The 53,084-nt window shown below is 36.5% G+C and overlaps 4 protein-coding genes, 1 long non-coding RNA gene and 2 pseudogenes across 7 annotated transcripts; 5 read left to right on the top strand and 2 right to left on the bottom strand.

Annotated features, from left to right (window-relative positions):
- Positions 1-9,311: 9,311 nt before the first annotated feature.
- LOC110755937 (putative fructokinase-5) lies at positions 9,312-12,512 on the top strand (annotated as a pseudogene). The gene is made up of 5 exons (XR_015826243.1): positions 9,312-9,494; positions 9,641-10,051; positions 10,449-10,582; positions 12,076-12,194; positions 12,288-12,512. The product of XR_015826243.1 is annotated as a putative fructokinase-5 (transcript).
- Positions 12,513-14,133: 1,621 nt separating this feature from the next.
- On the bottom strand, positions 14,134-23,016 carry LOC110755924 (ATP-dependent Clp protease). The gene is made up of 15 exons (XM_021957249.2): positions 21,432-23,016; positions 21,270-21,331; positions 20,955-21,052; positions 20,705-20,784; positions 20,367-20,417; positions 19,664-19,738; positions 19,501-19,578; positions 17,467-17,523; positions 16,080-16,150; positions 15,831-15,930; positions 15,471-15,575; positions 15,236-15,298; positions 15,009-15,131; positions 14,720-14,878; positions 14,134-14,427 (listed from the first exon to the last, which is right to left on the bottom strand). Exons 1-15 carry the CDS (start codon positions 22,386-22,388, stop codon positions 14,356-14,358), a joined length of 2,151 nt encoding a protein of 716 aa, XP_021812941.1. The 5' UTR covers positions 22,389-23,016; the 3' UTR covers positions 14,134-14,355.
- Positions 23,017-23,445: 429 nt separating this feature from the next.
- LOC110755925 (Pentatricopeptide repeat (PPR) superfamily protein) lies at positions 23,446-25,652 on the top strand. Its single transcript, XM_021957251.2, has one exon. It carries the CDS (start codon positions 23,605-23,607, stop codon positions 25,183-25,185), a length of 1,581 nt encoding a protein of 526 aa, XP_021812943.1. The 5' UTR covers positions 23,446-23,604; the 3' UTR covers positions 25,186-25,652.
- An 808-nt stretch (positions 25,653-26,460) lies between these two features.
- On the bottom strand, positions 26,461-27,551 carry ATHSP22.0 (HSP20-like chaperones superfamily protein). The gene has a single exon (XM_021957208.2). It carries the CDS (start codon positions 27,249-27,251, stop codon positions 26,649-26,651), a length of 603 nt encoding a protein of 200 aa, XP_021812900.1. The 5' UTR covers positions 27,252-27,551; the 3' UTR covers positions 26,461-26,648.
- An 8,483-nt stretch (positions 27,552-36,034) lies between these two features.
- Positions 36,035-39,375, top strand: LOC110755931 (heme binding protein). The gene is made up of 8 exons (XM_021957258.2): positions 36,035-36,396; positions 36,482-36,549; positions 36,942-37,008; positions 37,146-37,300; positions 37,424-37,494; positions 37,959-38,027; positions 38,188-38,288; positions 38,920-39,375. Exons 1-8 carry the CDS (start codon positions 36,139-36,141, stop codon positions 39,211-39,213), a joined length of 1,083 nt encoding a protein of 360 aa, XP_021812950.1. The 5' UTR covers positions 36,035-36,138; the 3' UTR covers positions 39,214-39,375.
- An 851-nt stretch (positions 39,376-40,226) lies between these two features.
- Positions 40,227-40,738, top strand: LOC148291064 (membrane protein PM19L-like; annotated as a pseudogene).
- Positions 40,739-44,378: 3,640 nt separating this feature from the next.
- Positions 44,379-48,473, top strand: LOC110755915 (uncharacterized). Of its 2 annotated transcripts, none has more exons than XR_015826061.1 (3): positions 44,379-44,634; positions 45,451-45,995; positions 46,949-48,473. It is a non-coding gene; the product is annotated as an uncharacterized LOC110755915 (long non-coding RNA). The 2 variants fall into 2 exon arrangements; XR_015826062.1 differs by having other exon boundaries at positions 45,342-45,995.
- The last annotated feature ends 4,611 nt before the right edge of the window (positions 48,474-53,084 follow it).

Raw genomic sequence — 53,084 nt, 5'->3', positions numbered from 1 at the left:
CTAGTTTCGAAATATCCAAAGTAGATATTAATAAGCCACTATATAATGTTCTAGTATAATTTTTATAACATATATTATTCGTATTCAATAATATATGAGAATTATTTGTATAATACGTGAATCTTGTGTGAATTATTGAAAATTTTGTAAAAAATATGGGTATTAAGCATTGTATGTACATGTACAATATGACTATTGTACGTTTGCTTTTTTAAAAACAGTAGACATCTATAGAATATGAATGTATTATTGACAAATACGTACGTACATATAAACTTACATATATATATATATATATATATATATATATATATATATATATATATATATATATATATATAAGACTATAAGATATTAATTAAATTAAAGAAGTTGGGGAAAAAAGAAAAGTAAAGAAACTAATTTTATCTTCTTTAAAAAAAAAATATATATATAAAAGAATAACATAAACACTTCTCCCGACGAAATTTCGTCGGCATAGGTCTATGCCGGCAAATATTCATCGGATTAGGTTTCTCCCGACAAAAAAACTCTACGCCGACGAAATTTCGTCGGGAGATTTCTTTTTAAAAAACTATATATATAAACTTAGGATGTTTAGGTTAATTAATTTTTTTAAAATTTATTTTTAGTAATTAAATAATATATTTGACTGATTTGATTAGTTAAATTAGTAATTATATTTTAATTATTATTTATTTAGTGAATAACTAGCAATAAATATGTTAATTAACTTCATGAATTATACTACTTAATAAACAGTAATTCAATTTTTCTTTTTCTTTTTTTTCCTTTAATATTCACTAAGTAAATAATAACTAATCAAAGTAATTAAAAAAGAGAAATACATATCATGCTACTTAAAGGGTTTGTAAAATCGTATAGCCGCGCGGCTATACTTTTTTTTTAAATTTTAAAAACTGAGTATAGCCGTGCGGCTTTACTATTTTGACATGTCAAAAAAGAGGAGCCCAGTCATTAGGCGCCACGTGTCAAGACAACTCTATTTATAAAAAAAATTAAAAACGCAGAGTATAGCCGCCCAGCTGTAATCATTTTTGTTTTGAAAAAATAGAGGACCCTCCAGCGATTAGACGCCACGTGTCACTATACTATTTTTGAAAAAAAAAACCTACGGCTAGACTATTCTAAAAGGTCTATCTATACTATTTAATATATAAATTAAAAATAGAAAAGAGGACACTCCAAGTTTCATTGGTTTGTACTTTATAGATACTAATTTGCTAGTTTCAACATATCCAAAGTAGATATTAATAAGCCACTATATAATGTTTTAGTATAACTTTTATTACATATATTATTGGTATTCAATAATATATGAGAATTATTTGTATAATACGTGAACTTTGTGTGAATTATTGAAAATTTTGTAAAAAATATGGGTATTAAGCATTAGAAATGCGTATGTACATGTACAATACGACTATTGCACGTTTGCTTTTTAAATAATAGTAGACATCTATAGAATACGAATGTATTATTGAAAAATACATACCTACATATATACTTACATATATAAAACACCATAAGATATTAATTCAATTAAATAAGTTGGGGGAAAGTTTAATTGTAATGAAACTAATTATATATTTTTATACAAATTTTTTTTTTAAAAATAACATAAACACTTCTCCCGACGAAATTTCGTCGGCATAGGTCTATGCCGGCAAATATTCGTCGGATTACGTTTCTCCCGACAAAAAAACCTCTGCGCCGATGAAGTTTCGTCGGGAGAGGTCTTTTTAAAATCTATATATATAAACTTAGGATGTTTAGGTTAATTAATTTTTTTAAAATTTATTTTTAGTAATTAAATAATATATTTGACTGATTTGATTAGTTAAATTAGTAATTATATTTTAATTATTATTTATTTAGTGAATAACTAGCAATAAATATGTTAATTAACTTCATGAATTATACTACTTAATAAACAGTAATTCAATTTTTCTTTTTCTTTTTTTTCCTTTAATATTCACTAAGTAAATAATAACTAATCAAAGTAATTAAAAAAGAGAAATACATATCATGCTACTTAAAGGGTTTGTAAAATCGTATAGCCGCGCGGCTATACTTTTTTTTTAAATTTTAAAAACTGAGTATAGCCGTGCGGCTTTACTATTTTGACATGTCAAAAAAGAGGAGCCCAGTCATTAGGCGCCACGTGTCAAGACAACTCTATTTATAAAAAAAATTAAAAACGCAGAGTATAGCCGCCCAGCTGTAATCATTTTTGTTTTGAAAAAATAGAGGACCCTCCAGCGATTAGACGCCACGTGTCACTATACTATTTTTGAAAAAAAAAACCTACGGCTAGACTATTCTAAAAGGTCTATCTATACTATTTAATATATAAATTAAAAATAGAAAAGAGGACACTCCAAGTTTCATTGGTTTGTACTTTATAGATACTAATTTGCTAGTTTCAACATATCCAAAGTAGATATTAATAAGCCACTATATAATGTTTTAGTATAACTTTTATTACATATATTATTGGTATTCAATAATATATGAGAATTATTTGTATAATACGTGAACTTTGTGTGAATTATTGAAAATTTTGTAAAAAATATGGGTATTAAGCATTAGAAATGCGTATGTACATGTACAATACGACTATTGCACGTTTGCTTTTTAAATAATAGTAGACATCTATAGAATACGAATGTATTATTGAAAAATACATACCTACATATATACTTACATATATAAAACACCATAAGATATTAATTCAATTAAATAAGTTGGGGGAAAGTTTAATTGTAATGAAACTAATTATATATTTTTATACAAATTTTTTTTTTAAAAATAACATAAACACTTCTCCCGACGAAATTTCGTCGGCATAGGTCTATGCCGGCAAATATTCGTCGGATTACGTTTCTCCCGACAAAAAAACCTCTGCGCCGATGAAGTTTCGTCGGGAGAGGTCTTTTTAAAATCTATATATATAAACTTAGGATGTTTAGGTTAATTAATTTTTTTAAAATTTATTTTTAGTAATTAAATAATATATTTGACTGATTTGATTAGTTAAATTAGTAATTATATTTTAATTATTATTTATTTAGTGAATAACTAGCAATAAATATGTTAATTAACTTCATGAATTATACTACTTAATAAACAGTAATTCAATTTTTCTTTTTCTTTTTTTCCTTTAATATTCACTAAGTAAATAATAACTAATCAAAGTAATTAAAAAAGAGAAATACATATCATGCTACTTAAAGGGTTTGTAAAATCGTATAGCCGCGCGGCTATACTTTTTTTTTAAATTTTAAAAACTGAGTATAGCCGTGCGGCTTTACTATTTTGACATGTCAAAAAAGAGGAGCCCAGTCATTAGGCGCCACGTGTCAAGACAACTCTATTTATAAAAAAAAATTAAAAACACAGAGTATAGCCGCCCAGCTGTACTCATTTTTGTTTTGAAAAAATAGAGGACCCTCCAGCGATTAAACGCCACGTGTCACTATACTATTTTTGAAAAAAAAAACCTACGGCTAGACTATTCTAAAAGGTCTATCTATACTATTTAATATATAAATTAAAAATAGAAAAGAGGACCCTCCAAGTTTCATTGGTTTGTACTTTATAGATACTAATTTGCTAGTTTCAACATATCCAAAGTAGATATTAATAAGCCACTATATAATGTTTTAGTATAACTTTTATTACATATATTATTGGTATTCAATAATATATGAGAATTATTTGTATAATACGTGAACTTTGTGTGAATTATTGAAAATTTTGTAAAAAATATGGGTATTAAGCATTAGAAATGCGTATGTACATGTACAATACGACTATTGCACGTTTGCTTTTTAAATAATAGTAGACATCTATAGAATACGAATGTATTATTGAAAAATACATACCTACATATATACTTACATATATAAAACACCATAAGATATTAATTCAATTAAATAAGTTGGGGGAAAGTTTAATTGTAATGAAACTAATTATATATTTTTATACAATTTTTTTTAAAAAAAATAACATAAACACTTCTCCCGACGAAATTTCGTCGGCATAGGTCTATGCCGGCAAATATTCGTCGGATTACGTTTCTCCCGACAAAAAAACCTCTGCGCCGATGAAGTTTCGTCGGGAGAGGTCTTTTTAAAATCTATATATATAAACTTAGGATGTTTAGGTTAATTAATTTTTTTAAAATTTATTTTTAGTAATTAAATAATATATTTGACTGATTTGATTAGTTAAATTAGTAATTATATTTTAATTATTATTTATTTAGTGAATAACTAGCAATAAATATGTTAATTAACTTCATGAATTATACTACTTAATAAACAGTAATTCAATTTTTCTTTTTCTTTTTTTCCTTTAATATTCACTAAGTAAATAATAACTAATCAAAGTAATTAAAAAAGAGAAATACATATCATGCTACTTAAAGGGTTTGTAAAATCGTATAGCCGCGCGGCTATACTTTTTTTTAAAATTTTAAAAACTGAGTATAGCCGTCCGGCTTTACTATTTTGACATGTCAAAAAAGAGGAGCCCAGTCATTAGGCGCCACGTGTCAAGACAACTCTATTTATAAAAAAAATTAAAAACACAGAGTATAGCCGCCCAGCTGTACTCATTTTTGTTTTGAAAAAATAGAGGACCCTCCAGCGATTAAACGCCACGTGTCACTATACTATTTTTGAAAAAAAAAACCTACGGCTAGACTATTCTAAAAGGTCTATCTATACTATTTAATATATAAATTAAAAATAGAAAAGAGGACCCTCCAAGTTTCATTGGTTTGTACTTTATAGATACTAATTTGCTAGTTTCAACATATCCAAAGTAGATATTAATAAGCCACTATATAATGTTTTAGTATAACTTTTATTACATATATTATTGGTATTCAATAATATATGAGAATTATTTGTATAATACGTGAACTTTGTGTGAATTATTGAAAATTTTGTAAAAAATATGGGTATTAAGCATTAGAAATGCGTATGTACATGTACAATACGACTATTGCACGTTTGCTTTTTAAATAATAGTAGACATCTATAGAATACGAATGTATTATTGAAAAATACATACCTACATATATACTTACATATATAAAACACCATAAGATATTAATTCAATTAAATAAGTTGGGGGAAAGTTTAATTGTAATGAAACTAATTATATATTTTTATACAAATTTTTTTTTTAAAAATAACATAAACACTTCTCCCGACGAAATTTCGTCGGCATAGGTCTATGCCGGCAAATATTCGTCGGATTACGTTTCTCCCGACAAAAAAACCTCTGCGCCGATGAAGTTTCGTCGGGAGAGGTCTTTTTAAAATCTATATATATAAACTTAGGATGTTTAGGTTAATTAATTTTTTTAAAATTTATTTTTAGTAATTAAATAATATATTTGACTGATTTGATTAGTTAAATTAGTAATTATATTTTAATTATTATTTATTTAGTGAATAACTAGCAATAAATATGTTAATTAACTTCATGAATTATACTACTTAATAAACAGTAATTCAATTTTTCTTTTTCTTTTTTTCCTTTAATATTCACTAAGTAAATAATAACTAATCAAAGTAATTAAAAAAGGGAAATACATATCATGCTACTTAAAGGGTTTGTAAAATCGTATAGCCGCGCGGCTATACTTTTTTTTAAAATTTTAAAAACTGAGTATAGCCGTGCGGCTTTACTATTTTGACATGTCAAAAAAGAGGAGCCCAGTCATTAGGCGCCACGTGTCAAGACAACTCTATTTATAAAAAAAAATTAAAAACACAGAGTATAGCCGCCCAGCTGTACTCATTTTTGTTTTGAAAAAATAGAGGACCCTCCAGCGATTAAACGCCACGTGTCACTATACTATTTTTGAAAAAAAAAACCTACGGCTAGACTATTCTAAAAGGTCTATCTATACTATTTAATATATAAATTAAAAATAGAAAAGAGGACCCTCCAAGTTTCATTGGTTTGTACTTTATAGATACTAATTTGCTAGTTTCAACATATCCAAAGTAGATATTAATAAGCCACTATATAATGTTTTAGTATAACTTTTATTACATATATTATTGGTATTCAATAATATATGAGAATTATTTGTATAATACGTGAACTTTGTGTGAATTATTGAAAATTTTGTAAAAAATATGGGTATTAAGCATTAGAAATGCGTATGTACATGTACAATACGACTATTGCACGTTTGCTTTTTAAATAATAGTAGACATCTATAGAATACGAATGTATTATTGAAAAATACATACCTACATATATACTTACATATATAAAACACCATAAGATATTAATTCAATTAAATAAGTTGGGGGAAAGTTTAATTGTAATGAAACTAATTATATATTTTTATACAAATTTTTTTTTTAAAAATAACATAAACACTTCTCCCGACGAAATTTCGTCGGCATAGGTCTATGCCGGCAAATATTCGTCGGATTACGTTTCTCCCGACAAAAAAACCTCTGCGCCGATGAAGTTTCGTCGGGAGAGGTCTTTTTAAAATCTATATATATAAACTTAGGATGTTTAGGTTAATTAATTTTTTTAAAATTTATTTTTAGTAATTAAATAATATATTTGACTGATTTGATTAGTTAAATTAGTAATTATATTTTAATTATTATTTATTTAGTGAATAACTAGCAATAAATATGTTAATTAACTTCATGAATTATACTACTTAATAAACAGTAATTCAATTTTTCTTTTTCTTTTTTTCCTTTAATATTCACTAAGTAAATAATAACTAATCAAAGTAATTAAAAAAGGGAAATACATATCATGCTACTTAAAGGGTTTGTAAAATCGTATAGCCGCGCGGCTATACTTTTTTTTAAAATTTTAAAAACTGAGTATAGCCGTGCGGCTTTACTATTTTGACATGTCAAAAAAGAGGAGCCCAGTCATTAGGCGCCACGTGTCAAGACAACTCTATTTAAAAAAAAATTAAAAACACAGAGTATAGCCGCCCGGCTGTACTCATTTTTGTTTTGAAAAAAAAGAGGACCCTCCAGCGATTAGACGCCACGTGTCACTATACTATTTTTGAAAAAAAAAACCTAGTATAGCCGCCCGGCTAGACTATTCTAAAAGGTCAATGGTCCTTGACGTTTATGAAATTATCACGAATGGTCCTTGAGGTTTTTTTGTGACACTAATAGTCCTTAACGTTTGGACTTTTTATCACAAATGGTCCTTGCTGTCAAAAATTCTGTTAAGTGTATGATGTGGAAGATAAGTGGAGCCCACATGTACAATCACATCGTGACATGTGGATTAAATAAATAAAGAAATATTTTTTTATTATGAAAATCCATTAAAAAAACCATTTAGAGAGTAGAGAGAGAGAGAGAGAGAGAGAGAGAGAGAGAGAGAGAGAGAGAGAGAGAGAGAGGCTAAATGGTTTTTTAATGGATTTTCATAAAAAAAAATATTTATTTATTTATTTAATCCACATGTCACGATGTGATTGTACATGTGGGCTCCACTTATCTTCCACATCATACACTTAACAGAATTTTTGACAGCAAGGACCATTTGTGATAAAAAGTCCAAACGTTAAGGACTATTAGTGTCACAAAAAAACCTCAAGGACCATTCGTGATAATTTCATAAACGTCAAGGACCATTTGTGATGAAAAGCCTTATAATATTTATATAAGGGTTATAAATCTCACCATCATATGTACCTTTCCTATTCACTATACCCAGACGTGGTGTTAGATTTTCCGGCATGTGGGCTTCCTTGGTTACTGATTTTGGAATTGATGAATACTTGGAAACTGTGGATATGGTTTGGATATGTTGGAACCCGAGTACCCTTGACGGGATGTTTCGTAGACTCTTAGTGGGTTAGTCTGTGCGCGTAGGACACTTGTCACAGGCGTGCAAGTATCGAGAATTCTACACGCCGTGATTGAGGAATACTATTTACGACGGGGGCTTTTACTGCTTGCATGTTTCGCGTCGTGCATGATAATTCACCACGTACTTTGTGCGCCGTAATAGATGTGTTCTGGTGTAGTGTTAGCAGCCCAATTATGTACTCAAGTAAGAAAAAGAGAGAGAAGGCCAATAAGCCAACAAAGAGTGAAAAAGGCCAATAAGCCTAGTAAACAATTTCTACTTGTTTATTTGTGGCATGAATTTACTACGATATGAGTTTGCACTAGCCCTAGATTTCGATGCTCGTGTGTGTTATTTGTGACCTATGTCCAAACCCCGATTCCCATCACTCTCTCTCTTACTTCTTTCTCCATCTCCCTCTTTCACAATACCTGGCTTCTCTCCTACTGGAAGATTCAAGAGCGCACCAATATATCAAAAGCCCTAACATATACTATGGTCTAAGGGCTCCTCATTCGCTACTGTATTCTTCGACCTCTAACCCTATGCTTTGAAGTTGAATGCTCAGTAACAATCACGAGGTGAGATTTTCTAAAACCCTAACCCTATTCAGACTTTTTTCAATAATTAAATTCTCTTATCTTATAGAGATGCCAAGGAAGATCTTCTGGCCCGTGTCACATTTTTATGTACGTTGTAAATATCTCATTTCTTTTGAGTATTCTCTTTACAATCCTTAAACATAATGTCATATCATGCAAAGATTCTTCAAATTTTTGTTCCACATAGCCTTAAGTCAGCTCAGTATAAAGGCACATTAACCAACTCTGATAAATTGAAAACATCCTGCATACTTCAACTGTTTTGCAAATTTGAAGAAACATTAATGAATGAATATCCTGCTCCCGATTCACTAAGAGGTGTACCCACTTCATGGAAATGTTGTTGAACAGCTCCCAACTTCCCAGAAAATTTATTTGAGAAGAAAGTGACTACTGGTATTGCTGTGGGTTAAGCAAAGATTTTAAACAGTGGGGGATGTTAGACATACATTGGACCCCAAAAGTTTAAAACTGTTGCGGAATGGGCCAGCACTGGTTTATATAGATTCTAGGCTAACATTGTATTAAAGTGAAAAAACATAAAAGCGACTTGCATCTGTTCATGAATTTAAAAGAAACTGAAAGTGAAGTACTGAGTACAGAAAACCACAGCCAGAGAAGAAAACATTCGATTGTAGCTTTTACATACAGAAAGAAAGAAATATTCGATTAGTTTCCGTGCATCCAGAGAAGAAAATATTCGATTGTAGCTTTTACATACAGAAAGAAAGAAACATTCAATTAGTTTCTTTATATATACAGAAAGAAAGAAAGATATCTTGTTGAGAAGAATAAAAGAAGAAGAAGAAGAGAATGGCGAATTCAGGGACCCCATTGATTGTAGCTTTGGGAGAGATGCTCATCGACTTTGTGCCCGACACTGCAGGAGTTTCGCTGGCTGAGTCCACGGGCTTCCTCAAAGCCCCCGGTGGTGCACCTGCCAATGTGCCTTGTGCCATCACCAAGCTTGGTGGTAAATCGGCTTTCATTGGAATGGTTAGATATAGATCGATCAATCTCTCTGTCGCTCTCCCTTTTTTCTCTCTTGTAGTAATAGATCTATTGCTTGCCGGTTTTGATTAAGAAATCAATTATTATTATAATAAGTTTTACGTAGTGATTAAGGAGTTGTGCATGTGCAGGTTGGAGATGACGAGTTCGGGCACATGCTGATCAACATATTGAAGAAGAATGGGGTGAACGCTGAGGGAGTGTGCGTGGATACGCATGCTAGAACGGCATTGGCGTTTGTGACCTTAAGGAAGGACGGTGAAAGAGAGTTCATGTTCTACAGGAACCCTAGTGCTGACATGTTGCTAAAGGATTCAGAGCTAAACATGCCTCTTATTAAGCAAGCTAAGATATTCCACTACGGATCCATTAGCCTCATCTCCGAGCCATGCAGATCGGCTCATATGGCAGCCATGAAAGCCGATAAGGATGCCGGTATTATGCTTTCCTATGATCCCAATGTTAGGCTGCCTCTCTGGCCCTCTGCTGATGCTGCTAGGGAGGGGATCAAGAGCATATGGAATCAGGCTGATTTCATCAAGGTTTATTATTTATACTCTCTCTTTTTTGTATATTAATATAAAATACAATTTACTTGCTCATCTTCCTGATCAATTAGATATACGCATCCAATCCCCCCAAAACAAATATTTATTTAATTTTATGACTTCCTTCTTAATTAGATCGTCCATGGTGGCACTCAATTTTAGCTGCAGGACTGTTTAATTTGATGTCAAAATTGGATTAAAGTTTATAGTATTCTTGACTTCTTAATTACGCATTGCTGCAAATCTTTTTTATTGAATTAATTATTCTATTTAATGCTATTTTTAGATAAAGAATTCTAAGAGTAATTGATGATCCTAAACCAAAGATGATTAATTATAGATATCATATTATTATGATTGATGATTGTTGAATGCATGTGTAATTATATAGGTGAGCGACGACGAGGTGCAATTCCTGACGCAAGGAGATGCAGAAAAAGAAGATGTGGTTCTGTCCCTATTGGCATGACAACCTCAAACTGCTTGTGGTCACTGATGGTGAGAAGGGCTGCAGATATTACACTAATGGCATGTTTACTAATCCGGAATTGAATTAGGGGGAATTGAATTGAGGATGAATTGAATTGAGGAGGAGTTGGATTGAGGATAATTAGATTCCGGATTCCTAATGAAGTTGTTTACTAAACCATATGGATTGAGGGGAGTTAGATTCCGAATTCCTATTGAAGTTGTTTACTAAATCATATGGAATTGGGGTAGGAGTGGTACTAATTACTAAAATGTCCACATTTTTTGGTTAAAGTAGATGGCATATTTGGAATTTTGAAAATTGTGTGAGGATATAATGGGTAAAAAAGATGAATTCCTAATGGGTGAATTCTCCAGGAATTAGAATACCACCTCCAATTCCGGAATTGAATTCCTCCAAAATCAAGAATTCAATTCCTAATTTTGTGTGGGCCCCGCTTACTTTTCAATTCCTTAATGTGAAGTAAACGCAGGAATTCTCCATAGGCGGAATTCAATTCCAGATGAGAATTCCAATTCCGGATTAGTAAACATGCCATAAGGTGCGTGCGTAATTATTATCCAGAGCAACCCCTTGTGGTCAGGGGTGGCCCTAAGCATAGGGCCTCCGATTTTTGAGGGTCCTCAAATTTTTTTTACTTTTTATTATATATTTTAATATTATAAAAACTATATATACTCTATCATACAGCATATAATGAAACAAAGTGTATTGGTGGAGCTTGTTTTTAGCGCATATCCCTTGATACAAGGCTTAAGTTTGAGTCTCGTTGATATCATTCTATTCATATTTTTATTCTTTTTTCATTATAACAACAAAATTTAAATTAGTTAAAAATAGAAGCACATGAAAAAAAAAAACAAAACAAAACAAAAGGAAACAATCCAACTAAACTAACAACATTATATATCACACCCAACCAAAAAAAAAGTAATTTCTTCCACTCAAAACAAAACAAAAATAAAAATAAAAATTCATGCCTTCTTCTTTCTCTTGAACTCTTATTTTTTGTTACCGAACATACTAATATTCAACTTTATCAAATGAAAATAGTAAAAAAATTATGAATTTGATTTGTGATTGTTATTACATGCTAATTGATGATGAATTTTAGTTATGAAAAAAAAATTGTTTTATGACATTCATGGTAAATATTATTTATTTATTAGTATTTTCATATTAGATTATGTGAGAGCTCCAGTTTAAGTTTTGCATAGGTCTCTCAAAATCTTAGGACCAACCTTGCTTGTGGTCACATTGCACTTGAACGTCTCTATACATGTATATACACTTTTTTTTCCCCTTTTCTACATATACTAAATCAGTGTGCCCACTTCGTTTAACATGAGTACTACTAGTTAATAACTGTAAGATGCTCGCACGTATATCTTCGGTGAGCAAATTTGATGACTCTAATATGTCAAAATGATGACTCATGAGTACTTAATACTGAGGGTACATGGTTGTACTTGTTTTGATTTGTTTCTTTAATTTGCTTCCTGATAATAGATGCATGTAAATGTGATACAGAAATTTAAAGGAAAGGTGCCTGGCTTCTCTGTTAAAACTGTCGACACAACTGGTGCTGGTGATGCTTTTGTTGGCTCATTTTTGGTTTCCATGGCCAAAGATATGTCCATATTTGAGGTAAGTTCAGTCCCAAATTAATTAGACATGTTTTTTTAAACTTGTATTTCAGGGTTGTAATTGGCCTAACCTTAACTTTAATTAACTACCTAGGATGAAACAAAATTGAAGGAGGCTCTGTATTTTGCAAATGCTTGTGGAGCAATCTGTACCACTCAGAAGGGTGCAATTCCAGCTCTTCCAACCCAGTCTGCTGCTCTTGAACTCATTTCCAAGTCCAAATCCAAAAAGATGTTTTCATTTCCTCTTTGGTTTAGCATCACACTGGCCTTGTTTATTATCTGGTGGTTGTCCGTTAATTACCATATTTTTGGATAATTTCTTTGTTCCGTTTCTTAAATCCAGTTTATATGTTTCTTTTAAGGATAATAAATAATGATCCCAAATTTGTTGCTTTGAGAGCAACCTCAAACCTCAGTTAGGTCACCATTAAATAATGTGAATAACTGCAGCCTTTCATCAAACCATTGTGTTCTCTTTTACAGTAATTCCAATTTTAATAATTTAACTAGATGTCCACATTAAAATATTATGTACCAACAAATGTAACATATCACATTTATGTTGTTCCTATTTGGTCCTTTGTCTTTCAGGAAACTTATCCTTAGCTTCCTGATATCTTGCAAAGAAACTTGACTGTCGTTATACACAATGGCGGATCCATGAATTTTTTTAGGGGTAGGCTAAGTTTTTTTTTTACAGAGGAGATATATTATAAGCCTTTTTTCTCTTGAACAAAAATGTAAATAAAATTTTACAAATCAAACAAAGCCATATTACAAGCAAATATAACACAAAGAAGTACAAAATATAAATAAATACCAAACAATCTAAAAAACGTTCTTGTACAAAACCATCCTTATCAACAAATCTTAAAACAATGGTCATTTGCTCTCTATTAGAGAAATCTTTTGCTTCATCAACAAGAACACAATAAGTTGATTTCCCAAAAATACTAGACACCAAAAATCATATATGCTAATTAATAATTCAAGTTGCAAAAATAAAACATATATCAACAATCTCCAAAATTTTTCACTCAAACCCTAAATCATAAAAACTTAACAACAACAATTAAAATTAGATATTGAATATATATATAAACTTACCAAGATTGAAGAACCCACTCAAGATAGGTTGGTACAAATTTTTAGAGGAGGAGAGCTATTTCCTCTAGGCTCTCAAGGTTCAAATATGGCGTTTTTGGTGGCTAGAAGAAATTTTTTGATGTTTGCTCTACGTGGGTGTAGCCCAATATCAGTAAGATTACAATAGCTCAAGTTGGTAAAGCCGTAGCGTGAGTTCTGCTTCTAATCAAATTTATATAGGTTTGGATTGGATTGACGTTTATAATTTCTTATATGCTTCAGGAGTGGGACTAAGCTATTATTTACTTTACTTAGATTGGGCTATTATTAATTTATTAATAAATAAAAAAACAATGCACGTATGGGCTATATTTTTAGTGCAATGGGCTAATATTTATTTGGGTAAGAAGAAACCTATAATAATAAGACCATATTTAATATTTTATAAATGTTCCCCTAGGCTGGAGCCCACTCCAGCCTAGGCTTAGGTCCGCCTTTGATTATACGGATTTTTAAACAAACCCAGAAAAAAAACTCTAAAAATGATAGCTGGCCATATTGAATTTAATTTTAATTATTAAATTACTTTGATACCCTATTAAGTATTTTGAAGTTTTTTTAATGAGGTTTTAGAGTTGAATTTGTTTTAAGAAATCGATGGTAAGTTTGTAATTTATAGCAAGTTCGAAACCTCGTTATTTTGTAATGAACTTTGAGTGTGTTTCTAAAGTCCATTTCATGTAGGGGGTTTTTTTTTTATAAAAATAAAATAAAATAATTTGAGTCCTTATATTGGATATAATAGTGAATCTCCCTTCTTAAAAGCCTGAAGAATGATGAGGCTACCAATCTGTATAAAACTGAAACCCATTAATCCAATGCAACATGAGTTTTGTACAATGTTTTGAATAAATTAGTAATGCTATACTTTGGCCTTCTTCTTTTCCTGTTAATGTGAACAGAAGCTATACTGTTTTATAAGGGGGCAATTACACCAGGCTATGACTTTTATTTTTTTACAAATAACAAGGGCATAAATTTTACAGATTATAACAACCACGGTGCTGTAAGTGTTACATGCTCATAGCTCTGGACGATTGTTCTGATTCACCCTCTGCTTCCCCTTCAGCCGCCTCTACATTTTCCTGCATAGGTTGATTGAATTTGATTATGATACTCTTTTAAACTCTAACAAGAACATTAAAAGACCACACCCCTTTTTTGTAATAAACAATCAGTGTTCAATACATGTCATCGTTTTTGCAATGAAACCATCCAATTTTTCGTGAGAAAAGAAAAAGAAAAATTGATGATTCCCCACAAAAACTGCACAGGTGGGTCCCACAAGCCAAATTGCCTGGGGGTATATTGGAAATAAGTAATGGATCCTAGAACCAGAAAGGGCAGATGCATATGTAATCATTTGTGGAATCATACCACTGACTGCTTCGACTTGATTTCACTCAAGTATCTTTCCAATGCACCATCCCCTCGAACAAGCTTGCCTCCACATCCAGGGGTATTTACCGAACCCACTGACTCTTCATCAACCACTACAGCATCTATTCTATCAATTCCTGTCTTAACATCTGGAATCTGAGACATAAGCACATCAAAACAGATTATGTATTTGAAAACATTTCCATGCTTGTGAAAAAATAAATAAAGAAAACATTTCCACGTTAGAAGTTTCTTTCATCCATCTAAGCAATAGATTCTTGCATACCTCATACATGGCTTCAGTTAGAATGCTTTCCAAAAGTGCTCTTAAACCCCTGGCACCAGTATTCTTAGCCATCGCCTTCTTTGCAATAAGTCTCAGTGCCTTCTCCTCAAAATGTAGCTTCACCTGAAATGGGTACAAGCTCTCATCATACAGAAGCTTAACTCTAGTTGCATGAGAGAGAAAGAGAGAGAGAGGAGGGGACCCAGAATATAAAACAAAATGCTTACGTTATTCATTGTAAATAATTTCTTGTACTGCTTGCCAAGAGCATTTTTTGGTTCCGTGAGGACCTGTAAAAGAAAAGTTCTGTGAAGAAATTCAAATACGTAATTCTGCACAGCATAAAATTTGGGATCCTCATAATTTCAAGCTCCGCCTGCCCAAAAATAACTAAACAGAAGGAACACCAGCCCAAGCACCAGCAGGACGCTGATTCCAAATACAAGTGCATTTATGTGTTACCTGAACAAGTTGGTCCTCAGTTAAGGCCGTTAAACTAACTAATATTGGAAAACGTCCAATAAACTCTGGTATAAGTCCATATGCAATGAGATCGGAACTTTCAACCTGGAAAACAAAAATAGCAGCTTTCAGACCCATTTTAAGGAACTACTTTGGCTTAATTTGCTTCTTTCAGTTTTCATTCTTTAATCTTCTTTTGGGAGGGTGGGGGTGTTGTTAATTGTGGATATGCTAAAAGATAATGTGAAAAAGAATTTACTTTTTATCAAGCAGATATATTTCTGCTCCAGAAAAAAAAATATAAATGAAATAAGAAAATGGTGAACAACGACTTTCACTTTGAAAGGTCCTGATTCATACCGATTCAAGTAAAGATGATGTCACCACTGCATCGGTCACACCACCAGCTCTCATGTTGGCACGAACAGGAGCACCGAAACCGATAGAAGAATCTTGTCGTCTGGTCAAAATTATACAGTTTCATAGCAGATTCTTTTTTTTTTTTCCCAAAAAATTTGATAGAGAGAGGGAGAGAAGGGGACAAAAGAAGAAGAGGGGAAAGAAACATTTGGCAAATGAACTCTGCGAGGGAAAATGAATAAGCATTACCTTTCTGAAATGGTTTTTTCAAGATCAATAAATGCTCCACCACAAATAAAAAGAATATCTTTTGTATCTATCTGCAGATCATTTACATGAATTTTAAGAATACGAGACCATAAAAGTGAAAAATAGGAATATTTGTGCATATGTCTAAATCCGTAATACTTTGCTAATAAAGTAAGAGCACCCCTTGTCCCATTGCCCGCACACCTTTTAAGGAAAATTTTAATAGCAGATTTTTCCTTTTGTAAAATGACCTCAAAGGATGGTGTATGACAAGAACATTAAGCTGCTATCAGATCACTGAAGCAGTACAAAACCACAGTACAAAATAAACTTCCAGAAATAAACAGAAGAGACAGAGAGAGGAAAGCAATAGTGATCGAAGCTGGAACACTGATTCTAGGGCAAAGAGACCCAAGAGGTACTCTATAATCTGAATTTTTTTATTACCAGAAAAAAAAAAAAAAAAAAAAAGGCATACAAAGTCTCTCAAGAAATAACGTTTTGGATTAATCCAAGGTTGACAACAAATGTACCTAAAAGGTGTCGGTGGGCATCAATGTGCAGGAAAAGATAATAGAGTCCTTGGCTAGGGGAATGTGTTATGAGACAAGAGATGACCTATAAACTCCGAAGGCCTTCCCATTTGGGCTAATTCGTGTGCATTAAGTGTTTTGTTGGAAAATGTGACTACGAAATTAAATGGATGAAGGCCGATTGTCTTTCCAAGAGGGAGACAAACCTCGACTCAGTCAGTAAGACTCCCTCTTGGAAAGACAATCTGCCTCGTGTTTATTTTCAGCTCGCATAGGGTACAGCTTGAACGGAATGAATACTGCAGGATTCATTCCGTTCTCCCTCTCAGCTGGAATCCTTGGCCGCTAGAGCGGGCACTTTCATCCGCTCAAGGGTGGCTTGGGCTCCTATGTTTTTTTCTGTCACCCGCTTAGCCTTATAATTTAGGAGTCAGCTCTCATGTTTTGGACATCAACCAAAACCCTTGAACATGACTGTACAATCTAAAGTAATAAACTAGGCCTCAAAGTGCGATCCCACTCCTGAAGCTTTCTGATTGTTTGTGCTTAGATGGACTTTTTGCCCATCGTCTTAAGGTTTCTTACTTAACTATTAATTAAGTGAATATAAATAAAAAGTCTGCTACAGCTTTAAAAAAAATAATTGCTTTCATAAAACAAATATAACATATATTTCAAGCTAGACACATTGTCAATCAGGATATATATATATATATATATTCAGTAAACATACATGAATATGCTCAATACTAAATAAAATAAACAAAACCTAAGGTTCTAAAAGTGGGATAATCAAGATGATATGAACATATTTGTGAGTACAATAATACATCAGAAATTTAGAAACACCATACCTGTATGTTATCACCCCGAGGGTGCTTCCTTGCACCCTTCTCAGGAACATTCACTATCTAAACACGAAGAAAAATATTACTCTTCAGTTAACATAAGAAACTATGCTTATAATTTTATAGCTCTGATTTTATGGCGCTATGCAAGTTCATTATAAATAGAAGTGCATCTAATGTGATACACAAAAAGAATTTAGTACATGTGAGTTTATAACAAGTGATGTGACTAAAGGAGAGGCTCATAAAAAAAGCGTGCTTCTAAGACCGATCATCCCAATAAAATAAAATAAAAAGCAAAAAACGGAACAATATTTAAATTTGATTTGGACCAGATTAGACTCCTGAACTATTATTATTGTGACTTCAGATATTTTTTCAATAATTAAATTCTTAAATTTGTCTTACAGCGGTGCCAAGGAAGATAATACGAAATTATGCAAATGGGAGGACCACCAAATATTACATATGGGCATTTTCTCTTCTGGCCTGTGTCATATTTTATATATACATTATATATATATATATATATTTACTTTCTCATTTCTTTTGAGTATTCTGTTTACAATCCTTAATCATAATGTCATATCATGTAAAGATTCTTCAAATTTTTGTTCCACAGATAGCCTTAAGTCAGCTCAGTCTAAAGGCACATTAACCAACGCTGATAAATTGAAAACATCCTGTAAACTTAAACTGTAATGCAGATTTGAAGAAACATTAATTAATATCCTGCTCCCGATAGGTGTACCCACTTCATGGAAATGTTGTTGATCACCTTTAGATTTGAAAGAAAACCTCCCAACTTCCCAGGGAATTTATTTGGGAAGAAAGTGACTACTGGTATTGCTAGGGGTTAAGCAAAGATTTTAAACAGTGGGGGATGTTAGACATACACTGGACTCCAAAAGTTTAAAACTGTTGGTGAATAGGCCAACAAACTACAGCCTAACACCCTTGTGTGATTTTATTGGTCTCAATTCATCTCATTCTACACCTTATAAAATGGGAAATGCTAAATTAAGTATTTCTTAAAATGGATAAAAAAAAATGTAAAAAGTAAGATCTCAGAGGCACTGGAAACAACTATGGAAGAACAACGGCAACTACTGCCAAAGATGAGAATCCAGAAGTGTGGAGCCAGAATTCTCTCTTGTTTTCTCCCATTAAAAGAGAATCCTGTCTTCAAACCCATAATGAAGAACCAGAAATTCTGAGGAAACAAATGCCATGCTGTGTTAAAAGAAAATTAAGAGAAAAGAAGGAAAGAGCTTGTGTACTGCATTAAAAATGAGAAGAAACACTGGTTTATATAGATTCTAGACTGTAAGATTTTCTAACATTGTAGCTACTTTTGATAAAAGACAGCCATTCAAGAAATCAAAGCATTGATTTCTTTATTCCTCTTCAATTAATTTTGTGGCTAATATTTGTTGCTGAGACTACTTTACAACAGTTCCACGTTTGAAGATCTGTTGCAATTCTTGCTACTCCTCTCATTTAGAAGATAAGTTCATTGAAGTTCCAAGTTTCATGATGCTTCAACATTACAAGACTCGAAGTCCAGTTTTCTCCCGCCAGGAAAAAATATTGAGATGGAAGAAGGAAAATATATTTATTTTAGGTGCAGCAGGAAGTTTAGAAAGTATGCCTATTTAAGTTAGTTCTATTATATTAGAATTAAGAATGTATAGTTAATTGGTGGCTTCGATATTAGGGTCTAATTATTATTTTATTTCACGTTGTCCTTGTGAGATTTTAACAATTTCTATAACTTTTATTCTAGTTTGCTTCTCTCTTTTTCCACCCAGTGACCAGTGTTCCTACATCAGAGTTGCTTGTATTAAGTTGAAAATACATAAAAAGTGACTTGCATATGTTTATGAATTTAAAAGACACTAAAAGTGAAGTACTGAGTAGAGAAAGCCACAGCCAACATTTGATTTGTTTCCGTGCATCCAGAGAAGAAAACATTTTCAAAAGGTTATATATATAAATAAATAAACTGATGAGCAACACTGCAGTGTAGAACTGACTCACAGTTCCTTCGAGCATTTTCAATAAAGCCTGCTGAACACCCTCTCCAGAAACATCTCTGCTAATGTTTAAACTCTCAGCCTGAAAACCAACACTAAAGAAACTAAGACTGACTATACCTACAAATTATATCAAAAAATGAAATAAGAAAAGAAAAATACAGCACCTTCTTGGTTATCTTGTCAACTTCATCAATGTAAACAATCCCTTGTTGAGCTGCTTGTACATTGAACTCAGCTGCCTATTTACAAGATCAACTATGTGAGTTCACTGATATGAATGGAAGTGCAAGCACAATGTTAAAAGACTAATTGAAGCTTGAAATCAAGAACATAAACTAGCAGAAGTTTTGTCAATGACTAAGATGTTGTTGACGCAGCAGAAATTTGCATTGCTATTTAAAGATTCACTATAACTGGACCACCCAAATCAAATCAGAACAGTACATGGTCATGTGGATAAAGGATCCAAGCCAGAACTTATTATTGTCCAGCTCCTATAGGTTTTATTGCCCATACAAATTTGATTTGACCTATTCATTTGATGGAAATAACCATGAAGTCATAGACATTGTCCTCAGCAATGTCCCTTCTCATCAGTTCATATGATCAACCATACACAATTAACAAGCGAAGGTTGGGAGGAAAGAGGGGGGGAAAAGGCTATACCCATGCACTCTCACATCACAACTAAAGAAGAGTAGTGATACCATTTCAAAGATGATTAAGTGTTCAGAATACACAGAAATGCATGCACATTCCCCCCAGAAAGATGGGAAAAGATAGACATATTACTGCAAGGATAAGAAGCAACAATTTGAATGTCACTTGGACTGTAAGTCAGATAAATGCAAATACGGCATACCATACCATCAGTAGTTTGTACAATATTGATTCAACATCCTCTCCAACATAACCAGCCTGCAAAATAGCAGTATTTGCCTCTTTCAGTTCCCCAGTAATAGATAAAGATATATCCAGCCTAAAGAATGCTGGATGTAAATGATTAAATTAAAGCTGGAGAAAGTGAATTTCAATACTACATGCCGACTCTCAAAATTCGATTGCAATCAGTTTGCAGTTAGTAAAAGATACCAAGCATGCCAAAACTAACCTTGGCCCAAATAACAGATATTGTATTCAATCCTTATGCTCGAGTATTTAGAGTTCATAATAGTTGTAGATAAATAACTAAAAAACAAACTTACTTGTGTTAAAGTTGTTGCATCAGCAATCACAAATGGCACATTCACAAAACGAGCTAGTGTTTTTGCAAGCAACGTCTTCCCTGTTTTACATTACAATACTACAGTTAGAAGGGCAGGTTAACATTTTAAGTTTCTTCTTACTTCAACTTCCAGATAGCCCAGTATCAATTTAGATGATTAGTCTCAGTCTAAGAACATAAAGAAGTGGAGAGCACCAGTTTTTCTCCCTGCGCTTCAGAAGAAATCATACCTGAGCCAGTTGGGCCCATCAAGAGCACATTGCTCTTTTCTAGCTCCACTTTATCCTCATCATCTATTGTGCTTGGAATACCTGATTCTCCTCCTGACCTAGTATACAACTCCACTGGTTCAGTTCTATTAAATAGATACACAGAAACGATAGAACATATAGGACCACATCCTCTGACAGCTTACAAAAGTATTATTATGACTAAGAGGGGAAAAAAGTCTGAGTAAAGAGCTAGGAGCATGAATTTTAGTTCAGTTAGAGTGAGAGGTCAGACAATAAACTGAAAATAAAAATGAAAGTCAGCTGAAAACCAACCCTTTCTGCAAGGAGGCATGATATATTCTTTTGTAGTGGTTATAAACAGCCACAGAAAGCACCTGCCCAACAGAGATGCAAAAATCATCCACAGAATAAGTTTTAAAGGGCCATGGAATAAAGCATTGAACGAAAATGCAGAGGAAAAAAGAGATTGGGAACCTTTTTGGCTCTTTGTTGGCCAATAACGAACTTGTCAAGACCCTTGCAGATCTCCTTGGGCGTGGGCAAATCTTTTCCCATATTGGAACCGCCCCAGGCATTCTTGTTGTCTTCCCCAGCATCTCCAGGGGGCCCAGAAGCACGAATGACATTGACTCCAGGGGCAAAAGGAGGCCCCGGAGGAGTATGCACGGCCAGCCCATTGCCTGGAGGAGGAGGAGGAGGAGGAGGAGGAGGCCAGTTGTCTGGTGGGTCCGCCCCATTCGCATATGACCTCAAAGTGTCCCAGAAAGACACCCTCAGCCCATTACTGTTAATATTAGGCATCGAATCTCCACCACCACCACCACCACCACCTCCTCCTCCTCCTCCTCCTCCATTACTATTATTAGTATTTTGGGTATTTCTGGAATGGGACTTGTTGTCGGAGTTGTTGGTTCTGGTGGCGTTACGATTGGAAGAGGTGGTGGTCGTGTTGGTGAGTCTCCCAATCTCTACGAAGGTGCCCTGGAGAGGAGCAATCTGGTGGGGTCGGAAGTAGTAGGCGGTTTTGCAATTGGGGCAGAGATTGAGGGCCTGATACTGATGAAATTCAGAGTCGTCAGCCTTGGTCTTGGTGGTCTTGGTGGTCGTCTTGGTGCTGGTGCTGGTGCTGGAATCATCTGGAGGAGATAAGTTGGGTAAGCGCCGATCGGAGAAGAGGAGATCCATGCGGTTGAAGGAGCAGCGGGGGCAATTCGCCTCCGCCCTGATTTTGCGGGTGCGAACATCGCCGCCGGAGCCAGAGCCGCCGTGGTCCCACTTGTAGCGCTCCTGCACTCCGATCAGAGACTCTCTTCGGCGATGGCTCGTGACATGAAGGTGGTTCAAGTGTGTCGAGATTGGGGATACCTGAGTGAACCGCTGCTGGAGCTCTGCTATATGCTTCACCTTCTTCCATCTCAGCATTCCAGACATTTCAAAAGAAAATACTTGATACTTAAAAAAGACAAATACAAAGGACCAACGGATAAGAGATTTCAATTCGATCAATCGACAAGAGAGTGAGAGTTTGTGTTTGAGTTTGAGAGAGACAGGAAAGGGATTGGGATTGGGATTTCCAATGCTATATTATATAATCATGACCAAAATGTAAAATAACGGAGGAGAACAATAAAACTAAAAGAGGAAACTTTGGATATAGAAAGAGAGAGGGAGAGAGGAGAGCGCCAAGGTCCAAGAAAGAAGCATACGAAAGCAACACAGAAAGAAAAGATAAAGTGGGTGGGGAGTGTTTGTAGGAACAAAATATTGAGGAAACTTAACTGACCAAAACTGAAAAACTTCCAAATCCATCAATCCACAATCCACAATCCACACTCTCTCTTTTTTTCCTGTCCAGAGTCTAATTTGCTAACTTTGACAGTTTGACTGCTTTCGCGTTGTTAAAAACTTGACATGTACTTGACATGTTCACCTACAAATCCCCTTCCTTCGCCCAACAATATCATCAGCCGCACCAACACCACCCCGCGATTGCCTCTCTAACTCTATGTGCCGCATGCGATCCTACCATCTTTGCTCTCTACTTCTTTTTTACTTCTTTGTTTGGTTTGGTCGGATATAACTTTTTAATCGACACAAAAACACTCCATTCAGTTTCATTCTCCTACTCCATCCTGATGTATTCATAAATGAATTTGTGGATTTTGTCTTCCGCATGTTGAAGAATGTAAAGTCCCGTAGGAAATTTGATAAAATAAAATATGGAAAATATTTTTTTTATCAAACAAATATGGAAAAAGTTTGGTTTCTTAAAATTTAAGAAGGAGCTCCTTCTTAAAGTTTTGAAGCTTGTCAAATTTCTTTAAATTTTTATTCTTACATTTATGATAGGATGAAAATTAAGGTACATGGAAAATAAGATAAAGTTGTTTTAAAAAAGGAAAATATTTGCCTCATTATCTGGTTTTCCTTTTCCATTCTTACTTTCTAAAAAAGGAAAATATTTGCCTCATTTTTCTACTAATTATAATTTGACATGTGTGCAGATTGTTTTTTTCTGGAAGAGTGATTCGCAGAAAAGGAAATGTAAAAGCAAGGACTGTCGAAATAAAAAGATACCCAGATTTCATCTGGTTATCAACTCAAACCGATAACGACGAAAACCTCAGTAACAAAAGTAAGGAAGAAGATGGTGAATCTACACCAACTGCTTGCAAAATGCAAAAGCCTCAACCATGTAAAGCAACTGCAAGTCTTTATCATCACCCTGGGATACACCCAAAATCAGCTCTACGCCTTCAAGCTCGTCCGCTTCTGCCTTGTCACTCTTGACAACCTTCCCTATGGTCGCCTCATCTTCGACTGTCTCAGCTCCCCCAATGTGTACCTCTTCGCTGCCATGATCACCGGTTATGCCTCCCAATCCCACCACCATTCTGCTTTTCTGTTGTACCAATCCATGCTTCGTCAGGGAAGCGCTCGACCCAACCAGTTTATCTACCCCCACGTCTTGAAATCTTGTCCAGAGGTTTTTGAGTCTCATGGCACTGCTTTGATGCACACGCACATTACGAAATCGGGTTTTGGTCAATACCCAGTTGTACAAACAGCTCTTGTTGATTCCTACTCAAGGTTCCGCTCAGATGTTGGCTCAGCAAGACAGGTATTTGATGAAATGTCTGAGAAAAATGTCGTGTCCTGGACGGCTATGATTTCTGGGTACACTAGAGTTGGGGACATTGGCAGTGCTATTTTGTTGTTTGAGAAAATGCCGGAGAGAGATGTCCCTGCTTGGAATGCTGTTATTGCTGGGTGCACGCAGAACGGCCAGTTCTCGGAGGCAATTTATCTGTTCAAAAGAATGTTACTTCTTGCGCATGGGGGGCAACATCTAGAAAATAGGCCAAACCAGGTTACAGCTGTTTGTTTACTTTCAGCTTGTAGTCACACTGGCATGCTGCAGCTTGGTAAATGGATCCACAGCTATATTTACAAAAATGCGCTTGGTCCAGATTCATTTGTTTCCAATGCTCTAGTGGATATGTATGGGAAATGTGGGAGCTTAAAAGTGGCAAGAAGGGTTTTTGACAGGACCTCACGAAAAAGCTTGACATCTTGGAATTCCATGATCAACTCTTATGCTCTGCACGGCCAAAGCAACGATGCAATTGGTGTGTTTGAAGAAATGATACGGTGTGGGGCTGATGTTAGACCGGACGAGGTCACTTTTGTTGGCTTATTCAATGCTTGTACTCATGGAGGATTGGTAGAGCAAGGTATTTCTTATTTTGATTTGATGACTCGGGGTTACGGGATTGAGCCTCAGATAGAACACTATGGATGCTTGATAGACCTTCTTGGTCGAGCAGGTCGATTTGAGGAAGCCATGGAAGTTGTGAGGGGAATGAGAATTGAACCTGATGAGGTTGTATGGGGTTCTCTGCTTAATGGATGTAAGATTTATGGTCGTACTGATCTCGCAGAAGTTGCAGTTAAAAATTTAATTCAAATTGATCCTAATAATGGTGGTTATGGTATCATGTTGGCCAATATATATGGGCAGTTGGGGAAGTGGGATGACGTCCGGAAGGTGAGAAAGGTGTTGAGGGAGCGAAATGCTTATAAAACCCCAGGTTGCAGTTGGATTGAGGTTGATAACCAAGTTTACCAATTTTATTCCGTTGACAAATCACATCCTAGAACGGAAGAGATCTACCAAATCCTAGACACGCTTGTTGGTTTTATCATTTTGAAGTCAAGTTGCAATTGATCTCGAATTCTCAAACTCCTCTTATTTCTTCCCAACCCATGAACTCTGCTTAAAAGCCCAAATTTGGTTCAACAGTTCAAGCAAGGTTATTTGGTTCCTACCTACTATATAACCACATTTACATATAAAAGGTCTAGGTGTCTTAGCGCAACAATATGACTTACTCCGAGTGACTTGGTGTGGAGCTTCAAGTCTGGAAATATATATATGCCGACCACTTGCATTGGCCCTCCATTTCTCTGGAAATGAGGTTATGGCAGAGTATGTTTTTGCCTTACTGAGCCTCGCATTGGTGAGAAACTCGTATACTGGACCACCCTTTTCTGAGTTGTATTAAGGACACCCCCTTACGTGCACATAAGGAGGGCATCAATCAAACTTACAATACTGCAACTTATGCTAGTTATTATTTTTCTTTTTTCACTCTAACAAGGTAAGCTACAAAGTCAAGGGTGGCCTTTATTTCAGTTAAACCTAGTAGTTTACAGTTATCAAAATGTGACACACACATATCTGAACAATTATTTTCTAACATCACCCTGAACCTGACTTTATTTTAGAAGAGAATCCTAGCATCTACGACATTCCAGGGGACCATGGCACAAACCAGGGTTTCTTTTCTATGCGTCATTAGCTCCACTCATACCTGGAACCACAATAAACTACTGATCAGAATTAACTTTGCAAGTAGATAGAACATGGTTCAAGCCACATCCATATAAGCATCAAAGTGTGATGCGTATATATAACTATTTATAGGAAGCTTGTGAGGATGTTCTCATTTAAGATAACTATGAACATCAAATATCAAGCCTGCAATCCAGTGATTGAAACCATCTTAAGTTCTCCTTCAAGGATCATCTATAGCTATTTGATTGCGATGATTGCCATTTGAACTACATTTTGGGGGTAGTGCTATGCGGGACATTCTAACTTGAAAATTCTCCTACTTATACATATATACACATTAACGAGCCATTTCCTTACAAGCCGATCAAAATTTCCTTACAAGGAGCTGAACATTTTAAATGCAGATAGATATTACTTCTTCAGTTTCGAATAAATAAAATCGGTGAAGCTCAAGTATGAAACATGTGAAGGATAGCAGTGATGTTTTAATTGCTCTTAACTTTAAATCCTATTTTTATTTCTGTCATGAAAATGAATCTTAAATAAAGCCCCAAGATGGACGCTTTATTGAGGAGGATAATGAGGCATATTTCCCACCATGGATGGCATGGGATCAAGATTATTGAGTGAGTTTTACAATAAGAGTTTTACAGACGAGGGAGTTTTATTAACTTCAAACAACATCTGAAAAAAAGAAACAGTTACAAACTTTATTTTATAATAGCAAGCAAGCAGAGTGATACGAAATCATCATTTACTCATCCCACAAAGTTTTTTTTGCTTTTTGTTTTTTGGACTCACTCATCCCACAAAGTTGCAAAACAGTGAATTATTTAAAGCTCTTGCTTGACCTCACTAGCCTTGAGCTGAGCAGGTTCGTCCTCATGTCCTCCAGTGCTACCGATGCTAATCACCTTAGGACCTTTGATCTTATCAGGGGATAACTTGGCCAGTGTCAAAGTGAGAACCCCATTCTCCAACTTGGCGTTGACAGAGTCCAAATCCACGTTCTCTGGCAGCCTAAACTGCCTCCAAAATTTTCCGTAAGACCTCTCAACTCGGTGCCAATGATCCCCTTTCTTCTCTTCTTCCCTCTTCCTCTCTCCACTCACTCTCAGAACTCGGTTCGCCTCCACCTCGATTTTCAGCTCTTCCTTCTTTAATCCCGGCACATCTAACATTATAACATGACCCTCTGGCGTTTCTTTCCAGTCCACCCTTGCTGGAGAGAGTGCCACGCCGTCTTCTTTGTCAAGTTCAAATGGGATCTGTTCTAGCACTCGGAACGGGTCTGGGAAGCGCTCCGACCAGAGATCAACCAGCAAACTTTCTGGGCGGCGATCAACGAATGGCAGCAAGGCCGCATTGGATGACCCAGCTGAAAGAAAAACAAGGAGAAAGCTCAAGGTTAAGACAAGAGAGCGGAGTTGCCTCATTTCTCTTATATGGTTTGTTCGGAGGAGTGGGTTATTGGTTTAATGATGAAGAAAGATCGATGCCGGTGAATAGTAGTGATCGTGTTCTAATGCCGCTGTCTGCTTATCCGGGTTTGGACTGGTTAGCGATGTATTTATTTAGCATGGGCTGGGATGGGATGAAACTTATAGAGAGGGAGAGAGAGAAAGTTTAGGAGGTGCGCACATGGTTCTTGAAAATTCGAAAATGAAAAACTTTCTTTAGACCAATTTAGAGAAACAAGGAAGGTTCCAGCTTCTTCCTTTCCTTCTGCTTTTCTTTCTTTCTTCTTTCTTCTTGATATATCTTATTATTATTTACTTTAATATGTGCAAGAAGAAACGTGGAGATTCTATCTTTTTCCCTATTGTTCCAGAGGCTTCATGATGCATGCCTTCTGATTTTATCCTTTTTCATTCTCGTTAATTTTTAAAGACAACTTTTGCATTACACGTTTTTTAATACTTTTTAATAAGTGACTCATCGTTTGGTTACGTTTTAGAAAACGAATATATAAAGATACAAACTATCAAGTACACATTCATAGATCATCTTTGTAGAAAATTAGACAAATTGAAAACTGTTTTGACATCCAATTGTGTTTTACAAAATCGATCAACCCGGTGCTTTAAGAATGTACTAAAATTTCAATAATTCAATTGAGTGGTCAAATGATATTGGATTCAAGTGATTTTTTTTTTTATAAAGATGATCTTTGAATGAATATATACAAAATAGACGATTTGGATTAGTACAATATTATACAGAGTGAGCCCTACAAGAGTGTCTTTCAAATAAGTTTATTTGAGTGGCACTGGACGTTCCCAAAATAGGTACTGTACTATCAGGTCAGGCGAATTCAATAATAGATGCATGTTGGCATTCCAGCCTTCCTTTTCCTTTCAAGGTATATATAGTTGTTAGGTTATAGGTTCTAACTAAGTTTTGCAAGTCTAATCTTCTGGTTTTTCTGTCAAGTTTCCTTTACTCACTAGTCATCGAGTTGTCTAGTTGTCGGATAGGCTCGTTAGCCGTTGCTAGAGAGGTGTGAGGCGTTGAGAGACCTAGGCAGGGACTACCAACCTTGAATTAGGAGAAGAACAGAAGGAAAGCATAAAACCCCGAATATTAAAATGGCAAGCCTTAGGAGAATCTTGTTTACCCGTTCTTCTGGAGAAGCAAGCTCTAGTAACAGTTCTAGCCATGGAACCCTAAGAGTTAATAACTCTCAAGAAATAACCATGCGGGACGTAGAGAAGGAGTTATGCAACTGGGATATACCCAGAGTACCCATAACTGATATATACTATAAAGGATCCTTCAAGTTCAGATCCAATTATGCGATAAAAATTGTTGAAAAAACGATATCTGTCATTGATAAGAATGATAGTTTCCAGTTATTTACCCAGCATCAAATCGACCAGTATCTGGATAGGAAATATAACTATTTGCACATAGGCTTGGTGCAAGTAGCAGTGCAACCACTTACCATAACATGATTGCCCAGTTCAATCTTGCTAGGTGTAAGAGATGGAAGACATAGAAAGTTCACAGATTCTTTGTTAGGAATAGTCGAGTCAACCTCAAGGGAAGACCCGATATATTTTAACTGCTTTCCAAACTTTTCGGTTGCACTTTCTGATATAAATGTCTTAAAAGCTTTAATGTTGAATATTCAAACTCAAGGTTATGATATGGACCCAGGATTCCAAAATCTAGCAATCATTTATAGGGTTTCATATAAGGTTATGAACACTGTCTGCCCAAAAGCAAAAGATCTAGACAGTAAGGGCGAAACCACCTTGTTCCAAACCAACCTTGAAAAGTCAAATGTAGCCGTTCCAAAGATGATAAAGTAGAGTGAGATAACTCTACCAGAAAAATGGGTTTTGGCTGAAACAGCCCCAAAGAAACCCCTTGAGAATCAGGAGCCAACACAGATCTCACAATTTGCTGACGGAGAAGTAGAAATACAATTCTCCAGCGCTAGGAGAACTAGGATAGATCTGACACTTTCTAGATCTATCCCCCTAAACCCTAAACCCTAAACCCTAAACCCTAAACCTAGACCATGAAAGGATGGTTCTAGCAGATCTTAGGAGAATCCAGGAACAGATACAGAGGCTAGCCTATAGGTTTGAACAGACCATTTCAGATCTTGGATTTAGGAGAAATCCGCCTCAACCCAAACATACATTCTCATTTGTAGAATTCGAGATAAATATGATAAGATCTTTTGAAATTGAACATGATAAAATTAAAAGAAATTATCAAAGTGGTGAAAACACTAATAGAAGAATTTGGTTTGAAACAGCCTTTCAAAAACATAAGCAAGACCACCTATGGAAAGCTCATACCGCCTTCATGAAAGAGAAAAAAATTTAATTGTTCCTTTTTCACCTGGTTAGATTGGTGTGCTAAGAAATACAACATTCCTAAATATAAGGAGCATATAGAAATGATAGGAAGCCTGCTTTCGACTTATACATCCAAGGATGGGAAGTCAGTGAAAGCCATACATCCACTAGAAATAGTAATAAAACAAAAAGATTTCATAGCCGCTCCCTATAAAGAAACCACTTTCTTAGAAGACAATGCCAATAATTTTCGCATAGCTAACAGAGAAGATATAGGTGCGGTCATCCAGCAGAACAACTATACGAACTTGTTTTTACAATCATTAGGGAAGCAAGTCACCAGAATTGAAACATCTGTTTCTACAAGGGAACAAAAATCCGAACCAAGCCCCTCAGAAATAAAAAGGACTGAAAATAAGAGTCAAGTGTTCTTTAAACCACCTCCTGCCATGGATAGCAAGAATTTTAAAATGGTTAGGACACTGTCAGATGACAAAGATTTTGTAGATGTCCTAGCTAAAAAATTATCAGATAAGGGGAAGGGTCCTCAAGTGTTAGTTCTCACTGAAGGAGAAATAAGTGACCTTGAAGCAATGTTCAAAGAGGAAAAAAATGATAAAAAATTCACCCAGACTGCTAAGACTAGAAACTACTATCCTAGACCAACGTCGATAGATCTGCAGTTTGAGGAAGATGGGATGTGGAATTCCGCCCAATATGACGGAAGTTCCATAGTTGAATGGAATATTGATGGTCTGACAGAATATCAGATCATTAACACGATGAAACACATGATGATGTATGCTACAGCCTCTAAGATTAAAGGAAATGGAGATAAGAGGGTGGCTGAAGCTATCATAGTAGGCTTTGTCGACCAACTGAAAGGATGGTGGGATTTCCACCTAAGTGACTTGGCAAGTGCTCAAGTCTTGAACGCTTAGGTGACCATTGGTTAGCAGAGTATACAAGATCCAGCAACTGGAGTAATCAAGAATGAAAACGTTTACCAAGAAGATGCGGTAAATTCTCTAGTTTATACGATTACTCTACATTTCGTAGGTACTACGTAATTACAGCATGATAGGTCTAGAGAACTCTTAATGAACCTTAAGTGTCCAACCTTGTCTCATTTTAGGTGGTATAAGGATGTGTTCTACTCAAAGGTATTCACTAGACAAGACTGTAATGCTGACTTTTGAAAAGAGAAATTTCTTTCAGGATTACCACTTCTATTTCCTGAAAAGGTTAGAAATAGAATCAAAGAGAAAAATGGTGGTGTCATTCCTTACAGGTCTTATACCTATGGGGAATTGTCCTATGAAATCTGCGCAGAAGGATTAGCCCTTTACACAGATATGAAATTAAGAAAACAGCTTAATAAGCAAAAGACCTTAGGAAGAAAAGAATTAGGAGACTTTTGTGAACAATTTGGTTTTGAACTAGTAAAATCATATTCACATAAACCACATAAAAAGGGAAAGAAATTTGGGGGATGAAAGACTAAGAAATATGAAAAATACGAGTCTAAGTCTAAGCCAAAGAAACCTTACAAAACTTTTAGAAAAAGGCCTTATAAAGGAGAAACCTCCAAGAAACCCTCTAAGAAAAAGACTTCAGTCCCAACATGTTACAGATGTGGAAATATAGGACATTATAAGTCTGATTGTAAGATGAAAGAAAAGATTAATAGCTTAAGCATTAGCGAAGAATTGAAAGCTCAACTTTGTCAAATAATGCTTAACTCTTCTGATTCTAAGAAAGATAATGATAACGAACTAGCTCAAATTGAAAATGAAGAATTGTTTAAAACTGATACTGATACTAGTTCAAATAGCGAAAATGAATGCGCTTGTCAGTTTAAGGATCTGGAATATGTGTCTTAACTAGAGAAGAAAGTCTGATAGTAGACTTATTTGATAAAATTGAAGATCCTGAGAAGAAGAGAGAAGCGCTAGAAAATTATATTTCACTAGCCAAGGCAGGTCTAAGCAATGCGCAACAACCTATAACAAGTGTAAGACAACCAGTTGAAAACTATAGCTTCAAAACTATAGTAAACAGGATGAACAATAAGGCTCATAGGAAAGAACCTACTCTTAATGACCTTCAGTGTGAAATGCATGATGTTAAGGACGAATTGAGAGAATTGAAAAACAGGGTTAGGGTCTTAGAACTTTACAGGCCATTCTCTAAAAGAGATGAGAATGAAAAATCGGAACAATTAGAGTTTGAAAACTTGATGGGAGACTTTAGGGAAGAAATGAAACCTGTAGAAGAAGAAACCCTAGAAAGAGAACAGCTCAATATGATGAAGTTCATTAATAGCATTGATAGGGTCATAGCCCAGAAATGGTATGCCTTGATAACTATTGTGATTAATAAAAAACTTATAAATTTACAATAGAAGGTCTGATAGATACAGAGCTGACCTTAACTGTATAAATGAAGGAGTCGTACCTACTAGGTATTTTGAAAAAACTACCCAAATTTTACATACTGCCGTCGATAGTCAGAAGACGGGAATTCAATTCAAATTGTCTAAAGCTGCAGTACTTAATCAGGGTGTTTGCTTTGAAACCCCTTTTGTTCTGGTGAAAGGTCTAAACCAGTCGGTGATATTAGGAACAACATTCACTAATATGCTTTATCATTTTTCGGTTTCTGAGGAAGGAATTGAAACCAAGGTAGAAGGTGAACCTATAGTCTTTAGGTTTTCCCAGCCACCAATGCATAAATATATTAATGAGATTCGAGAAAAAATAAAAAGAAAGAAAATTATCTTTATCATTTGAAAGAAGAATTGCAGCATAAAAGAATAGAAGAACAATTGCAAACTGAGAAGATAAAGGATAAAATTAAAGAAGTACAACAAATGTTTGAAAAACAAGTTTGTGCTGAAATACCAAATGCCTTTTGGAATAGGAAAAAGCCTATTGTTGAATTGCCTTATGAGCCAGATTTTGATGAGAAGAAAATCCCAACTAAAGCTAGGCCAATTCAAATGAATGCTAGGCTAATGGGAATTTGTAAATATGAAATTCAAGATTTATTGAATAAGAAGTTAATCAAGAAAAGCTCATCTCCTTGGAGCTGCTCCGCCTTTTATGTTGAAAACGCGGCTGAATTGGAAAGAGGGGTACCCAGATTGGTGATAAACTATAAATCTCTTAATAAAGCCTTGAAATGGGTTAGATACCCGATTCCTAATAAGAAAGATCTCTTGGATAGGTGAAATAAGGCAGTTATCTTTTCTAAATTTGATATGAAATCAGGATACTGGCAAATCCAGATAGCCAAAAAGGATAGATACAAAACAGCCTATAATGTCCTCTTTGGACATTACGAATGGAACGTTCTACCCTTTGAATTGAAAAATGCCCCTTCTGAATTTCAAAATATTATGAATGACATATTTAATATTTACACTGCTTTCACCATTGTTTATATTGATGATGTTTTGGTTTATTCTAATTCTTTAGAACAACACTTTAAACATCTAAATATTTTCTTGAAAGTTGTGAAGCATGCATGATTAGTGGTGTCGGCAAAGAAAATGAAATTATTTTCTTCGAAAGTTCACTTTTGGGGACACAACATTCATAAGAGACTGATAGTTCCAATTGATATAGCAATATCTTTTGCTGATAAGTTCCCTAATGAAATTTGGGACAAGCAACAACTACAACGATTCTTAGGAAGTCTAAATTATACCAAAGGTTAAAATATTTTTATAAAGATTTAGCCAAAGATTCCAAACTATTATACCAAAGGCTAAAAAAGAGTCAAGTTCCCTCAGTTCCCTGGACTGAGGAACTTACTAAGGCTGTTAGGAGACTAAAAGTTAAAGTTAAAGAATTTCCTTGTCTAGCCTTAGCTAACCCAGACGCCTTCAAAATTGTAGAAACCGATGCTTTAGATATAGGGTTTGGGGTAATCCTAAAACGGAAAGTTAATAACTCAGAGCAATTGGTCAGGTTTACCTCTGGGATTTGGATGCTAGCTCAGAAAAACTATTCCACTGTTAAAAAGGAAATGTTAACCATTGTCCATGTTGTTTCCAAATTTGAAAGTGATCTTTTAAACAAAAGATTTTTAATAAGAATCGATTGCAAGGCTGCAAAAGATATTTTGTTTAGAGATGTAAAAAATTTGGCCTCAAAACAGATTTGTGCAAGATGGCAAGGAATTCTTTCTGCTTTTGATTTTGATATTGAATTTATTAAAGGTGAAACTAACGCACTCCTTGATTTTTTAACCCGTGAATTCTTACAGGGTGTGAACAAGGAGTTCCGGGCAACTGACCCCACAAAAGAGCACCAACGCTCTTGATAGAGCATCACCATCGAAACCGCATCCTTCGATGACTTCTTCTCCATACAACAAGGCAAGAGAAATGATGATTGCTGAAAATCCTTTCAAAGAATACATGAGAATTCCGCTAGCTATCATTAAATCTAACACAAATAACATGTTATCTAAAACTCAAACAAATTAATACAACACTCGAAAAGCAAAAATACCACTCGACATTCCAAATATCATCTATGAATGGCGCATAACTTGTCTGACTCAATGTCAGTACACAATCAAAAACTGGAAGCACCGTGTTATTTGGAGTGTAACACCAAAAAAGTGGCCTGAAAATGGAGTCTCACTCCGTGGTCATGATATCCAGCTTCTAGGGGGTAAAGTGAGAACGAGCGCCCGTTCTAGGGGTAAAACAATAATTAAGCCCTTTTTTTACTAACGACATTTTAGTCCATCGAGGTTTAGGGGCAATATCAAAATGGGCCATAAGGTTTCAAATTCATCAATTTGATACCTAACGTTTCCAAATATAACCAATTCACAACGTCTATTAGATTGATCGTCTGGTCAGACTTTAAATGATGATATGATAACTGCGGGACTCACCACAGATTGTTGACTGCCCAATCCAACTAGTCCACGTGAAGGGCATTTCCAAGGATATGAGTTGTTTTTTCTTTTTAGAAATGCCCTTCACGTGGACTAGTTGGATTGGACAATCAACAATTTGTGGTGGGTCTCGCGGTTGCCACATCAACATTTAACATCTGACTAGACGGTCAATCTAACGAATGGTGTGAATTGGTCAGATTCAAAAACGTTGGGTATCAAATTGACGAAATTGAAACCTCATGGCACATTTTGATCGCCTAAACTTTAATAGACTAAAATGTCGTTAGTCCTTGTGGGTCGAATTCGTGTATATATATACTAGCCTCTCCGTACGCGCTTCCTCACCTGTGATAGGCTTTTTTTTAAAAAATTTAAATTTATTTTAGAATTGAAAAAGATAATAGGTAGTTGTATTCCATAAAAATAGGATTCATTATCTGATTTTTCTTTTAATTTTAATTTTTTTTAATATGAAAAAGTGTGAATTTACCATATTAACCTCATTTAATTAATAATTTCAATTCTTAATGTTTGCATTAACTAAGGGCATTTTCTGGTATTTTGAATGTTTTTCCATTCCCTACCTTTTGCTTTATATATATAGATATATATAACTTCAGTTAAGGGATTCCTCAAATAAGTTTATTTGGGGAGATCCTTAGAAACCGCCTACCTCTAGAGTTCAAGTTTAAACGGTAATTCTTTGGCGATAAAAAGAGATTTTCTATTTAAACTCCGCACTTCTCTTTGTTCACCCCAATACTTAAATTATTAAGTTGTAAGTTTTATTATTGTGTAAAAAGACAAAAAAAAGGTCATCCAACTTAATACTTAACCCTAGTATTAACACACTCTACACACCCCACTACTCTTCATATTAAGTTTTAGAAAAATACGAACTCCTCACCACTCTTGATATCCTTGAGATCCGATTCATTGAAGCACCGTGTGCTGCTAGACGATTAGGCTCCACAATTGTAGAAGATTCTTTCCAAGGCTTGAAGAGAAAGATCAGTCGTGACAAAATCTCATGTATACTACAAATACTTTTGCTTCAAACTGATGCCTAGCACAAGAAGAAAATCTCATGCATTTTTGCTTCAAACTAATGCCTTCAAATCGTCCTTAAACTAATGCCTAGCACATACTTTTGCTTCAAACTTTCACCCCAAACAAAATCTCATGTATACTACAAATATTGTTTAATGATTTAAATATTGGGGTGAACAAAGAAAATTGTGGGGTTTAAATAGAACATCTATTTTATTTCTTATTTTTTTTTTCAGCTTGGGGTGTATTTAAGGGGAGTTTGGGAAGATAGTGGGGTTTTATTAGAAATTGTGAAAATTTAAATTAAAAATTGAAGTGAATTTAGAACATATGGTGAACTAAGAGAAGTGTGGAGTTTAAATAGAAAATCTCGATAAAAAACAGAAAATAATTTTCTATTCAAAATATAAGGTCGTACATGAGAAAATCAGCATCAAAAGTCAAGCCCCAGTACCAATTATATTTCACGGGATGCAGAACATAGGGCGTTGCACGGTGTACTCATCAAATTCAAGCCTAAAAGTTCGTTATCCTCTACAGAATGCTTCGAGTAGTGCTAGTGCTATTGGTATTTTGTGTGCTGCTGATACGACAGGCCAATTCGCACGAAGAGTCGGGTGAATGGAGCTGTGAGTCGGACTCTGACATCCGGGTCCAGGCCGAGTTCGGACCCGGTCTTATTACGCTCGATGGTCATGCCGACGACTGGAAGGACATGGATGGGTTCGAGTTCTCTCTCCGCCCTGCCCTTGACCCAGATGCTGAAAACGAGTACAGAGGTGGAAAAATGACAGTTAAGGTATTCTTGATTTACTGTTTGAACATATAATTTGGTTGGTTTTAAATATGAATTTGATTTTCTTTTTGTTATATTTTGACGGTAGGCTTTGCATGATGGCCGTGATGTCTTCTTTATGGTTCAAGTTGATGGGGACTACGCTTACTCTAAGGGGTATGTTTTTTGGTGGAAGGAATGAATATTTTCATATCTTTGTGGTTGACTCTGAACTAATTTCTTGTTTGTTTGATTTGGTTTCAATGTTCAGTATTAGTGGCAAGAATTGCGGTTCACTCCAAATTCTCATTGTCATTTAAGATGTTCTTTGACTCTCTTTTTAGTACAATGAATGTTATTTTTTTTGTTGGAGGACATGGAATTTATGTGTTTGCCATATCTTTGAAGATTTTGTTAGTCATTATCTGGTCTTTTTTCTACTTTGATGTGTTGGTTGATTATGTGCTTGAAGTGCATGCTTTGTTGGATTGCACTACCACTGAATTTCATGCCTTTTTATCTTAACAACAAAGAGTTTGTTGATTTGTTTTTTTCCTCTCCTGACTTAGTGACAACAATAAATGCCCATCTGTTGCCCTCATGTTTCAAATTGGTGAAGATGCAACTTATCATAGTGTAAGTTACTCCATTGGCATATTGGACTATGGATGTGTTTTTCATTTTTCAATAAACTTGTGCAACCTTCTTTGCTTTGTTTTGGTCTTCCTTCATGTACTGTGGAGTTCAAACCAAAAGGATTTTTGTGTTGCTAGATGGGTGGCTGTAAGGAAGGAGTTGACTCTTGCACAAACAAGACGTGCAAGGGCCATGAAGTTGATATATTGCACTTCTCAATTGGGAATGCTATTCCTGGACGGCTCTATGGTGGCAACCCTATAGACAACAGGGTTGGAAATGGAGGCGACAGGTGCTGTAGTACAATTCATTTCTTCACCTTATAGCAATGATCCACTTGTTGGTTAATTTGATTCTGATTTATCTTTTATAGACTCCATTTTATTGTATATACTTGTCATCTTTGTTTGAACAGGTTTGGTCATTTAGTTGATCTTTATGCTTGGAACCCGCATTGTAGATACCTAGATGGAATTGGTTCTTCAGGTATTTCTGAGAGTAATTTATCCTATTGCTACTTTACTCTATTTTTCTTAATGGGGCATGAACCATGCCTATATGATAGAAGAAAGGACTAAGGAAGTGACTGCTAGAGTTAGGAAGTCACAAAAGCAGCATTAAATCTATGAAGTGGTTCTCCAACGTCACAATCCTCAAGATGGGTTATATTAAAAAGTGATCTCATTCATTATGTTGAATATCCCTGGTCCAGCTAACAACTTTTAACTATTATCTTCCGGAGATTACTATTTGATTTCCATTAGTTTGTCAACAATTTTCCCCCTCATATCCCCATTAGGAAAAGTACTGACTGCAAAAAGTACTGCTTTAATTCAACCACTGGTGGAATTCCCCCACCTGCGGAAAACTCCTTTTCTCTAAGTTTTTGTATTTGCTTTTAAATGAGTTCCAGTGATCAAATTATCTAGTTTATCTCTGTCCATTGTCAGCAAATGATTCTAGTGGACAAAATGATTGGAAGGGTGCTTGGTGGCACAGTAGCTTCAATGTTCACTCAGGTAATTATCAATCTTTGTTATATGGTTTGTCATTTGAATATAATTTTGCATCCGTGTATGTGACACGACCATGCATTATCTACTGAACCATACTTCCCCAGAAACAAATATATTTCTTTTTTGCGTTGTTTATGTTTTTTTTTATTGTTGACTATGACAGGTTTTGTGGAAGAAGACAGTCCTTATGCATCAGATGGTCAAAAGGGAACATTTTACTTTGAATTCTCTAGGCCTTTGAGAACTATGGATCGTCTTCAACAGGTTCACCTGGCACTTTTAAATTTCTAGCTACCTGGATTTGAGTTCTTTTCAAAAACCCTTTCCCCTCTAATTGTTGGTACATCTTGTAGCACATGTTGTGTAAGTTGCTTGAAGAGTTGATCATTCTTGTTGTTTTGTGTTGAACGAAGAGGATTATGGACAAACACTAAATAGCCTTGTTGCTGATTGAAAATGCATATCCATCCCTTAGACAAGATTGCTGCAATTATCTGATGATCCGTTGCTTTTTTATTTTTGTCCTTTGCTGTTTTTACTTACAAACTTCTTGGCAGTTTAACAAGTCTATCTTTTAGAATATGTACATGGTGTCAACCAAACTTACTGTACGAAAAATCTTTTTGGAATGATTACTGGTTTGTGCTATACTGTTGTGTTGGAATTTATTTTCACCCATCTTTTGGTCCATACATATTACACAGTTGATATGATGTGATTATTGGTCTATTTATTTAGATTCCAAAGAAAATATTGACAGTATACTAGGTCTCTTTTATATATAGATATTATAGATTCCAAGTAAAATTGACATTGTAATCTGTTATACATAGATTTCAATTAAAATATCAACATTGTAATGAGTTTAAAATGAGTTTTTTACTTGTTTCTGTAGGATGTGCAATTCACAATTGGAGGATCAAGTAAAATGTCAGTTGCATTTTGGTATCCAGTTGATGGAAAACCGTGGCACGGCTCTGGACACTATTCTGTTAGCTGTGATTGGGTCCCCATAGACATCTCTTTGGGAAGTTCTGTGCTTACCATGGCAAGACCACGTAGCTCAGTCAGTGCTGCTAGTGTTTTTGCCCTTTTGTTATCAGTAATCTCATTATGTGCTTCCGTTTTTATTGGATATTGGGTCGTTAAACCCCAAACTGTCCAGTTCACACCCATGGAAAATCTTTAAGATAGCAGTGTGGGTGTGGAATCATAGCGTTCATTGGATTGTTCTTAATCCATGTCATTCCATTTTTTTATTAAGGTCAATTGTCAGATTACGTTAACCTTGTTACTGGAAGGACTTGACCATTGTGGTACAGTAGTTCAAATGTTTGCTACTTTTTGCTCATTGTGGTTCATTGTTTTTACGTTCTATCAATGTTTTTAACTTTTCTTTTGGTAGCGTTCATTTAGTCATGTCCTTTTTCGTCAAATAGTCGGGTCATGGTTAAAAAGTTGGAGGAAATTAATTCAGAGAGGAAATGCATGAGAAAAAGGATGGAGAAAAAAAGAGGAAGGGGGAGGGATGGTTGAGGGACATCAAATGCCATTCTAAATAGTTTTTCTTTTCAAGTTTTTATTTTTAATAGTTTTTCCCTCCTCACTCATTCCTCTCATAAATTTCTCCTCTATCTTTAATAAATAAAATAAATCTAAACTCAGGTGTCCTTCGTCCCTGCCTCGGATCCACAATCCCACAACTTAGGTCTAAACTCCCGAGTGGCGGGGCTTAGAAGATAAGTGAACAAAAATGCGAGAGTCAAAGGTCATATGATCACTAGCTTAAGTATCAACTACCCATGTATTTGTACCATTACTTGGCAGTGGGTCAGAAGTAGATAAAAGAATAGAGGGTTCCAACAAAGTAGAACCCGTACCAGCAAATCGCAGCGGAAATACACAATAGCAAACCCTTAAAAAAAGGACACGTCAAGGTATAATCTTCTCCTACAATGTGTATATAGATGTACAAAGTGGTAAACCGTAAAATGGTTTACAATAGGATTATACAAAGGGTAAGTAATTACACAAAATTAAAAAAAAGGAAGCAAAAAATATTCCTGAAATATTATCCCCAACAAGAGAGACAAAGCTTGGTTTTAATTTGTTGCTTTTATTTGTGAGATCTATAATGAGATATGGCTGAGACAGTGGGAAGGAACGTGGCAGCTCCATTGCTGTTTCTCAAATTGATATGTATTTGCTCCATTGCTGTTTCTCAACTTGATAATGTATTTGATTGTAGTTGGTTTTGCTAGTTGGTGTTTTAAATTGCCAGACCAACCATCCTAGTTTGGAGGAAATGCTGCGCAACAATGTTCTTTCTTATACCCTCCATATTGGCATTGGCTGGTGTGATGGGAGCGTAGCATCAAAGTTGGCTGGAGCAAACCATATCAGAGCTTGGAGGAGTGACAGCCTTAGCTGCAGCAGGATCGTCATGAATTTTGGCAGCATGGGCTCTCACTGTACTAGCCTTTGGGTTGGCATGCAAGTAAATAAACATTGGAGGATACGGAGGATGGGCTGAGGGTCTTGGAGGCTTTCATAATAATCTTGACATTCACTTGGCTTTTGTAACTCATACTACTTCATGCTGGTGTCCAGCAGCAAGTATGGTATGGCCTGGGTTACTGTGACACCGACTAGCTGCCGGGGTGGATCCAATGCACAAGGGCACAGCTGGACTGGATGAGTCCCTGCGCCTCTAGGGTTGTCTATAAGGATCTGATACAATAGTGTGACTTCACATTTAGATGAGAATACTCTCTTTTGTTTTCCTTTTCTTTTTCTGGGAGGGGCCATATCTCATAATTTGATGTGGAATTTTAAGTTATAGTTTCTGGTTTTGTGGTTGTAGATAGATGTAATCAGTGACCAGGTGGTGTGTTGTGCATGTTTGCAACACACGTGGGAATTAGTTTTCAGCAATATGTCTTCATAAAAAAAATAAAAAACGACCAAAGGAGATTAACATTAAGTAAACAAAACGACAAAAAGTGATTAAGTAAGCAAAACGACGAAGAGTGAGTAAGTAAACAAAAACGACAGAAAGAGGTTTGCTTTTTACATGCAAACTCTCAATATGTAAACGAAGAAAAAGGTATTCGCTCTGAAAATCAACACGTAGACAAAATGACAAAAAGAAATTAAGCAAGCGACAAAAAAAAACCAAAAGCCCTATCCTAGGAAAAAATAACAATTACTTGTAACAGGGATATCATTGTTTTGCTATTTCCGACCGATAACACAATTATATGTGAAAAAGTTATCCCTCGTATCATTGTGTTATTGGCCAGAAATAGCAAAAAATGTTATCCTCGTTGCATGAGAGTTTCTCTCATATCTTAGCTACCATGAAACTCTCATCTCAAAATTCAATGCATAAAAACTTAGCCGGAAAATTTTAGATATCTGACTTTAACTTGTACACAAGTTTTATTTTGGGATCACGAAAAAAATTTACTTAAAGAAAGATGCTATATTGATTTTAACTCAATCTATTAAAAAGTACATATCGACAAAGCTGGTCCTAGCTTTTCTAAGACTTTGGGCAAATTTCTAAAGTGTGCCCCTTTAGAAAAATTAAACACTAAAATTATAATTTTTTTTTTATCAACTCATTAATTTTATTAAAGTTGGAAGAGTCTACAAAAGATAAAGAATAACATTTTGAGGCCTCATTAAAACCTTGTTTAGGAAAAACCTAATGGGATAAGTGTGGGAGTGATTTTCGTCCCTTAAAATATTCGATCAATAGATTCTCCTTTCTCCTTCCTCGAACTCTTTCTCCCTGCAAAACCAATCGGAGTAAAAGGACCACACCCAGGGGGTGTTGGCCAAAGACCCTTCGATGCCTATGTTAGTTTGATTGATTCGTAGAGAAACAATAGCTTAAAAGGGTACAGAGCTCTCTCGGGGAGAGAACCGGGTGGTTGGAGCCGTGTGCGGTGGCCGGAGCCTTGTATAAGGAAGAGAGGGAGGTGGCGGCAAGGAGGGGAATTTCTGCAGTAATTTGAGAGCTTAGAATGGCTTACCTCATGCCTTGCATTAGTCTCGTTTTTATAAAGCCTCGGAGGGTTAGGGTTTGGGGAAAAATAATCCTTATTGGGAAATGAATTATTTTTCCTGATTTTAGGAGATTCAAATCAATTAGGGATTTGATGAGAATCAAATCCCTAATTCAAGGCAAGAATCCCCAAATCAAATAATCCCCAAATGGAAAGAAATATTTGACCTAGGGTTTTGCTAAAATTCGGTTCCCACAATAAGCACACCTCAATATTAAAGTCATTTGTTCTATGTGACTTGCATCATAAGTAAAATGAAGAATGATTAAAAAATAGTTTGCCATTTTTATTTTTTCAAGATTACATGTTTAACATTTGATGCTAAAATAGCTATCAACTCATTTTGAATTTTATGGCTGTAGGGGTCTTTTTCTTCCGGCAGCAAGTGGGCGGGGCTGCTGCAAGGAGCAATCTGATGCAAATGTCCCCTTTGTGTCTGAGTCCGAAGATTAAGCTCCAAAGATGTCCCGAAAAGGTGACAACGCCTTAGGAAACTCTTTGGTTACCTTTACCGATGAAAATAACGACAAATTACAGATAAATCTTCTAGCTTTGCATGAGAAGATTATGGCATGGGAGCAAAATTATCATTAGTTTAGCACTTGAGAGAGAGAGCTGTGAGTTCCTATGAGGGGCAGAGGTTCTAAGGGAAAGAGAAAGGGATTCTAAGGAGGTTTGATGAAGTGGGAGAAGGATTATGAAGAATTGTGGGTAATCTTAGCAGTTTCCGGCAGCTTGACAGTGACTCAGTCAAAGCTGCAGCCAATCTGCCAGAACAGGGGAGCTAAGGGAAATGGGTAAGTAAAGCACGAAAATTACTGGATTTGCATGTGAGAGAGGAAGCTTGCTCTCTGAAGGTTGTGGGTTGTTGGGTAGAAGGGGTCCTATTTATAGCTGTTGGGAATGGGTCTTCTCCAAGAAACCCTAATGGTTTCTTCCCAATCTAGCTAAGCTTTCCTCTTCCTTTCTTCTCCTCTTTCTTGACTTACCTCATGGTGGCAAAAATCAGTTCTGCCCAATCCCACAAAATCAGAGATTTTTGGGAGCTCTAGGCTTCTTCCGGTGGTTGCTTCAGAGGAGAGCTTCCATTTTCATCCATCTTCTTTCTCCTCTTTCTTCCTCTTTCCATGGCCAAATCTGATGAAGGAAAGAAAATGGGTGCGCCTGCTGGTTTAAAGGATGACATCCTTCCTTGCGTGCCAAAATTCCTTGGTCCTTCGAATGCCTTTGCTGGAAATTTGTTCCCCCATCATGTGCTGAAGCTTCCAGCGGCTCTGCATACATGGACACCTTTGCTTCTTTTCGTAGCTTTTGTTTTCACCCAAGTGCTGAGGCTCCTGTTGACTTTTATGCTAATTGTATGGGCTTCTTGAGACAACAATATGACTTGTCAAATAAATGGGCTAAGCTTATCAAGTGTTGGGCCATCTTGGTTGTAGTAATGGGCTATCTTTTGGTTGGGATATTTTAATTGGGGCAATGGGCTACTTTCTCTCTTGTGCTTACCCACATTTGGGCCTAAGAAATGGGCTTGAGTCCCGAGTCTCCCAAGCGACCCGAAACTTCCATTTCTCGGTCCATAAATGGGCCTCATGACAATTTATTACCATCCATACCACAATCCACTCAAGCAAGCCCCGGGCATTCGAGTGGCTTGAGCCCACTTAAGCTTGTAGTGCGATTGGGTGTGAAATAATAATTTTCCGCTTGGCATGGCATGTTGCTTGGCATGCTTTTAAATATGACGCTTGATAGGATAATTGGCATGGATTTGTAGAGCTAAATGCATTTTATAATTTTAATCTCAATTTCTAGCATGACGAATTTTTATTTAGCATGGCGTGCGGAGTATGACTCGTGTATGTCATACTTTCATGTGCTCCAAATCGGATCTTTTTTCAATAATATATCATTTTGGGCTAGGGATTTATTTGGGCCCAACCATGGATTTTTTGGGCCTCAACATTAGCCCCCTTAATTATTAGGGCCATGGATAAGTGCTGGAATGGGCCGAATAATTAAACCCGACCCAAAAATCAAATTTATACGCTCCAGCAGCTATTTGTGGTTTCCCAATCTGGATTGTTTTTGGTGTTTTGTAGAGATTGCTTTGCCAAGAATTGCTTCCCCATCTTGTCTGAATTTATGATTATGCCACTGAGTTTGCATGTATTTACATTTCTGCCACCAATCTTGCTTGAATCTACGATTCTACCACCACCTTTGCTTATATTTCGAATTCTGCCATGATTTTTGCTTGGATTTACGGTTCTGCCACAATTCTGCTTTCCTCATTTGGTTTCTTCTTTCTTTTCTTTCCTCTTCGGTGTCTTCTTTCTTCTTCTTCTTCAAGAATCCAAACCCGTGGGTACTATTTATCAATTTAGAAGTCCCATTTCGGAAGTTCTGATCAGAAAACTTTCTTCATAAAAGTTGTTCATCTGCTCGAGGACTAAAGCCTGTAAACTTTTGAGAATTTTCTGAATTTTTTTGATGCCTCAAAATGGGTCTGCAGCTTCCGTATTCATCAATGGCTGGTGAGTTTCTGCAGATTCGGTTTCTGCACTTGTTTTTAATATCTACTACTCTGGTGACTGTGCTTGCTTTATGAAATTTGCTTGAGATTGTGTTGTTTACAACATATCCAAAATTGAGAATCATCCAACCATTGTAGTGTTCTCTGCCCTCATTTTTCTAAAGTATGTGTATGGATTGATGTTGACGCCTTTGATGCATGCTTGTTTTCTTGAAGCCTGAGTTCATTTGTATTTCTCAAAATTTGTAAATTAAGCACTGAATTCTGTGGTTGAGCTTGTGATTTAGTATTTCAGCTTGGTGATAAACAAGACTCATACAAGCTCCCCTTGAATAATGCATGCCAAGTGTTTGTGATAAGTAACTCATAGTAGCTTGCTGGCTGTTTTGTAAACTTTTGAAAACTTTCTTTTCGAATCTAAGTTGGAGCTTTTGATACATGAAAATAGACTTCTCAATGGTTGTGTTGGAACTGGTCTTGTGTCATTTGAAGCAAAAATGAATTTTTGGAGTAATTTCAAAGTATGGGCTAAGCTGCTGGGGTTGTGCAATTCCTGCTGCGTGACATGTTTTGGGAATCTGTTTGACAGCCTTCCCTAACTCTAAATGTAATGAAATTTTAGGAAAATGAAGTTTGATATGTCTAGTAAGAATCTGGAAAGTTTGGGATTTTTTGGTTATAGGCTTGATTTTTAGCGATTTTCCAAAGGTGGGATGTCCAGTTGACATGGTAGGAAAGCTCGTCTATAAGTTTTGCTTGGCATGTTTTAGCATTGAGCGTGTTGTTTATGCATTTCTCTGCTTGATCGTCATCCAAGGCTAGTGCTGGAAGAGAAAGTTATTTCTCTAAGTGAAAGGTGCAACTTGGCTTTTACTTCCAAAAGCGGTGAAATTCTAAGAGACCAAAGAAGTTTATACCAAAAGTGGTCGCGATTAGCCCTCTCCAGGCCAGAGCAGAACTTTCTGCACCAATCCCTAAGCATGTTCAGCTGCAAATGTACTCTTGAAACATGATCGTTCTTCTTTAATTGAAGTTGTCATATAGCCACGAGAAGAAGTTCTTGCAAGTATTAGTTGCCGAAGTATCCATCTTCAGAAAGACCAATTCTCAAGTATGCATGAAAATAATGATGGTGCCAAAGTCTGCGCAGAAGAACATGGGGATAATTGCAATGATGGGTCAGCTGGTTGTATAAATAATGAGATCAACGATGGTGCTGAAGGAGATGGTATCGTGAAATAGAAGAGACGATATTCTTTTAGCACCAACTACCCTTCTCCCGGCACCAACTACCCTTCTTCTAGCACCAACCTCCCTTCTTTCTTGGTGTATTTGAGGTCGTCCTTTGAGGTGATTGACAAGGTATGCCCTTTCCTCTTTGGAATTTCTTGAATCTATTGAGGGGCTTGTTGGGTTCTTTATGCCCATGGGCTTTGCTCGTTCACTGGAATCTCAGGTCCTTCTTTTTTAACTCTGTAGGAATAGATATAGACTGATATCTTGGCCTAGGCTTGTTTTTCTTATGATTGCATGCTTGAATAAATCTGGACTTTTCTCCCATGTTGACAGAGTGCATGCTCTGCAATGCTTGAATCTTTTTGCATTTTGAGGGAGAATTTGCTTGTCATGGGAATTGCTTGAAAATTTTGCTTGCCATGGATAAATTGCATGCTGCTTGGGTATTTGCTTAAGCGTTTCCTTTGGCCTGAGCTTGACTTGCCCTGCTTGGCGTATATTTTGCGTGTGCTGCGTTCTTGACCCCCTTTTTTCTTTATTGTTGTTGAACTATATGCATTACGAGCGCATGCTTGTAATCGCATGATTAATGCATAAGATTAGAGGCTGTTGAAAGCTTGAGGAAAGCACCATTGGTTTTTTCTTTATGAGCTTAGAGTTTGGTCATGGATAACTGTTTATTTTTTTGGCTTTATAGGAATAGACATAAGCATGTGTATGATGGGTCTGCAAGGATGCTGTGTAACTCGTAGGGATTTTGTTTTTGTGAAAGAGGTTACTATGAGGTAAATAGTGCTCAGTTTGTAGCACTTGCTTTGTGAAAAAGGGTTTGCTTGAATGATTGATTGAGCATGGAATGGGAAATTTGCTCATCATGAGCTCGAGTAATAGATTGCATGATGATTCAAAAATATTTTTTTGTTTATGCATTTCACTTGGCATGAGATAGCTTGCTTTGCTTGGCTTGTAAAGTTCATATGGCTTGCATGCTAGTGTGGAGATTGCTTGGCTTTAACACAGAGAACTAGCTTTATGCTTTGCCGTTTTTTCAGCATATTCTTTGTTGGCAATTCTTGCAGGGATTCATCGCTTGTCAAGACCTTCCATGACATCCACTAACCCGTCGTCAATTATTAGTGGCCACCTTTATTCACTGGATGATAAATTGAAGACGGGAAGACCCCCTCCATTGCTCAAGAATGCTTGTGAACATGTTGCAATAGGCGAAGAGCTAGTGCCGGAAACTGCTTCAGTGATTGTTTCCGGCAATCCCCTTATTTTTTCAGTATCTGTGCGGCATCAGCAAGGGTTGGTCAGAATGGGTTGACCGTGAATTGAGGGACCCTTCTACTTGCGACATCCTACGTCGGACTGGGGTGCTGGATGCAATTTTCTTTTCCAAGGCGTGTGACACTCATATTGAAGCCAAGACACTTCGTCATGTGGTCAGGTGATGGAGCACCAAGACACACACTTTCATTTGTTCATAGGGAGAGTTTACTCCCTACACTTGAGGACGTGGCCAACATTTTCCACCTCCCAATTGCGGCAAATTGGATCTCTTCCATATCACACTAACTTCGGAGGACGAAAGGAAGCTTGAGGTTTTACGGAAAGGTGCCCCGATTGCTCTGAGAACTTCTCTGTGGTTTAGCAACTAGATACAGCATTTCGGGGATGTCAATAGGCGTGAGCCATGTCGTCTTGCTGTGTTTGTATCATTATGGCTTGGGAAATTCCTCTTCTGTGACTTTTCCCAAGATTGTCTACATGTGTGGGTTTTCCCCTTGGCTTTGGCAATAGTGCATGGCAGCATGATTCCCCTAGACCCTATGTTCTCGGGACATCTGATGCATGTGCCGACACTGCCCTGCACATTCCAGCAGTGCTGCCTCATACTTCTCCTCTTCTCGGAACATCCGACATAGCTACCGGCATGCCCTGCACCTTCCAGCAGTGCTGCCTCCTACTTCTCCTCTTCTCGGAACATCCAACATAGCTGCCGACACTGCCCTGCACCTTCCAGCAATGCTGCCTCATACTCCTCCTCTTCTCGGAACATCCGTCATAGCTGCCGGCACAGCCCTGCACCTTCCAGCAATGCTGCCTCATACTCCTCCTCTTCTCGGAACATCCGTCATAGCTGCCGGCACTTCCTTGCACCTTCCAGCAGTGCTGCCTCATACTCCTCCTCTTCTCGGAACATTCGTCATAGCTGCCGGAACTTCCCTGCACCTTCCAGCAGTGCTGCCTCATACTCCTCCTCTTCTCGGAACATCTGACATAGCTGCCGGCACTGCTCTGCACCTTCCGGCAGTGCTGCCTCATTTTATTTCGCAGGTTGTTTTCTTTGGCTTGGGGTCAGTTGGCTCGGTGCATAGCTTCCATCTTTCTTGATACCATAGGATGTACTAATCTTCAGCATGTGTAACTTTGTTTTTGCGATGGCTGTGTACTTTTCAAATAATCTAACGACTATATCGTTATGACTTTGTAATGTACTACTGAACCGCTGGAACTTGCATTAATTTCTGAATGCTTGAGGCATGTTGTAATCCGTACATCTTATATATATATATATATATATAGATATATTGCTTGGTTGGGAGAATTTGCTCTTGTGAACTTCTTGAAATCTTTCTAACAGGTTGGCAAGCCTTAAAAACAAGGTATATGCTGCTGAAATTTTGGCAGGACCTTTAAGCTAAATCTTCGATGCATTGCTCTTTAAAACTTTTGCAAGGCTTGTCTACTCATTTGGCCTAAAATGCACCCTCTTGCGTGCCTTAAAAGGGTTAGACCATTGTATGCATGATTTTCACGAAGGCTTCTGTAAGAATTCCCGGATGTCGTGAAGTTTTTTGAGCATTCCAATTGGGAGTCAACGGTTTCATTAGCACCTCAAAATACACTTTTACTGCTCGTTGCTTTGTAATAGCTTGACTTTGCATACTCCACATCGTTTTACTTAGGCTTGATGCTTGTTTCAGTTCGGGATCCCATCTAAGTGGCTTTGCTTGGTATAGTTACTGCTGAGAAGCTTAGCTTTTTAATGAAAAGTGTGTTTGTCTATTTTTTTTATATCAAAGAACAAGTTTTGCAAAACAGAAGAAGGTAAAAGCAAAGTTCTAGAGGCTTTTTTCTTTTTCCAAAATACTCCATTCTCATTGCACATACCATCTTACACCTTGGCATGCCATATTGGTGGTGCATTCTAGAAAAGTCATGAAAGCATATAGTTAAAACACATAAGGAGTTCATCTTTGAAATAAATTTGAAAAGCCAAAACAAAAGGATAGGTGCAAAAGCAACTCGGCAGTAATAAGACTTTGAGCCACTTTGCATTGATGAATACTCCAATCAAATCAAGCCCCCAAGTAGGAAAGAGCCAAGGAGTGTGCATGGCTTGCAGTAGCATGAAAGCTTGTGGCTTAGGTTGGCATGTATTTGGCATGTGTTGTACTAGGCTGCCATGCTCAGCAGAGATATTTAACATAGCCACAGCTGCTGCTTTACTTGTATGCGGCTCACAATCCAACTAATCAAAGAGTGATTTGCAGCTCATAACCCCTTGAATTTCTTCAACGTCTGTGAGGTTATGAGAGATTGCAGCAGCTATCTCTTGATAATCTTGTTGACCAAATGAAGCCCCAAAGTGGTGTTCTTCCGACATGTCCAATGTGAATACTTTGTTGCTGGAACCATCCTCCCATCCATCCGCAAGTAGCCATGAGGTGTTATAGTTTGCAGATTTTGAATATTTGCTCTAGTAGGCCTTCTCCATATTTCCACAAGGTTCCCACGTAGCCTCCGGTGGCTTTGGGTCATTCTTCCATGGGTGGTACAATACGTCGTCGTCGAGCAAGTCATCAAAGCATGTAATGACAGTAGCCATCTACTTTCCCCTTCATTTTGGCAAGGGGTCCTTGTCAATAGCTTGCCTCTTAGAGTTCCGTCATGTATCTCGGTGTGCAAGATCTTCCTTAGAGTATGGCAAGCAGTGGTCGGATGTTGCAGGTGAAGAATGGATGAATATAGGAAAATATGCTTCCAGCACCCTTTTTCTTGAAAGCTTGACATCGCTTCAAAAATTATGATTGCTTGGTAAAAGAAACTTCATCTTGACAGCATTTAGGTTCTTCCGGCAGTATCATAGCACTACCTTCGCAATATTTTCCTTCCATTTGCCATGAATTGAGATGTATTCCTTCTTGAGTAAAGCATAGTGCTTGGATTTCTTGACTAAGGCTTGGGGCTTGATGATGCTTGATTATGGAATTGTGGCAATTGAGACATCCCGATAGCCTTTTGGTTTTGACTCCTAAACTTGGTCATTGGAATGGTCAAGGCTTAGAAAGTGCTTGAGGCGTTGGAGCATATCGGTTATGGCAACTTAGGTTTTGTTTGTTGCAGCTGTTGTGAACATGTTTTAGGAACCAAAAGCTTGGGCTTGGCTATTGAAGCTTGAGCTTTGCATGTGGTCACTGCAGCAAATGTGTTGGGTTACAACAAGAAGTGATGGCGAACTTGGAGGTCATAGTAACATAATTGGAATTTCAAGGAGATTTTTGGTCTTGGAATAGTGGTTTTGGTAATAATGGATTTGTAAGCTCATTTGGGGTTTTGGAATCGCTGTTGTGGTGATTGCAATGAATTCCTTCCTCAGCCCCCAAGTGCACCATAATCATCATAAAAGGATTTGATGGGCATAAGCTACAAAAACTCTTGCAAACGTGGCCTTCTTAGTATTTGTTTGGGTCATTGCATGGCATGAAGAACTTGGGATATCCCTTTGTTGCAATGGTGACAATTTGGCATGATTCGGTGGTAGCATGTGCTTCTGGCAACGGTTCTTCCAGCAGTGGTGTTTGGATTTCAACAACTGGCTTTGTTCTTCTTCCAGCCACTCTTCCAGTGGTGCTTGAACTTCTATGACTGGAAGTATAGAGAGAGATTTGTCTAAGGAATGGATGATAATGGCAGTGTGTTGAGATGTTGGGTAGGAAACATGAGAGCATTTGTTTTCTTATTTGTTGTTTGGAGGCTTGAGTCCCTTGCACATGACCGATATAATGTTGCATGACCAAAGCATACGGTGATTACAAAAATAATATAAGCATTGTAGCTTGCAAATGACTAACATAATTGACATAAGCATGCTAAGCAAGTATGATTTTAGTACTGAGCATGCATAGTTGGCATCTACATTGCAATGTGTAACTTGGATTGATTAACACAAAGGTGGATTGATACGAAATGATAAGAAGTAAGATAAGTGAATAGTGCGTGGAATAAGGCCCTGAGAAATTTTGCTGGAGATGCAAAATTGAAAGGTGGTTTAATACATAACAAGAAAATGATGCAAGCTGGTGCACCATATGAATAACAACTAATCAATCAATCTTTTTTTTTTTTGGACTTGAGCAGACCGAATGCATGTGCTTTTGTCTATGCTTGAGATTGTTCAATGAAACATAAATTTTATGGATATATTAAAACAACAAACAAATATATATGCTATATTGAGATCAACAAGGCATGATAATAAAAATCTTATCTTGGAGAAGCCATTCGCAGAGATGAGGCTGAGAGCATTGAGCAAGTGTTCCTTCTCCCTCTCTCACCGCGTTTTCACAACTCTAGAGTGGTGAGGGCTGCTACGAAGGTGATTTACGACGATGGCCAGACTTGCTGATGATGTATCATGGCGGAGAGGTGAACGGCAGAGCTAGCCTCAAAAATTGATGACGGTGGTTAGCGGCTAGCACGTTGGCTGAAGCCCCCAGTCCTCTTACAAGATCTTGTTTTGCTTGAGAATGGAGATCTAAGACACAAGCAAAGAGAGCATGTGAGTAATTTATATTATGTTTGTTCTACAAAGTAGATAGCCAACAAAAGGAAAAAGAAAAAGAAAGAGGAAATGTTCTTATCTCTTTATTTCCTCCGATTTATTGCTTCTGGTCTTCTTCTTTGGAGGCATTGGTGCAGATAGTGGCTTAATCCCCAGTGAAGTTGCCAATTTATGTAGGGGTCTTTTTCTTCCGGCAGCTAGTGGGCGGGGCTGCTGCAAGGAGCAATCTGATGCAAGTGTCCCCTTTGTGTCTGAGTCCGAAGATTAAGCTCCAAAGATGTCTCGAAAAGGTGACGACGCCTTAGGAAACTCCTTGGTTACCTTTACCGATGAAAATAACGACAAATTACAGATAAATCTTCTAGCTTTGCATTAGAAGATTATGGCATGGGAGCAAAATTATAATTAGTTTAGCACTTGAGAGAGAGAGAGAGCTGTGAGTTCCTATGAGGGGCAGAGGTTCTAAGGGAAAGAGAAAGGGATTCTAAGGAGGTTTGATGAAGTGGGAGAAGGATTATGAAGAATTATGGGTAATCTTAGCAGTTTCCGGCAGCTTGACAGTGACTCTGTCAAAGCTGCAGCCAATCTGCCAGAACAGGGGAGCTAAGGGAAATGGGTAAGTAAAGCACGAAAATTACTGGATTTGCATGTGAGAGAGGAAGCTTGCTCTCTGAAGGTTGTGGGTTGTTGGGTAGAAGGGGTCCTATTTATAGCTGTTGGGAATGGGTCTTCTCCAAGAAATCCTAATGGTTTCTTCCCAATCTAGTTAAGCTTTCCTCTTCCTTTCTTCTCCTCTTTCTTGACTTACCTCATGGTGGCAAAAATTAGTTCTGCCCAATCCCACAAAATCAGAGATTTTTTGGAGCTCCAGGCTTCTTCCTGCGGTTGCTTCAGAGGAGAGCTTCCATTTTCATCCATCTTCTTTCTCCTCTTCCTTCCTCTTTCCATGGCCAAATCTGATGAAGGAAAGAAAATGGGTGCGCCTGCTGGTTTAAAGGATGGCATCCTTCCTTGCGTGCCAAAATTCCTTGGTCCTTCGAATGCCTTTGCTGGAAATTTGTTCCCCCATCACGTGCTGAAGCTTCCAGCGGCTCTGCATACATGGACACCTTTGCTTCTTTTCGTAGCTTTTGTTTTCACCCAAGTGCTGAGGCTCCTGTTGACTTTTATGCTAATTGTATGGGCTTCTTGAGACAACAATATGACTTGTCAAATAAATGGGCTAAGCTTATCAAGTGTTGGGCCATCTTGGTTGTAGTAATGGGCTATCTTTTGGTTGGGATATTTTAATTGGGGCAATGGGCTACTTTCTCTCTTGTGCTTACCCACATTTGGGCCTAAGAAATGGGCTTGAGTCCCGAGTC

This window comes from Prunus avium, chromosome 8 (genome assembly GCF_965620075.1).
Source record: "Prunus avium chromosome 8, drPruAviu1.hap1.1, whole genome shotgun sequence".
In the NCBI taxonomy this organism is placed as follows: domain Eukaryota; kingdom Viridiplantae; phylum Streptophyta; class Magnoliopsida; order Rosales; family Rosaceae; genus Prunus; species Prunus avium.
Note: the sequence above shows the minus strand (reverse complement) of the source record. Positions and strands in the feature narration are given on the sequence as shown.

What these genes read in the sequence shown, in the direction of transcription:
- ATHSP22.0 (XM_021957208.2), bottom strand. Translation starts at nt 27,251, where the DNA reads ATGAGGCAACTCCGCTCTCTTGTCTTAACCTTGAGCTTTCTCCTTGTT.
- LOC110755931 (XM_021957258.2), top strand. Translation starts at nt 36,139, where the DNA reads ATGCTTCGAGTAGTGCTAGTGCTATTGGTATTTTGTGTGCTGCTGATA. An exon ending in AAGATGCAACTTATCATAGT is followed by an intron (nt 37,009 to 37,145) that starts GTAAGTTACTCC and finishes TTGTGTTGCTAG; the next exon opens with ATGGGTGGCTGTAAGGAAGG. An exon ending in AGATGGAATTGGTTCTTCAG is followed by an intron (nt 37,495 to 37,958) that starts GTATTTCTGAGA and finishes GTCCATTGTCAG; the next exon opens with CAAATGATTCTAGTGGACAA.
- LOC110755924 (XM_021957249.2), bottom strand. Translation starts at nt 22,388, where the DNA reads ATGTCTGGAATGCTGAGATGGAAGAAGGTGAAGCATATAGCAGAGCTC. An exon ending in GCCAACAAAGAGCCAAAAAG is followed by an intron (nt 21,332 to 21,431) that starts GTTCCCAATCTC and finishes TCTGTTGGGCAG; the next exon opens with GTGCTTTCTGTGGCTGTTTA. An exon ending in AATTATTTACAATGAATAAC is followed by an intron (nt 15,132 to 15,235) that starts GTAAGCATTTTG and finishes TACCCATTTCAG; the next exon opens with GTGAAGCTACATTTTGAGGA.
- LOC110755925 (XM_021957251.2), top strand. Translation starts at nt 23,605, where the DNA reads ATGGTGAATCTACACCAACTGCTTGCAAAATGCAAAAGCCTCAACCAT.